This window comes from Cebus imitator, unplaced genomic scaffold, assembly GCF_001604975.1.
Source record: "Cebus imitator isolate Cc_AM_T3 unplaced genomic scaffold, Cebus_imitator-1.0 Scaffold124, whole genome shotgun sequence".
Lineage (NCBI taxonomy): Eukaryota > Metazoa > Chordata > Mammalia > Primates > Cebidae > Cebus > Cebus imitator.
Window position 1 is genome coordinate 1,683,379 of NW_016107439.1, and position 72,089 is coordinate 1,755,467.

Here is a 72,089-nt window from a genome sequence, read left to right on the forward strand (position 1 = left end):
AGAGGAGCTAGGCTGCTATTCAAGGAAAACAGCATACTGGAGTCAGTGTTCTTTCTGCTTCCGTGAGGTGGTGCCCAGTAACCACCCACCACTGCTCCTTTGGGGAGCCTCCTGGGTCTTCAGGTTAAAGTGCAGATTTAGCCACCGCAAGGTTCACAAGCAGATCTAACCAGCACAGGAAGCAAAATCCCAAACAGGGCATTAACCTAAGGCTGAAAATTCACTCCCTCTTGTGTTTTCCATACCAAAATATGTCCTCCAACACAGCTCATCAGAGGTTCTAAAATCAGACTTACTGACAACATAAACATATTCCAATAATAAAAATGATTCTTTATTACAAAATTCTTGGGGAGAAATTTCAGTCCAAAGGAAACAAATTTTTAAAATAAATCATGTTGCCCTTATGAGTCCCAAATCCAAAATTCTTAATTCAAAATTAGGGAGTTCTTGATTCAAAAAACAGAAATGTGGGTGAGGGGCAGGGAGTGGATTCTGGTTCTTTCTGCAGCGATCCCCCTTCCTGTCATTGAGATGGATACAGTTTCTTCAAGCCTCAAAGTCTTTCATGAATGTCATCTTTTTAGAGAATCCAAAGATGTAATATGACATACAGTTATTATAGCACTAGCTTCCTACCCACAAAATTTAGGGAGCAAAAGCACTCTCAGCTATTCCTGGAAAAAATTAGGTTCCTGGAATTAGTGTGTCATGTTGGCAAAGACGATAGCAGAGACTTGCCGGGTATCTGAGGAGGAAAAAACAATGGCAGTTTGTCTTCTCAGGATCTGCACTAAATGCCCAGAGCTGGAATTAAACCTCAGTTGAAATACTCTTCCATGCAGGGCCCAATGTTGACACAGCTTATTTACCATGTCTAGGGAGAAAACGTCTCCACTATGAGCAAGGCCATGTTGGAAATGTGCAGTGGTGGTAGTCTTAGGCACTGGGGCTTATTTGAGAAGTTTTTTTCCTTCCAGCATGTCTTGAATTTTCATGTCCCTTTGAGTGCTGACTTTCTGACATCTCAGACGCGAATGGAGAATAGGCTTTTAGGGACACTGAGCGCCAGATTCTTTCTGAACAGTGAGTAGGGAGTTAGAACTGGGCCCCAGTGGTTCTTCACTTGCCTCTCACTACAGAATTGTTGAGGCCAGAAAACCTGCTTCCCAGGAGATCCCACTTACCTTCATGTTTGCCAGAGTTGGGACTTGGACTAGGGAATTCCTGCCCCTCACAGCTCTGGGATGTGTCACCTCTGTGGGATCTTGGGTTTAACCAGATGACCTCCGAGATAGCCTCAAGAACCAGTGATTCTGTGGCTGCCGAGGTAACAGGCCCCTTCTGTTTTGCTCTCCAGGCCTGAGCTATTTCTGAGTCTCAACTTTTGCCAGGTAATTCCTGAAGCTCCAAAGACCCCCATCCAACCAGCTTCTGTTCAGAAAGCTTCACACCTTCCCCTTCTACCTCCTGTTGCTGGCCATCCCAGCCTAACTCAGCCTCACTCACTTTTCACTGACTCCTGCCTGCCTTTACTTTCTTTCCTCTCCTTTCACAGAAGTCTCTGGCCCCTGGAGCCTGGTCTCCCCCTAAATTGAAATCCTGGCAATGTCAGATCCTACTGCTCCACTCCAGGAGTCCCTAATGCTTCCCCATCCCTTCCTCGGGTCACATAAACATCACAGAGCATCTCCAGGCCTCAAGGCAGAAAAGGGATTAACCGAAATCCACATATTACACATGCCACTCATAGAAAGACATTCCTTTTTAATCCATCAGCCTGCCTAACACTGCTTTGTCCCCTCTCTGATGGCTTGCCCTGGGGATAAAACTGCTAGCTTCTCCAGTGAGGGCAGTTAAACTTTAAAGACCCTCTCATCTGCGGTGACGTTGTGACCTGGGGGAAGCTATTATGATTTAACTCGAATCAGGGGCCTTCAGCTCCCTTATGCTTCCCACTGATCTCACTCTCACTAGTTACAGGCTTTATACATCCCCTGCTGGCATTTCTGTATGGTATCACTGCCATACGGATGCTGATAAATGCTATATAAAAGTCTATTAAATTAATCAAATGGCTGCCACGCTGGTCCCCTAATAACACAGAAGATAGGAGGGTCTTTAAAGTGTAAGTGCTTCTAGGAAGGCTCAAAATGGTTTCCTCCACTGGACTGTGGTTTAAATAAGCAACCTATAGCTATTAAGGGGATTTTCTCAAAACCCCAATTTTTTGTGCCCAAACTAGAGGCTCCATGCAGAGAACTACTTTGCCAGATTCCTGAAGACAAACTTGCAAATATTCAGATCTATTAAATTTTCCCTTCTATGATTTCTCACACTCCTTCCTGTGTCCTTCTCACCTCTGTCATCTTCTCCTTCCATTCTGCCTTTTTATTAATCTACTTTCTGCCTCCGTAGATTTGCCAATTCCGGGTATTTCATATACGTGTAATCATACAGTGTGTGATCTTTTGTGCCTGGCTTCTTCCACTTCATATATTTTCAAAGTCAATCCATGTTGTGGCATGTATCAATACTTTATTCCTTTTTATTGCTATATAATATCACACGGTATAGCTATACCATATTTTATCTATCCATTTTTCAGTTGATAGACATTTAGATTGTTACCATTTTTGGCTATTACGAATAATGTAGCTATGAACATTTGTGTACAACTGCTTGTGTAGACATCTGTTTGTGTACAAATGCTTGTGTAGACATCTGTTTTCATTCTCTTGAGTGTATACCTAGGTGCAGAATTGCTGAGTCATATGGTAACTCAATGTTGAACATTTTGAGGCGCTGGCTTTCCAAAGTGGCTGCATCATTCTACATTCTGAGCAGGGGTGTTGAAGGGTTCCAATTCCTCCACGTCCTCACCAACACTTGTTATAACCTGTCCTTTTGGTTCTACTCGTCCCAGTGGTTAGGAAGTGATGGCTCACTGTGGGTTTGAATTGCATTTCCCTGATGGCTAATGACTTTGAACATCTCTCCTTGTGCTGATTGGACATTTGCATATTTTCTTTGAAGAAATGTCTTCTCAGATCCTTTGACTGTTTTGCAATTGTCCTTTTAGCTCACCTCTTGAGTGTATCCAACTCTTTCCATCTCCCTAGTCTACGATGCCATCATGTTTTAGCTGGACCACTTCATAACCATTCCAATGATCTTCCTGTGCCCACTCCTGCTCCCTCCAACCTACTCTTCATACAGCAGCCAGAATGTTATTTTTAAACTATACATCTGATCTCATCACTTTTTATTTAACACCTTTTGGTCATTTCCCATTGCTCTTGAAATAGAGCACCAAATCCTTCATATGGCTCACAAGGCCCAGGGTAACTTTTCCTTCCTATTTTGAACCTTTCAACCCCCTATTCTGTGCTCATCAACAATGACCTCCTTTTAGACTCTCAAATGCTCCAAATTCCTTCTGAGCTTCCACACATGTACCTTCAGTAGGTTCTAACTGAGACCTCACAAGTGCCGGGCACTAGGATGGACACCAAACATGTTGCAGTAACCACGTCTAATACACTCCCTGACCTCTTGGGGTGATTAGTCTGGATAGGGAGACATAGAGTCAACAAGTAATTTCATAAATGGCTACATAAGGCCATGTGCAAAAGGTAGCAGGAAGGAAGAGTACAGTGCATTGTTTTATCCGCCTAAGATGCTCTTCTTCCCCACCCTGGCATGTATAACTCTCCAGGAATTGTGTTATATCTTCAGAAAATGCCTCCATGATTTCCAAGATAGGTCAGTTTCCCATATAATGCACCTTGTAACTCTTCTTCATAGCTTATATCAGAAACATAAATGAATTTATACATTTTTATAATTATTTAACACCCTTCTGCCCCACTGCATTGTAAGTCTTCTTCCTTCCTGTGTCCACGGTACCTAGGACTGTCTCTAAAATGAATATTAAAGGTCCTGAACAGATATGGGTTGAATGAATAAATGAATGCAGTAATGGAATAAGTGAATGACAGCTAGAACCCTAAGTGCCCAGCAACCCTCCAACAGGACATCTTTCATTCCTACTGCTCAAGTCCTGGAGAGCACCTTCTTTAATTTAGTCACTGGAATTCAGATTGTTCCTTTCAATTCCCTCGTTCCCAATATGTGCCCAAGGCAGTACAGTTCACCTGCCCTCTTTGGAGATGACTCATTAGTAACATCACACTGAGATGTCCATTGGAGTGTAGGATCAAGGACAGCACTACAAGACTGGGACAGACACTATATATAGCACTCATCACAGTTGGAGATCCCAGTGTGTTCCAGAAACAATCATGAACATGACCTGGGCTTTCATCAACCTGGCTGGCCAACATGTCATTAGCCTCTTTATCTCTTATTTCCTCATTATTTTGAGTCCAACCCAGAACCCTCTGTTGGCAACTATGTAAATAAAAAAGCCAGGATCCTTCCTGCCTAGGTTTTCAGGCATAATTCTTAGACCAAGACAAACTAGGACCTAGGTACCCGTGTCCTTCTCTAGGATTCCCCCATCCTCATGCCCTGAAGCCTAGCTCTTCCTTGGCCTTCACCATCCTCACCCATTTAAGGCCACCATGTAATGCCCCTGGCTGGAGCCTCCCCATCCGCTTATCCCCAACCAACCCGCAGTTCCTCTTGTTCCTATTTCTCTGTTTCCTCATGGCTTCTCTCACTCCACATTTTTGGGATCTCAAAGTCATCCATCTTTCATTAAATCATTTTGATAAACCTTTCTGGTCTATTTTTGATGGATATTATGGTGAGTTTTAGCATAAAAGAAAAATAAAATTGGGCAAAAATAGATACCCGTGATATGAATATATTTGTTCATTGGGCACCGACTGAATACCTGTTCTTCCTACAACCTGCCACTGTCATCCCAACTTTGGCTGATTCTGAGAGTTAAGAGGCCATCTTTAGTCTCTGCTTCCCAGTACTAAGCACAGCGCCTGAAGGTGGTAGGTACTTAGTGCAGGTTTAAGGGAAGATAGACAGAGGACGGAAGAGATGAAGGGGAGAGGTGAGAGGGAAGGGACAGTCTTAAGCTTATACGGAATTCTATTTCTTTAGTGCACTGTCTTGAAACAGTGTAGCTAGTATAGCTATCCAATATGGTGGCCACTAGCCATCTGTGGCTATTAATACTAAAATTAACTGAAATTTAAAATTCCATTTATCATCACCAGTCATATTTCAAACGCTCAATAGCCGCAAGAAACGAGGGCTACTGTATCAGACAAAGCAGATGTAGAACATTTCCATCATTGCAGGATGTTCTATTGGACAGACCATAGAAACTTCCTAAATGCTCATAAGTGTTTTGTTTTTGGGAAAGAACGAGGTGCTTGGTGGTGGTTTTGCTAAGGATGTGGTGAGAAAATGAAGACCCCAGATCTTAGACCCTGAAGATAATGTAGGCAATTCTCTTTGTATTTCTTTGAGAAGATAAGATTTTTAAAAAGAAAAACAAACAAAGAAACCATTTCCTTATCTAAATTTAAGTAGGTAAAATAATCTTATGATTTCATGGACCTAAAGCACAAACTTGAAAAAAGGTAAGCAAAAAATCCCCTTATGATTAATTACCCCTGTTACTCTTAATTTTAACCTATGTTTGAAATACCATCACCCTGCCACAGAGACCATATCAGTTAGGCAAATTAGCAAGCCCTGTAATAGCAAGGGAGCATCAGGCATAAAAATCTCAATGATTTTAATCCACTAACAGAGACTTTGTGAAATTGCAATATTTTTAATGTACCAATTTAGTTAATTATACAGAAACTCTAAAGGAAATTCTCTTTTCAGACAATCTTTAAAAAGCACTTAATATGCACACATATATTTTTTACACTTATCAAAGTGTATTCCAGCAGAAATTCTGCTTAAGGAAGTTTTTTTAGCTTAGTTTTTGTTGTATTTACTCAAATGAAATAAAGTAAAAACAAAATTCCTCAGCTCAGAATTTTTACTAATTAAATTAGGGCTTCCCTCTCTACCTCCAGACCCCACTCTCCTATAAGATCCATTCTGAAATAGTGAGATTTTTGGATGGACGTGGTGCTCACGCCTGTAAACACAGCACTTTTGGGAGGCTGAGGCAGGAGAATCACTTGAGTCCAGGAGTTCGAGGCAGCAGTGAGCTGTGATCACACCACTGCACTCCAACCTGGGTGACAGACCCTGTCAAAGAGGGAGAGTGAGAAGAGGTGGGGAGAGAGAAAGAGAGAAGAGGAATAAGAAGAGAATAGATTTTATTGTCTTCCCAGATATTGAAAAATCTGCTCATTCAATTGGAAAGCAGTGCGCCATTTTCTTTTAGTCGGTGTCTTCAACAATAGTGAAGTAAGAAGAGCCTCTGCTGAAAGTTTAGGAAGAGAGGAGCAGCAGAAACCACACGCCAAATAGACAGCAACACATTCCCTGCAGAATAGCAAGAGGATCTGTGACGAGGAAACCAAGAGAGCAGTCTTAACAACATATTCCAAACTTCCTGAGGTTGTTTATATCTTCAGACAGATGAGAAGTTTCTATATATAGCTGTGCTGTAGCAAACTACTTTTCAGTTCAGGCTCTATCCAAAAAATGATAGGTAAAGCATAATGGACTTTTTGCGAATGGAGAAAATGAGTTATTTTCAGTTTGATAAATCAGATATGCAAGTCATTCAAGTGTCAAGTTCTTCTCCAAACTATGCCTTCCTCTTCAGTGGAGTGAAATAAAACATTAAATAATTAAGGTAAATGTGAAATCATAAATAGTTCCATATGGACCCAAGGCTGTGGAGCATCAGAGATGTGGCTCCGGCTCATTGCTTAGATTCTGAAGGTCCAGAGACATCCTGTTGACCTTTCTGATGGGAAGAATCCAAAGTTCGAGGTAACCACTGACCTTCATTGAGATAAGACATGCCTCGCCCTCAGTCTCAGACCTAAGAACACATGACCTCCTAGAATATATCTGTGGCCCCAAGGTCCTCAGAAGTCTTGGCAATGCTTCTTTTCCCTGGAGTCATTAGAATACCATTTATATCTCCATGACCTTAGCCATTAGCTCCTTCCCACCTTTTCTGAAATTGTATAAGTAATGTAATACATATACTTAGTTCGAGTCCAGAGCTGTCATGTGAGCTCCAGGCTTCCCTGGAGTTCCACCAATGGTCTTCACCATCTCAGTCAATGGAAACTCCATCCTTCCCCTCACTCACGCCAAAAACCTTGAAGTCATCCGTGATTCCTCTCTCATTCCTCATGCATAAACTCAACAAATCCTGAATCTGATCACTTCTTACTGCTTCACTGCCATCACCCTAGGCCAATTGTTCTCAATCCCGTTTGGCAGTTTTGCATCTCAGTGGATATTTGGCAATATGTGGAGGCGTTTTGGACTGTCACATGGAGAGGGTGCTACTGGCATCAGGTAGAGGTGCGACTGGCATCTAGTGGGTCGAGGCCAAGGATGCTGCCAAACATTGTGCAATGCACAGGACAGCCCCCCTACAACAAGTATTATCCAACAGAAACTATTATTAATAGCGGTGGAGAACCTGCCCTCGTCCAAGGAACTATCTCTTGCCTGGATTATCTCTGTGGCCTTCAAACAGTTCTCTTTGCCTCCATTCTTGCCTCCTTCTCCATAACTATTCCCTGAATAGCAATCAGAGTTATCCTGTTAAATAAGTCAGGTATAGGGGAGTGGTAGGAATCTGCATAAATGAAACAGTGCTGAGGTACATGGGGGTTCAGTACTTTGCGCTATCAAGTTTCTTAGAATCTCTCTCATCCAATCCCACCCAATCATGTACCTAGAGCTCTAGTCCCCAAACCCAATCCTACACTCGGGTCCCTGGGCTATTGGAGCCAAGCATCATAGCCCTCCCCGCCAATCCCAACCATCTGCTCAGGGGAGAAGAAAGTGTCAGATAGTCAGAGAGAATAAAGGGGTTGAAGAAGTGGCTCTCCTTTAATACTGCTTCATCTTGGATCACTGGGGACCAGGTGAGACTGGAATGTCCTGAGAATGGACCACTAGAAGGGTCAGGGGCACACCATCTTCCCTCTTACCCACTACTCCTGGCACAGGCTTGCTAGAGACCCTCTAAACAATGTGTTTGCTGCCAGCAAGGCTCTTCAGCTGTCTCCGTGAATAATGTAAAATGGAACTTTTCCATTTCCATGATATCTGTCTCTCCACAATTTGCACCCCCTTGTAGGATCATTAAATTTCTTTGAGTTGCTTCAAAATAAAAATGAAAGTTATAGTGTTATTTGAGGAGTCATTGGAAAATTAGGGAAAGCCCCGTAAATGCTGCCACCCTCAGGCAAGTTATAAGAAATGTGACATGGTAAAAGCCCCATAAAACTGCATACCTCAACCATACCTTGGCTTTCTATTGAAACTGCTCTCTGTAACCCAAATGTGACAGGCAAGCAGTCCAAACCCATGCCATCTTGGCCCATGCAACTTGTAATAAGTAACTAAGGACTGTAATTTCCACCCTACCCAGACAATGTGTAAACAAATGCTAATCTTGACTTTTGTGAACCACTTAAGTGACAATCAGAATGTCAAAAGTTCCCTGGGCATGGTGGCACGTGCCTGTAATCCCAGCTACTCAGGAGGCTGAGGGAGGAGAATTGCCTGAACTCAGGAGGCAGAGGTTGCAGTGAGCCGAGATCGCACCATTGCACTCCAGCCTGGGTAACAAGAGCGAAACTCCGTCTCAATTAAAAAAAAAAAAAAAAAAAAATTTCCCTGGCCTTCATCATGTCCAGATCCCCTCACCCTCATCTTCGTCCAGGAATCCACTGGAATTTCCAGAGCCCCTCACCCTCATCTCCGCCCAGGAGGTGATTTACAGAATCCACTAGCTCTCAGAACATCTGAAGACCCTCACCCCCACCCTTGCCCCTCACCCCCACCCCTGCCCCTCACCCTCACTCCCGAGGTGGTTTTATGGGTAAAAAAGGTCTTGACACCCTCCTTTCGGGGCCACGGGTTGGAGAGACATGAGTCCTCCATGGCCCCCAGCAATAAAGACCCTGCAATTTGGCATACTTTTGTCCTGGTGTTGAGTTTCTATGCTTGGGCCAGTAGAACAGAAACACCCAGTAATAACTTATAATAACAAATGCTTGATAAATCTCCCAACTGTTGAGTTTTAAAATAACTTGAGAAAAATGAAAAAGGATCCTTTATAAGCTGCTAATGAGTTACTGGCATCTTTCTTAGAGCTATTTCCTGGGTAAGTTAACACCCAGATTAAAAAGAGTAAGCTGGGGTAGATGCGTACTAGGCACTCCATCAATATTTTAATTGTAAATGATGAGAATAGATGAACCTGCCCATCCACAGGACTTTGAAAGAACAAATGAAGAAATCTGCATTGATGGCCCTCTTCTCGGCCTCAGCAAGCCCTGGACTTAATATGGTTTGGAGGCTCTGGGCTGCTTTCTCCTTTTCTCCACTTTCCCTCTAGGAGCAAGAAACAGGAAAAGAGAACAAGAAACTACCTTCCTCCCCACTCCTGGCCTTTGAGGTGACAACGGGTGTGGTACTCCTGCCACACAATGGCAGAATGATCCTTTTCAGGAATTGCTGCTGGAAGGAGCTGAGGAACTGCCCACAGCAGCCCAGGGCTCCAGCCCGAGGCAAGGTCCTGAGCCTTCCTTCAGGGAGGTGGTCTGTGCTTCTCCTTAGGTCCTGGAGTGACTGATCCCATAGGGCCCACTTTTTTTCTCTCAGTTCTCATTTTGCTGTATGATACTCCATCTACTTCTCCTTCCCTTATTCAAAGCATTATTAGCCAATGCTTGAAGTACATACTTCATATTGTTCATTTTTTTCTCAACATGTAGGTGTAATGAGTTACTGCCATTACTACTAATAACAAAAAAATAGCTAACTCTTTTGAACCTTCACTAAGTACCAAGCCCTGTTCTAAAGACTCATTTCATCCTTATACCGAAGTGAGGAAGGAGACCCTTAATCCTCTTAAGCTTCCAGGAGCCCTTCCCTAGACTCGAACATTGCATTTCAATTGAAGAAGTAAAGGCTGGCACACCTGGGTGCACCCTTAATTGCACTCCTTTGACTGCAGGACCGTATGGAGGAATCTTTCCAGAAGGCATTGTTTTTACTTAAACATGATCAAACCCTGACCCAAGTCACGTACCCCTTCTTCATGGATCAAGACCCTTTCATATGTAATTTCTAGAGTTGTAAGTCCAAGAGCTTTTTACATGTAGTTTCTAGAGTTGTAAGCCTTTAAAGGGGCAAGGATTGTCTTTGTTAGTGGAGCTTGGCTGTTAGCTATCTATGCTGCTGCAGCTCCCAGCCAAATAAATCTCCACTTCCTTCCCAGTTGGTGCTTGAGAGGTTTGTTTTGGGGACCTTCCTGCTTTAACTACTAATAAAAAAAATCACTAACTCTTTTGAGCTTTCACTGAGCACCAAACCCTGTTCTAAAGACTCATTGCATCCTTTTCCCAGTGCTATGAAATTGGAATAATCAACCTCCCTGTTCCCCACTGGAGTTGAGAACTAATGGATAGACAGACATGAACATCTGGAAAATGAGATCAAAATCTCCTTTATGACAATGTAGCCAATAAAGAGAGCATGGCTTAAGGCTTAGGCTTTCTAATGCTGCAGCCCAGTATTGAACTCCCTCCTCAAGCCCAAGCCGCACAGGGTTATCACAGCGTTGCTTCCAGAGGCCTGGCCCCAGAAAACTTAGAGCAGAGCTGACTGTGTCCTTCCTGTGAGCAGCCAGATTAGGAGCAGGCAGGGGAATGAGCGAAGAGCAGGCAGAAAGAGAAGAGAATTACCGGCTTCATGGAAACTCAAAGCCTGAGCGAAAAACATTCCAACACTATTGCTATCCCTAGGGCCATGTAGCTGATACGTTACATGCAAAGCCCTTTTCCTGGCCAAACGCCTTCCTTCCTGAGCCATGAGGGGAATCCGCACTCTTGAGTTTCGTGGGAGATGAATTAGGATGACACCTCCCTACGCTCACTCACCTGGTTGTCAGAAGCCCTGGGGCTTCTTCTGGACCTGTTCCTGTGTCTATGCAAGTCCACAAGCATTAAATAGCTCCTGTCATTCTGGAACTGTGTTGCTCCATATTTCAGTCATACTTTAAAGAATGAATGAATCTCATGGAACTCATCATTTCTATCCCTTTGGTTTTTCTCATTTATTTCAGCACACCCTGTGCTAAATCTTGTTATGACCCAGCCCTTGTCTTGGTCGAAGAGCACACTGGGAATACCAGGACTTGCTTGAAATAAAAATAAGAGAAAAGCAACTGAGGCAGCAGAAGGCAAACCTTTCCAGCAGCCCAGATCCAAGGCCAAGGGGCGTAATGAACCCAATTCTGATGTAGTGCACAACTCAGGTCTGAGCCAAAGGTGTGGGACATGGAGAGGGCTTCTGGCAAAAATGTGGGTGCTTCCTATTTAGCATTGGATGTCAGCGAAGGATCAGAAAGCTGAGTCCAGCCCTAGTAAAAGGAGCTGAAAGATGAGAAGTTCAAGGCACCAGCTGACTAGGGATCTGAGACACCTGGGAGTCCCCGAGGAATTTGGAATGGAACCTGGGAAGCGAGGATGGACTGAAAGCGAAACAGGAGGATGAGCCAAGCACCCTGCTATGATAGGGAGGGAGGCACGCTGCACCAAATTGAATGGGAAGGGAGTGCCCCTCCCTGGCCCTCTGAGTGTCCTGCTCTCCTGCATAAATAGGGATGAAACCAGCTCCCAACTCTGCCTTCTTGGATCTCCTTGGCTTAGAAGATTCTGAGCTAGGGACGTGATCCTAGGAAACAGAAGTAAGTGAGTAGAGGAAGTGATTTGAGAAGAGAAAAGTCCATGAAGGGCACATTAATGAATGAGTTGCTGCTGTGGGCCAGTGGTCTCTGTCTGCCGAAGGTCCCCTGGGGAAGCTTGTGCAGCCTTCGCAGAGTCACCTCTTGGCTCTGAAGTTGCTTTTTCTCTCTTTCTTTCTTTGTTGAGACAGAGTCTCATTCTGTGTCTCCCAGGCTGGAGTGCAGTCGCACAGTCATGGCTCACTGTAACCTCCGCCTCTTGGATTCAAGCGATTCTCCTGCCTCAGCCTCCTGAGTAACTGGGATTACAGGCACTCGCCACCATGTCTGGCTAATTTTTGAATTTTTAGTAGAGCTGGGGTTTCACCATGTTGGCCAGGATGGCCTCAAACTCCTGACCTAAAGTGATCCACCTGCCTTGGCCTCGCAAAGTGCTGGGATTACAGGCATGAGCCACTGTGCCTGGCCCAGCTTCCAAGATTCTTGGCTCAGAACAGAAGTGGACACAGAACACACGTTCAGCAAGCTCTTAGTGATGGGAGCGGGAGTGGGTGGGCGTGGTCACAGTTATTGTCTAATGGTATTGTGAACAGTTTATTGTCCAAAGCAGAACTCTTTGAAGAATGGAGTTGTCATTAATAATAACTAAAACTAATGACTAAAAATACTGACCTTTCTTGTATCTTCCAAAAACAATTATCAAGCCTGCCTCAAAGAAAGAGACTGACCTTAGGAGCAGATGTTTTTCAATGAAAAACAATGGTTTTGTGCTTCCTTCCCCTCCTAATCCAGGAGGGTGGGGTAGCAGAGCCCCTTGCTGCCCACCCCCGCCACATCCCGAGCTGCCTGTGTCCACCTGGGTCTTCCTGCATCCACCTGCGGCAGAGGTGGACAGCCAGCTTCAGCCTGCTGACAGTTTCCCGTGTCTGGCCTGCTGCACTCTCTGCTTCTCTGCCTGAGGGCTTCTCACATTCTGGAGCCTGCTCTGATGTCAGGAACAACCCAGAAGTGTGGCAAATTAACTCCCCAGGGAGGCAACCTTGTTTTTTGTATTTTTATATTTTTGCATCGTTTCACCAATGAGAATGGAGTGGTGAATTTGCCCCTCCTCCCTGTGTTCTGATGAGTGACTCTGTGGAGGCCGCACCACCTTCCCCGAGGACCCCTCAACAGGACTGAGCCCACTGGCCCACAGCAGTAACTCATGCAATAAAGTGTCCTACATGGACTTTTCTCTCTTCCCAATATCACTTCCTCTCCTTCCTCCCTTCTGCTTCCTGGAATCACATCCTGAACCAACAACCTACGCCGAAGTCTTGTCCTAGGTCTGCTTTGAGAAGAATCCAAGCTAAGACACTGGGTAGCAGTGGAAACCCCATTCTAACCTACATTGATTGAGGTCCTGCTTGTGCTGGACTCTGGAGATACAAAATCCCTGCTCTCTAGAGAAAAAGGAGGCAGCCAAAGCAAATATACATGCCGGAACCCGGTCAGCAGAGCTGGGTCTCCCAGATGGCGTGCAGATGGCCCTACTACCATTTCCTTACCAAAGGGTAGTTATGGTTACAGATGACACTCTCATTGCTAAGACCCAGTCACTGCAGGCATCCTTCAGTCCACTTCCTTGGGGAATGCTGGGCAGATCCTCCATCCACTGGATGTTCATCACACTCCCACCATGCACAACACTGCTGACATACAGAGAAAGATAAAACCAGCCCTGCCTGCAGCACTCCAGCAGTTAAACACACCAAACAGGTGGAGCCATTGCGAGCCCAGGCCTGAAGCATGTCTGATGCATCTATGTATATGAGCTGATTTGCATGGCAGAAGGGGTCTGCTTGGAGGAGATTAGGGCTTGGAGAAGACAGCAGGATTCCCATGTCCCAGCCCAGACTCACAAACTATCCAAATCAATGAAAGGTTAGGTCTTTTAACAAAATAGGAGTTGCAATGATATGTACCCTAATCACAGCAGTGACGTCCTATCACCTTTCCCATACTCTACTGGTTAAACCAGGTCCGGTGGCTCATGCCTGTAATCCCAGCACTTTGGGAGTTGAGGCATGTGGATCACTTGATCTCAAGAGTTGGAGACCGGCTTGAACAACGTGGCAAAACCCTATCTCTACAAAAATTACAAAAATTAGCCAGGCGTGGTGGTGTGCATCTCTAGTCCAAGCTACTTGCAGGGCTGAGGTGAGAGGATCTCTTGAACCTGGGAGAGCAAGGCTGCAGATCGTGCCACTGCACATTAGCCTGGATGACAAAGTGAGACCCTGTCTCAAAAAAAAATAAATAAATAAAAGCCAATCCCACATCCTGCCCCACACTCAAGGAGAGGGATTCCACAAGAAGGCAAGCACCAGGAATCACTGGGTTCATTCTACAATCCACCTGCCACAAGGGTTAGGGAGGTAGTGCCTGGGATTTTTACTTTTAAATGGTGCCATTTGTCAAAAAAGTGAATTAGGCTGTGTGCAGTGGCTCACACCTGTAATCCTAGCACTTTGGGAGGCTGAGGCAGGAGGATTGCTTGAGGCCAGAAGGTCAAGATTACAATGAGCTATGATTATGCACCTTCACTCCAGCATGGGCTACAGGGCAAGATCTTGTATCTAAATAAACTAATAAATTAATTCATTATTTTTTTAAAAAAAAGAGGTCCAATTTGAGGGGCAAAGAGTAGGGTGGTGAATCATAGAGTCAATGGAGATCAGAATAGGGTCTGCAGAGAATTTTGGAATTTACTTCAGTTTAGCTGTGGAAAAAGAGACTAGGCTGTGGAAAATGAGACTTGTGTTTCTGGGACAGAGGACAAGAGGAGGCCTCAGGGACTCTGAAGGTAGTTCTGCTGATTCTGTTCATTTGTTAGAAAAACCAAGTGATGAAACAGACCTGTGATCAAATCTCTGTAGCAGGGATAAAGGGGAGGAAAACACAGTTGTATTTTCAAGAGCAGAAACTGTGTGTTTTAATGGATGCATTTCCACATTTATTGAAAGCAAGAAGCAGGCCAATTGTCTCAAGTTCTGAATTTATTCCCTGAAGAAAAGACTTCAGCTTCTTGTGAGAGAAAGTAGATAATCACAGGAGACTTTCGAGGGTGTACAAGTGAGGGCTTTGGGTTCAGAGACAAGGCAGCTGGAGGACCAAGGAGGGTGTGGGGTGAGAGATGCGCTGAGATAGGAGAATGGGATCCACCGTCCTGGCCCAGCCATGCAGCGTCTTAGCTCCGTGACACCAGCCTGTGGCCTCGCCTCCTCGAGCCTCCATCTCTGGGCCCATTCCATGGAAATGTCGTGGAATGCTTATTTTTCTGAGCTGTCCTGAGGACCAAACAAGAGCATTCATCCCATAGAATTTTAGAAGGCACATGCAAAGAGAAATATGACTCAGGCCCATCCTCCTTCACCTCACAGAGCTGCTGATTTGTGTGAACCTGCTTTATCAACTAGAGTGTGGCCCAAACACGTGAGAAGTTCCCAAAAGACTACCTGTTCCATAGCACTGATGTCATTCCCTATCTTGATACCCAAAGCAGGAGTAGGTGGAAAGTTAACTGAGCTGTTCACAAGAGTTCTCTTTACCAGGACAGAGTCTAAAGTTTTCTAACATGACCACATTTTTTTTTTACCAATACTATCCATTCATTTAACAGATATGTCCTGATGTAATTTTTAAAATCCATCTTGCTGGGCACGGTGGCTCACATCTGTAATCCCAGCACTTTGGGAGGCTGAGGTGGGCATATCGCCTGAGGTTGAGAGTTCAAGACCAGCCTGACCAACAGGGAGAAATCCCGTCTCTACTAAAAATATAAAATTAGCCAGTCATGGTGGCACATGCCTGTAATCCCAGCTACTTGGGAGGCTGAGGCAGGAGAATCGCTTGAACCCGGGAGGCAGAGGTTGCAGTGAGCTGAGATCATGCCATTGACAACAAGAACAAAACTCCATCTCAAAAAAAAAAAAAAATCGATCTCAATACCATGGAGTTAGAGGTGGCAGAAAACCACCTACCACGGATGTGTCCTTAAATCATACCCACAATCTCTTTGCATCTCAGTTTTTTTCAGCTGTAAAATGAAAATAATAACAATTATACAATAATAATCCACCTCAAATGAGAGGATCAAAGGAGAGAATGGCTATACGATTGTTCCCTAAACTGAAATGAGAATATAAGCGGGAATGAAGTGTGCTCTCTGCTGTGTCTGTTTCAACTCAGTCTAAGGATCCTGCATATCCTAGCACTATGCAGCTGTAGTTGACATTTGCAGAGAACTTCATGATTGTTGAGAGTTATGCTTTCCCCCAAAATACTGTGGCATCCTGCTTCTGGCCTTAATAATAGAAATGGAAATGGAAGCATGAATGCTGAGATAACTGAGGCTGCAGAGTTTATTGAAGGGAGAGCTGGAATTAGGAAACCTAAGGCCTGGCACCCCGGTCCAGATGCTTTGCCTGTGACTGTACAGCTTTCTGCGCAGCCACAGACGCCATCAAAGGAGCACGTGATCAGCATCAGCTTTCAGTTTCTGCACTGACCCTAAAGGTAGCCAAGGGTCATGGGGGCCTCCTGAGCTGCAACATCTTGGTTCTCAGTTTCAGACAAACTTCAGCTGAGTTCTAAAGTAACCTGGATCCAATTATCCAATTATCAGATGGATCCAAATGTATGAAACAATTAAAAATACAAAACGTGGATGATATTGTTTATCTTTGGTTTTGTTGGATGACGTCCATTTTCTTTTTAATCGTAGGAAAAAAAGCGATGTACTCACTATTTACTTAAAATCCACCACCTGCAGGTTGAAAGGAGGCTCTGAGCATCTGTCAGCAGCTGCTTTTCTCTAGTGGCCATGGGCTTGCCCCAAGCCAGCCAGTCACACTCTCATCTGGGTCCATTCAGACCAGGAGTGTTAAGAAGTCTACTGTCCCCCACCTCATATCCATGGACCTCTTTTTCCTTTTAGTGATAGACCTCCATTTACCAAGTTCTTACAGAGCCTATGGCCACTCAGGTCAAGATAAAATTTTGCAAGTACCCTTGGAGCCAGGCACAGTCACATGACTAACTTTGTGCCAAAAGATTAGGAGTAGAAGCAGTTAATGCAACTTCCCTAAAAGGAAAGGATGAGCTTTGGACTTCCTCTCTCTCCCCTCATACTACAATATGGATAGAGTGGTGTTGCTCTCCTTTTGAGAATGTGGACAAAAGTGTCATCCTAGGGAATAGCAGAGCCACAAGAGAGAAGGAACCTGGGTCTCTGGATAGTCTCCTAGATCAGAGCCACAAATTCAGCCCAGCCACCGATTCCCAGATTATTACGTAAGAAGACATAAGTTTCTATCACTCAGCTACTGTGTTTGGGGGTATTTTTGTTATAGCAGCTGAGCCTAGACTTTGACGAACACACCTGTGCATTGGTGAAGATATGGGTTGAATTACAGTGTGACTCCAACACAAGAAAAATATTAATTGATCAGTTATTACAGATATTAGGTCTGTGACCAGGACATTGAACATCAAAGAACATAATAAGTGAGAATGAACTCAAAGATCATAGGTTTTATTTTCATAGTCCTCACAATTTCCAGGCAAGTATTAGTCTTGTAGACCACTAAGCACATGAAAACTACCTTTTATAATGTGGAGGAGGGCTGAGGAAGAAGAAAAATATTTAACATTCATTGAGCATTTACTATGTACTAAAGACTCTACTCCACATGTTACATCCTGTCAATGGTGGAGGTAGATATTATCCTCCCATTCCCACTACCCCACCCTCATCTTAAATGAGGACATGGGCTCAGCAAGGCTTGATTTGCCCAAAGTCAGCAAGTATGAGAGCCAGAATTTGAACCTGAATCTACTGGTGTCAAAGTTGCTTCTCCAGAATGAAGAATCAATAAGAATAAAAGTGGGTTGCCATCTCATGACAGCTGTGAGACTTCAGATAATAAACACTTTACACTGATTTTAAAGCTCTGATAATACCAAAGAAGTATAATTCTGAGCAGGTGAAAGGACCCTGTATTTTTCCTGCAGAGTGTTCATGAACACTGCCTTTCTTGTCTCTGTCACCTCTGATTCAGGATGGGGATCAGGCATACAAAGCCAGGGCTCTGTGTTCCCAGCGCCTTGTCCACAGGCCATTCTGAGTGGCCACACATCTCACCCTGTCTCCTAGGACTCTCCATTCCCACCACGGTCAGAGTCTGGCACTCCTGTGAGACAGATGACTGACTTGGAGAAACCAAATCTAGAACCAGATGCACTCACTAAGACAAGCACTGCCCGCAGGTGTTGGGATCCTGGATAAAGCCCTCACTCTCCTCAAGCCGGCGTTCAGTGGGGAGAGAGACAATAAACAGAACCATATATGCAGCGAAGAAATTACGCAGGTAAGGGGACAGAGGCTGGGATAGAAGGCGGCTACTTTGCATTGGAAGATCAGGCAGTGCCTCTCTGAGGACACAAGGAATGTTTGACCTGAGTGAAATGAGGAAATAATTTGTGCAAAGTCAACAAGTTCAGAGTTACCTGAGGCAAAGGTGTATGGTTTGGGAGACATCAGGAAGACCGCCTTAGCACCAGGGCTGAAGGAAGAGCTCCTGGATTCCCTGTTCCGTCTCTCCTCTTCAGGGTCCTGTAGTCCCTGGGGGGGTATGAACTGGGAGCAGTCTCCAGCCCAGACCGGGTTCCATGACAAGTCCCCATTCCCAGGTAGCAGCTGGGAGAGACCAGGCTACAGAGCTGGTTACCAAGACAGGGAAAGAGGCCGGGACGCCAACACCAGACCTGATCGCAGGGTGGGGACTGGGGCTCAGGAACCACCAGGTAGACCAATTAGTAGAACTGGGACATCAGTGCAAACAGACAGCAGAGCAAACAAACAGCAGCATCTGGATGTGGAATTTCTAAGGAAACATATGACTATTTCAGCACAGTTCACACCTCCCTCACTCCCACACAGAATGTGCATTCCCTCTGTCTTTGCCTGTTGCTTCTCTCCCTTCTGTTTTCTCTATTCCAGTCACACCTGCCACCTGGCCTGGCTCACATCTGCCTCCAAAGCTTGAGCTTGCTATTCCCTCTTTCTGGAGGTCCCTTCCCTTGGATGCCCTCGGGGCTTATGCTGTCACCTACGTCACTGTCTCAGGCCACCCTGATTGCCCTCTCCCAAACTGCAAACATGAGGTGGAGGAAGAAGCTCCCTGGCCAAAGGAGAGGACCCCTGTGAGGGAACCTGGTTCAGCGAAGGACAGAAAGAATACGCCACTTAGGTGCAAGTCAGGCAGCTGAGGAACCCATCCCGGCACTCAGCATTCCCCTCTAATTGCCCTGGGAGAGTTGAGGAACCAAACTAGAACTCCAGCATTGATATACCACTAACCCTGGGTCTGGGCACATCAGTTTTGGTTTTGTTTGTGTGTGTGTGTTGTTTTTAGGGAAATATAGACAATACATTCCCAAAAAGGTTCAAAATTTAAAACATGCCAGAGAACATTCAACGAAAATCCCTCCTGTTCCTCTTTCCTTTCAACTACCTGCTTCCTCCACTGAAAGCCACAAATGTTATCAGTGTCTGGTGTATCCTTCCAGAAATACTTTATAGATAACCAACCAAAGATGTTTCTATTCCCCCTGCTCTTTATTCAAATGGTGGCACCCTATACATATCCTCTTTGCTTTTTTCACTTAAATGTCTTAAAGATATCTCCCTCTCAGCTTCTCTGCTTCTGTTACAGCAGCTTAGTAATCTCTTTAGGTGTGCTATCATGTTTTATTGAAGCAGTTCCCTTCTGATGAACATGTGGGCTATTTCTAATCCTTTGTTGTCAAAAACAGTACTGCAGAGAATAACCTTGAACACAGGTCATCTTACTGTGGGTAATTCCTGTGGGGATTGCTGTATCCAGGGTGTGAGCATTTTCAGTTTTGATCAGCAACACCAATCTGTCCTTCCTAAGGAAGACCTCCCATATGAGCATGCATGTGGCTTCATTTTAACCTTCCCAGGGAAGAGAAGTTAAGGCAACTAGCATATGACTGTTTCGGCACAGAACCCACACTTCACTGCTCAGGGCTTGGCACAGAGTTGGAGCTTAATAAATGTTTGTTAGGTGAGTATATGAGAGGATGAGAGGATGACTAGATCTGAGGTTGGATAGAGAGATATATAAACCAATGATGAAATTCAAGACAACACAAGTACTGCCTCCTTCTGAAAACCAGCTATACTTACTCCTCACCCTTTTGTGTGCAGGGCCACAGAGTTAAATTTTTCTCTGCTTCCTATGTGTCCCTTTTGTGTCTTTAAATTAAGGGTAAATTCCTGGAGGCTCGGGACTACAAAGACTGGCAGAAAACAGCAGAGCAGATGGCATCCCAGCTCTGCCGTGTGCTAGCTGTAGGACTCCCGGCATGTTGCTAAATCAACTTGGTATCAGCTGCCTTGTATGTCAAATGCAGGGATTACACTTGTACCTACCTACCCCATAGGTGGTGGTGAGAGAATTAAATATGCTAATGCGAGTAATGAGCTTAGAACATGCCAGGCCAACAGCAAGCCCTCGGCAAATGTTCACTGCTGATGGTGCTCTGTTGTACCTCTTCCATTGCTTACAGTAGTGGTGCATATACAAAGAAGTATTGTGCCAGTATTTCACCACCGATTCCATATACTTTCATGAACAATCAATTTTAGTTGAACCATGCCATTCTTCCAGCATGCACATTGCTTTTGAATGCTGTTGAATATCTCAGATCTTATTTTCCTAGCTTGAGTCAACACAAGTATACATTAACTTATTCCATGAATATTTAATTTTATCTACCAGGAGTCAAGATTGGAGCCATGAACAAGACAGCAAAATGTTTACCGTCATGGGGGCTTCATTTCGTGAAGGAGACACAGCCGAGGGAGCTAAGTGAAAGAGGCAGCCACTCTGGGGAATTCGCTGCATGAAATGACTTTGTTTTGAAAGTTTCAGAGGCAAAGTTATCCAGATTGTCTGTCGGCATCTCCCAAATGTACCTGGCTATTTGCTTTGCTCTCGAGTTCATTCATTTTAGCTATGAAGCTTTTACCCAAGTGCTTGGAATTTTCTTCCTTGAACATCTCTTTAATCAGATCCATTCCCCTCCTCACCTCCTTGATCATTCTTCTCCAGCATAGTTGCTAATGATGTGTGCATGTGCCAGACTTGAACAAATGTTGGGCTGCCAACGACTCTGCGCCTGTTAATTTCATCCTCAGCTCAAGCCGGGATCCTTGAGTTACAACAGATGCTGCTTCCCCGGGGCTTCAGTGCCCATCGATCAGCTTTGTTGATGAGGAAAGAAAGTTTCCTCCTTGACTGCCATTTGAATATAATTTATTGTGTTCTGAAAGAAAAGTGGAAAGACGAAAAGGTACAGATGGGCAATAATACAAATGAATTGTGATGGATGACACTCAGCTTTTGGTTTCAAAGAAATATGCTTTTAAGTCAATAAGTGATTGCAATGGTGAGAAGAAGTCTCCACAGCTGTGCTAAACGGGCTCCTTCTAAATGGCCAGCATGCCTGTTGGACTCCACGAGGGAATGAGATGAACAATTGTAATAAAGAAATAATAAAATAAGCACATGGTGTTTAAGAGCAACACCATAAACAGACTGTGGATTTTAATCCAGGCTCCAGTCTTGAGCAAGTTTACTTACTGGCTCTGCGTCCCATTTCCTCAGGTGTAAAATGGGAATTCTACTACCTGCTTCTAGCAGGATTATTGGGAGGATAAGTGAGTTAAAATACGGAAAGTTATTAGAACAGTTTCTGCCATGTGGTAGGCACCAAATTGATGTTTGCTCTGTTTGCTGCGGTTGATGGTGAATCTTGCACTCCACCAGTTCCTGAGCTAAGCCTGTCTGTCCGTGACTTCACGATCACCGCCACTCTCCCTGTGACACCATCACTGTGTTCATCTTTTACAGGGGGAATGGGTGGAGGGCTATGCGCTTGTTCTCCGATATGGTTGAATTTCTGACTTTGCTCTTAACCTCACTTAGTTTTTTGTTTTGTTGTTTTTTAAGGTGGAGTTTTGCCCTTGTCTTCCAGGCTGGAGTGCAATGGTGCAATCTCGGCTCACTGTAACCCCTGCCTCCTGGGTTCAAGCGATTCTTCTGCCTCAGCCTGACAAGTAGCTGGGAGTACAGGCGCGTGCCACTACACCTGGCTAATATTTGGTTTTTTTTAGCATAGACAGCTGGTCTCAAACTCTTGACCTCAGGTGATCTGCCCACCTTCGCCTCCCAAAATTCTGGGATTACAGGCATGAGCCACTGTGCCCAACCTCAGACTTACTTAGGTTTTGTATGAGTGTCTTCTGTTTACATATTTGCAGTTTCAATTAGATATAGCAAAAAATTTTAAACACTGGAAATAAATATTCCAAGCTGTTCATAGTGATTGTTTTCAGGTGATAGGATTATGAGGGACTAGTTTTCTTCCATCTTTCTGTATTTTGAAATTTCTAAAACTAGTTGTGTGTGTATATATGTATTTATTTCCAATAAAATGTGTAAATGAACGTTTAAATATGAAAGATAGGCAGATTTAGTTCATTCTTTCTTTTCCTGAAATAACTCAATCAACTTCATCATCAGACCATGTTAATAAGAAATCAGGAACTCAGTGTCCCGTACAGGACCAAGACTGGCTGATGCTGGGCCTGGTGGTTGTAAAATTGTTTCTCTTTCTGGGGACTTGTTGCTCTGTGAGACATCTAAGCCCCTACAACAACATAATTTTATATGATTAATTAGTTAGTTATATACATGCTGTACTAAGAAATGCTACATCTGAGATAAAGGTGAGTATAATATCATAAATAATTTAAAATTGAAATGACAATAAATAACAACAAAAGCAACAGCTCCTAAGTAAAGAGTTGCTGCTTACATTTCAGGTGGTTTGTGAGTTCCTTTTGAAGTGGGCACTTCTATTATCCGGGTCCTGGCCTGAATCTGAGGTTCATTAGATGTTACTTTACAGCTGTGGAGACCGTTGTTTTTTCAATCATACCACTCAAATTTTCATTACCTTTCCTGGTTTCGTGCTCACTTGAAAATCAGTTGAGAAGACACTATAGGTTTGATAGAGTGGATTAAAAGGGGAAAAAATTAAGTAAAGGTAGTCCTACTTCACACTAACCTTATTTAAGAAAGCAGCATGAAAGCTCTAAGGTAGGTTGTCTGAGCTCAGGGGCAGTTAAAAGTCCTCCTCATTCAATCCACAGCCTCTACAAATATTATGCCCCTCATGGAATACAGGTAGTGGCAATGGGAGGAAGGCATATTTTCCCTCTATAGCCCCCCACCTCAATTTTGCAACTTATGATTACAGTAGGAACCCAAGAGGAAAAAAATAATTGTCCAAAATGTGATAGAACCTTTTATTAATATATATTTCCAAAATAATGCTGTACAATGAATCACCTAACTACTTAGTCACTTAACAAAAACCAACAGCTATTGACAAGGATGCAGAGAAAAGAGAACACTTACACGTGCTAGTGGGAATGTAAATAGTACAAGCTCTATGAAAAACAGTATGGAGGTTTCTCAAAGAATTAAAAATAGAACTGCCATAAAATCCTGCAGTTCCACTACTGGGAACCTATTTAAAGGAAAAGAAATTATTATATTAGAAAAAGACACCTGAACACACATGTTTATAGCAGCAATATCTACAACAGCAAAGTCATGGGATCAACCTAAGTGTCCCTCAATGGATGATTTGATGAAGAAAATATAGTATGTCTACAAAATGGAACACTATTCAGCCATTTAAAAAAATGAGATGATGATGATGATTATTATTATTATTTTGCAGCAACATGGATGAAACTAGAGGCCATGACCTTAGGAGAAACAATTCAGACAGAGAAAGCTAAATACTGTATGTTCTCATTCATAAGTAGGAGCTAAATAATATATACACATGAATTTGGAATGTGGAATGATAGATAATGGAGACTCAGAAGGGTGGGAGGGTAGGAGGGAGATGGATGATGAGAAATTAATGGGTATCATGTAAATTATTTGAGTGATAGATATCCTAAAAACCCTGACTTCACCGCTATGCAATATATCCATGTAACCAAAATTAAGTGTACCTCATAAATTTGTGAAAATAAAATAAATTAAAAAATAAATGCACATACTTATTTAACTACATTAGACTATTTCTTGCATTTTTTTTTTACATAAACAGTACACCAAAGACATTGTACTTTGTCATGTCAGTATACATATTTGTAAATTCTAGATATGGCATTTCTGGGTCAAAGAGCATATACATTGAATGTGTTTCATTAACAAAAAATGGAAAAATAAATAATTTTTTAAAAACAACATAGGCTGGGTGCAGGGACTCACACCTGTAATAGCAGCACTTTGGACCGAGGTAGGTGGATCATTTGAGCTCAGGAGTTCGAGACCAGCCGGGGCAGCATGACAAAACCTTGCCTCTATAAAAAATACAAAAATTAGCTGGGCATGGTGGTGCACACCTGTAGTCCCAGCTATTTGGTAGCTAGGGCAGGAGGATTGTTTGAGCCTGAGAGGCAGAGGTTTCAGTGAGCTGAGACTCTGCTACTGCTCTCCAGCGTGGGTGACAGAGTGAAACTCTGTCTAAAACAAAACAAAACAAAAACCTACTTGCTTAAATACCAATTATGTATGATTTCTCAGCTAGATGGTTCTGCTTACCTGTACTGGGCTTAGCTAAATTTGGCTGGGCTCCTCCATGCATATGTGGTCAGCAGGTCTGGGGTCTGGGCCTCAGTTGGGTTGACTTGTTTCCAACCCACATGATTCTCCAGCAGGCTGACACAGTCTAGTGGACATGGCGGCTAGATCATATTCCACCAGTGAGAAAGGATGTGGGCACACTCTCTTAGATTCTAAACTCAGAACCGACCCTCCATCACTTCTACTGCATTCCACTAGCCAAAGCATAACACAGGCCAGCCCAAATTCCAGATGGGGAATAGTCACAAAGTCATGCTGCAAAGGGTGTGGATACAAGAAAGGGGGGAAAATTGGGGCCATGTTTGCAACCAACCTACCACAAACTGGAAACATAATGGTACAGGAAATAAGCAACAATCACGAAATATGCTTCATTGTTGTAATTATCCTGAGACAATGTAGATCATAGGATTTTCACCAAGATGGAAGCCAAAAAGTACTCAAAATTTTGAGTAGAGAAGACACAAGAGATACCAGCACATCAGATCTTGTCCCTGACCCACCCCCTAAGAGGCATGTCCCGCTCTGGAAGAAGAGTCCTTTGATTCTCGATGATGCTGTGGAATATTATTCCAAGTCTGGGGCCCCTTCAGAATGAAATCATTGCAGCCCTGTGAGGGGCTTGTTAGGTACCCAAGGTGGTCAATTATTTCTGCAGTCCTGAAGGAGCACAGAGCAGTGACATCATTGAAGTTGTTTCAGAGGTCTTAACAAGGTCTCCTGATCTCAGGCTTTGTCTGACATGATCAAGTTTTGACAAAAGGTCGAAACATAAAATTATGCTGTAGCCTAAAAAAATTCTCTTTTAAATGAAACCCTAAATTTATATTCAAAATTGTATGCATACTGTGATCGAAACCATGTAAAGCTATGTACATAAAAAGACAAAGGTAGACCAGAAACACGCAAAAGGGAAAATAGTTATATTCAGATGATGCAGTGGTCGTGTTTCTCTCATTTTTCAAAATGTTCTTTAATGCTGGGGTTATACTATCTTACCATAAAAGAATGGGGGGCTGTAAATAAATGGAAAGCAAAGATTAACAAGCATTTATCTTCAATTGTATACACACTATTGAACAGTGAAAACTCAATATTGTCTTTTTATTTTATAATCTTGAGGCTGAAAATGAAATATTCAAATGCCAAGAAACTCAAAAGCAGTTCAGAATTATACTTGAGGAAGAGTTATGTGACTCCACTATCATTACTTAATTCATACAAAGTGCCTTAAATAAGTGGTTTTATCTTTATCTTGTGATTTTTTTTATTTAGTAGATTTCTATGACTCTGTCTAATGATGACAGGCCAGCAGGGCCCATGTGCTGAAGCACATCTAACAATGCAATCACAGTAATTTGAAAAAATAACAAAAGAATAATCACAGCTACATATTCTCTGGCTGGTTTTGAATGCAAATGCAAAAATGTGGATAAATGTTCAAAATTAATGTATCTAAAGCCAAAAAGAGAAACTTGGCTCAGTAGGAAACATTTTAACTTAGTGTCAAATAACAAAGTTAACTCAACATCAGAGCAAAGGAAACATGTTTTGTGTTTTGTTTTCCAGGGTTGAAAACAGGGTTGAGATTTAATATTAGTCAGAAGTTTGATGAGGGATGCAGCACTATCTCAATCAGAAAAGTAGTTTTTGCTCTTACCACTATTGAGTAGATTGTAAGGAATGAGCTGATGATTCCAACCTATTCTTAGATCCCTCCCCTGCCTCCTACTTCCCTACAGAGACCAGAAATAACCACAATAGAATCATTTTCTATCCATGCCATACTGGTTCCTTTCAAATTATTTTTATATACATTTTCTCATTTAAGATTCTTCCTGACCAGTGGACTAAATAGCACAGACATTGTCATCCTCATTTTACAAATAAGAAACCAAGACCCGCCCCCCCAACAAAATAAATAACTCTGAGATGACAAGTATGTTAAATACCCTGATCTGATCACTATACACTATATGTATTGAAGCATCACTATGTACTCCATGAGTATGTACAATTATTTGCTGATAAAAAAATAAAATTTTTAAATTTTGAGAAGTTAAAAAAGAATAAATGTAAGTAGTTCAAAGACATACAACTGGTAAGTGGCAGGTTAGGTTCACCCTATGAGCAGCAGAAAAGGAGGGCACTTAAAGACGCTGTCTAACATTAAGAAAAGATGTATGATATTAGCTTGAAATGTAAACTATAAAACCAAAAAATCATTCAAAATGCCCATAATACCACTTATCAGAGACAGCCACTTTTAACGCCTTGAAATAGATCCTTCCAGCTATAATGGTCTAGCTTTGTATTTCACTGAGCAAACTGAAACAGCAGGAAGAGAACTTCCACATTCTCCCTCCACCAGTCTACCAACTCCACATCAGTGTCTATATATCCTGCCTTTCCTCCTGGTACAAGAGATGAGCTTACCGTGTTCCTACTGTTTATTCTGCACTTGAACTCATTTTCTTTTACCTACTCAGAGGTTGATTCTGCAATTAGCTCCTAATCAGTGGTTCTCCCATGCCAAATGATTTCCATCAGTAAGCAAAAATACTGTAATCTCTCCCATCCAGAACAAAGAAACAAACAATGAACAAATCTTTGTGGCCCCCACATCCTTCTCTCATGGCAGCCCTATGTCTCTGCTCTCCTTTTTAGCACACAATCTTCGAAGTTGTCTAGACTCCCTGTCTTCTGTTGCACCTTCAACACACTCCACACAGGCTTACATTCCTGCCACTCCACTAAAACTGCCCTTGTCCAGGCCAGTGACTTCCCTAAGTCCAAATCCAATCATCAGTCCTCAGTGCTCTTCTTAATCCCACGGCAGCACCTGACATCTATCCCACTTTCTTGAAAGCACATTTTTCTTTTGGTTCCCACCACACCATCCTCTCTTGGTTTTACACCTATCTCCACGGCCACGTCTCACTTTTGCAAGTTCTTCCTCTCCCCAACCCTAAGATTGGCCCAGTGTTCAACCATCTCACTTGTTTACCTCTATACCCACTTGCTTGGTGATCTCATCAGGCTCGTGCCTTAAATTAACACCTTACGTTGATAATTCCACATTTTCTCTCCAGCCCTGATATAAATTTCTCCACTGAACTCTGGAATTACATGTCTCCACTTGGACATCTAATAGGCAGAACCGATACTCTCTGGTAGGCTCCAATATGGCCTTACTGTTTGTTTATAGGTGGTATCACCTATAAAATGAGAATCCCTCCTGATCAGCCAGTCTGTTGGACACCAGTTGATACATTTTAATATTGTCCTTCTGATGAAGGTATCTCAACTTTAAAACGGCCACACTGAAATCTTGATTCCAGCCCCCCAGTATTCCATCTTCTCACAATCTTTCCCATTTCCATAAACGTCCTTGGACTTAACTGTTCCCTCTGCCTGGAAGTCTCTTCCCCCAGATACCTGCTTAGCTTAATCCTACATTTCGTTCAAGTCTCTGCTCAAACAGCAGCTGGAAAAACCTCCCTTAGCACCTACTTCAAAGAGGGGCTCCCCATTTCCCCATTGTGCTTCATGTTGGCCTTTTCTGTTTTGCTGTGTTGCTCTTTTCATTAAAGCACATATGAGATGATAAAATGTGGAAGGAGGTTATACATGATATGGCAGTCTTTCCTCACTAAAAATTCAGCCTCAAGCAGACAGGGACATATTTTATATTTTGGTTTGGTGTTTGATACTCAGGACTTAGAAATATGTTTTATGCACAACAAACTTTTTGTCTTCTCAGAGGGAGACAGAAATTGAACCAATGATTGGGCAAATGTATCTTATTATATGTTATATAATTGAGTGATTTCAGCTAAGAAGAAAAAAGAAGCAGGGAAGGGACTAGAGAATGGGAGAGAAATTGGGGTATAAATCAACACATAATTTAGAAAAATAGTACCAAAAAGACCATTTGGTAACTTGCTTTTTAAAAAACAGAATACATATATGTGTATATATATACATATATGTACACATATATATATACACACATATATATACACACATATATATATATTCTGTTTATATATATATTCTGTTTATATATATATATATTCTGTATGTGTGTGTGTGTGTATATATATATATATATACACACACACACATTTGGCCAGGTGTGGTGGCTCACACATATAATGCCAGCATTTTGGGAGGCCGAGGCAGGTGGATCACTTGAGGTCAGGAGTTGGAGACCAGCCTAGACAACATGGTAAAACCCCGTCTCTACAAAAAATACAAAAATTAGCTGCGCATGGTGGTACACACCTGTAATCCCAGCTACTCAGGAGGCTGAGCGAGAGAATTGCTTGAACCTGGGAGATGGAGGATGCAGTGAGCTGAGACTGCACCACTGTACTGCAGCCTGGGCAACAGAGTGAGACACAAACAACCAACCAGTATTTTTAATGACAATATAAAGTTCCATTGTGTAGATTATTGTTTATTTAACCAATCTGGCCTTGCCAAATATTTAGATGGCTTCCTTTTTCACCTCTATAAATATTAATTGGTTTATTTATTTATTTTTTGAATTTATGGGTAATTCTATTTTATTAAGTTTTTTATTTTTTCCATAAGTTATTGGGGTATAGGTGGTATTTAGTTACACGAGTAAGTTTTTTAGTGGTGATTTCTGAGATTTTGATGCACCCATCACCCAAGCAGTATACACTGCACCATATTTGTAGTCTTTTATCCGTAGGTCCTCTTCCACTCCTCCCCCAAAGTCCCCAAAGACCATTGTATCATTCTTATGCCTTTGCGTCCTCATAGCTTAGCTCCCACATATCAGTGAGTACATACGATATTTGGTTTTCCATTCCGGAGTTACTTCACTTAGAATAATAGTCTTTAATCTCATCCAGGTCACTGCAAATGCTGTTAATTCATTCCATTTTATGACTGCATAATATTCCATTCTGTATATGTACCACAGTTTATCCACTTGTTGATTGATGGACATTTGGTTTGTTTCCACATTTTTGCAGCTGTGAATTGTGGTACTCTACACATGCGTATGCAAGTATCTTTCTCGTAAAATGAGTTCTTTTCCTCTGGGTAGATACCCAGTAGCGGAATTGCTAGAACAAATGGTAGTTCTACTTTTAGTTCTTTAAGGAATCTTCATACTGTTTTCCATAGCGATTGTAATAGTTTACCTGGCCACCAGCAGTGTAGAAATGGTCCATGATCACTGCATCCATGCCAACATCAACTGTTTTTAAATCTTTTTATTATGGCCATTCTTGCAGGAGTAAGGAGTGAGGTGGTATGGCATTGTGGTTTTGATTTTGCATCTCCCCGATCATTAGTGATGTTGAGCATTTTTTCATATGTTTTTGGCCATTTGTATATTTTGTTTTGAGAACTGTCTATGCCTAAGCCCACTTTTTGATAGGATTGTTTTTATCTTGCTGATTTGTTTGAGTTCATTGTAGATTCTGGATATCAGTCCTTTGCCAGATGTATAAGTTGTGAAGATTTTCTCCCACTCTGTGGGTTGTCTGTTTACTCTGATGACTGTTCGTTTTGCTGTTCAAAAGCTCTTTAGTTTAATTAGGTCCCAGCTACTTATCTTTGTTTTTATTGCATTTGCTTTTGGGTTCTTGGTCATGAAATCCTTGCCTAAGACAACATCTAGAAGGGATTTTCTAATGTTATTTTCCAGAATTTTTGTAGTGTCAGGACTTAGATTTGTCCTTAATCCATCTTGAGCTGATTTTTATGTAAAGTGAGAGATGAGGATCCAGTTTCACTCTCCTACATGTGACTAGCCAATTATCACAGCACCATTTGTTGAAAAGGGTATCCTTTTCCCACTTTACATTTTCGTTTGCTTTGTCAAAGATCAGTTGGCTGTAAGTATTTGGGTCTATTTCTGGGTTCTCTATTCTGTTCCATTGTTCTATGTGCCTATTTTTGTACCAGTACCATGCTGTTTTGGTGACTAAGGCCTTATAGTGAGGGAATGTATTCTCTTCCCAGGTTCACAAGGGGGCATAGTTTCAAAGCCAAGAATTTCCTAGCATCATACCTCCACCCACATCTCCATCGGGGATTGTAGACATCTTTGTTTAACTTTTGAGAGAGAGTGTGGGAATAAATCAAAGATCAATCACTCCAGCAGAAGTTTAAAGGAACTCCTTTCATAGGAGAGAAAAAATTGAATGGGGCAGGAATTCCTCCTATGTTAAAAGTCCCCATCCCCCACATCGGGGCAGACTCCATGTCTGGATCCCCTTCCATGACCTCGTGAAAGCTGGTTTTCTCTCTATCCATTTCTTTCTCCTTTTTTCTCTCTCTCTGCCTAAATAAATCACTTTCTGCAAAACTCTTGGGGTCTGTTATCCACTTATAAGTGCACGGCTTCTGGCAGGGTCCTCTTCCCCATTCTTGGGTGAGTGAGGGACCAAGAACCTGGAAGCACACAGCCCACTAGGAAGCGAGATGAGCCTCCCTTGGTCCTGGAACCTGGTCTCAATAGTATAGTTTGAAATCAGGTAGTGTGATACCCCAGATTTGTTCTTTTTGCTTAGTCTTGCTTTGGCTATGCAGGCTCTTTTTTGGTTTCATATAAGCTTTAGAATTGCTTTTTCTAATTCTGTGATGAATGATGGAGGTATTCTGATGGGGGTTGCATTGAATTTGTAGATTGCTTTTGGCACTATTAATTTTCACAATATTAATTATGCCCATCCATGAGCATGGGATGTGTTCCCATTTGCTTGTGTCATCTATGATTTCTTTCAGCAGTGTTTTGTAGTTTTCCTTATAGACGTCTTTCCCCTCCTTGGTTACGTATATTCTTAAGTGTTTTTTGTTTGCTTGTTTTTTTGCAGCTATTTTAAAATCTCGATTTGATTCTCTGCTTGGTAGCTGTGGGTATATAGAAGAGCTACTGATTTGTGTACATTAATCTTGTATCTGGAAACTTTGCTGAATTTTTTTTATCAGTTCTAAGAGCTTTCTGGTGGAGTCCTTAGGGTTTTAAGCTAGACAATCATATCTTCATCAAACAGTGACAGTTTGACTTCTTCTTTACCAATTTGGATGCCCTTTATTTCTTTCTCTTGTCTGGTTGCTCTGGCTAGGACTTCCTGTACTATGTTGAAGAGGAATGGTGAGAGTGGGCATCCTTGTTTTGTTCCAGTTCTCAGAGGGAATGCTTTCAACTTTTCCCCATTCGGAATTATGTTGGCTGTGGGTTTGTCATAGATGGCTTTTATTACATTAAGATATGTGCCTTTTATGCCAATTTTGCCGAGAGTTTTAACCATAAAGCAATGCTGGATTTTGTCCAATACTTTTTCTGCATCAATTGAGATGATCGTGTGATTTTTGTTTTTAACTCTGCTTATGTGGTGTATCACATTTATTGACTTGCATATGTTAGATCATCCCTGCATCCCTGGTATGAAACCTACTTGATCATAGTGGATTATCTTTTTCATACATTGTTGGATTCAGTTAGCTAGTATTTCGTTAGGGATTTTAGCATCTATGTTCATCAAGGATTTCAGTCTGTAATTTTCTTTCTTGGACACATCCTTTCCTGGTTTTGGTATTACAGTGATGCTGGCTTCATAGAATGAATTAGGGAGGGTTCCTTCTTGCTTTGTCTTGTGGAATAGTGTCAAGAGGATTGACACCAATTTTTCTTTGAATGTCTGGTAGAATTCTGCTGTGAATCCATCTGGTCTTGGACTTTTTTTTGTTGGTAATTTCTTCTTTTTCTTTTCTTTCTTTTTTTTTTGAGACAGAGTTTCACTCTTGTTACNGCTAATGTTTTGTATTTTTAGTAGAGACGGGGTTTCACCATGTTGACCAGGATGGTCTCGATCTCTTGACCTCGTGATCCACCCGCCTCGGCCTCCCAAAGTGCTGAGATTACAGGTTTGAGCCACCGCGCCAGGCCGGTAATTTCTTAATTACCATTCCAATCTCACTGATTATTATTTGTTTGTTCAGGGTATCCAGTGCTTCCTGATTTAAGCTAGGAGGGCTGTATTTTTACAAGAATTTATCTATCTCTTCTAGATTTTCTAGTTTATGTATGTAAAGATGTTCATAGTAGCCTTGAATTATCTTTTGTATTTCAGTGGTGTCAGTTGTAATCTCCTGTTTCATTTCTTAGTGAGGTTATTTGGATTTTCTCTCCTCTTGGTTAATCTTGCTAATGGTCTATTGATTCTATTTATTTTTTCACAGAACCAGCTTTTTGTTTCATTTATCATTTGTATTTTTATTGTTGTTGTTTGTTTCAATTTCACTTAGTTATGCTCTGATCTTGGTTATTTCCTTTCTTGTGCTGGGTTTAGGTTTGGTTTGTTCTTGTTTCTCTAGTTCCTTGAGGTGTGACCTTAGATTGTCTGTTTGGACTCTCAGGTTTTTTGATGTAGGCATTTAGGGGTTTGCCTCTTAGCACTGCCTTTTCCGTATCCCAGAGATTTTGATAGGTTGTGTCATTAATATCATTCAGTTTGAAGAATTTCTTAATTTCCACCTTGATTTTGTTTTTGACCCAATGCTCATTCAGGAGCAGATTATTTAATTTCCATGTATTTGCATGGTTTTGAAGGCTCCTTTTGGAATTGATTTCCAGTTTTATTCCACTGTGGTCTGAGAAAATGCTTGATATATTTTCAATTCTCTTAAATTTACTGAGGCTCATTTTATGGTCTATCATGGAGAAAGTTCCATATGCTGTTAAATAGAATGTGTATTTTGCAGTTGCTAGATGAAACACTCTTTATGTACCTGTTAGGTCCATTTGTTCCAAGGTATCGTTTAAATTCATTGTTTCTTTGTTGAATTTCTGTCTTGATGACCTGCATAGTGGTGTCAGTGGGGTACTGAAGTTCCCCACTATTATTGTGTTGCTGTCTATCTCATTGATTAGGTCCATTAGTAATTGTTTGATAAATTTGGGATCTCTAGTGTTAGGTGCATATATGTTTAGGATTGTGATATTTTCCTGTTGGACAAGGCCTTTTGCCATTATACAATATTCCTCTTTGTCTCTTTTTACCATTGTTGCTTTAAAATTTGTTTCTTCTGATATATGAATAGCTGCCCCACTTGCATTTTGTGTCCATTTGCCTAAAATGCCTTTTGCCACCCCTTTACTTTAAGTTTAAGTGAGTCCCTAAGTGTTAGGTGAGTCTCCTGAAGGCAGCAGATAGTTGGTTGGTGAGTTATAATCTATTCTGTGGTTTTGCATCTTTTAAGTGGAGAATTTAGGCCATTTACATTCAATGTTAGTATTGAAATGTGAGGTACTATTGCATTCATTGTGCTCTTTGTTTCCTGTATACTTTGGGAGTTTTTGGTTTTTGCCTTTGCTTTATAACTTGTATTTTCGTTTTATAGGTCCTGTGTGATTTGTGCTTTAAAGATGCTCAGTTTTGATGTGTTTCCAGGATTTGTTTCAAGATTTAGGGCTCCTTTTAGCAGTTCTTGTAGTGGTGGTTTGGTAAGGGCAAATTCTCTCAGCATTTGTTTGTCTGAAAACAACTATATCTTTCCTTCATATACGATGCTTAGTTTCAATGTATACAAAATTCTTGGCTGAGAATTGTTTTGTTTGAGGAGGCTGAAAATAGGGCCCCAATCCCTTCCAGCTTGTAAGTTTACTGCTGAGAAATCTGCTGTTAATCTGATAGGTTTTCCTTTATAGGTTACCTGTTGCTTCTGTCTCACAGCTCTTAAGATCCTTTCCTTCACTGTAACTTTGGATAACCTTATGACAATGTGCTTAGGTGAAGATCATTTTGCAGTGAATTTCCCAGGTGTTCTTTGTGCTTCTTGTATTTGGCTATCTAGGTCTCTTGCGAGGTCAGGGAAATTTTCCTCCATTATTTCCCCAAATATGTTTTCCAGGCTTTTAGGATTCTCTTCTTTTTCAGGAGCATCAGTTATTCTTAGGTTTGATTGTTTAATATAATCCCAGACTTCTTGGAGGCTTTGTTCATATTTTCTTATTCTTTTTTCTTTGTCTTTGTTGGATTGGGTAAATCTGAAGACCTTGTCTTAGAGCTCTGAATTTCTTTCTTCTACTTGTTCAAGTCTATTGCTGAGACTTTCCAGAGCATTTCACATTTCTAAAACTGTGTCCAAAGATTCCTGAATTTCTGATTGTTTTTTCTTTAAGCTGTCTATTTCCTTGAATATATCTCCCTTCACTTCTTGTATCATTCTCGGAATTCTTTGCATTGTGTTTTGCCCTTCTCTGGCCCCTCTCTAATTAGTTTAATAACTAATGTCCTGAATTATTTTTCAGGTAAATCAGGGATTATTCTTAGTTTGGATCTATTGCTGGTGAACTAGTGTGATTTTTTGGGGGGTGTTGGAGAACTTTGTTTTGTCATATTACCAGGGTTGGTTTTCTGTTTCTTTTCATTTGGGTAGGCTCTGCCAGAAGGAAGGTCTAGGGCTGAAGGCTGTTGTTCAGAGTCTTTTGTCCTACAGTGTGTTTCCCTGATGCAGTACTCTCCCCGTTTTCCTATGAATATGGCTTCCTGTGAGCTGAACCTCAGTGACTATTGTCTCTCTTCTGAGTCTAGCCACCCAGCGAGTCTACCTGGCTCTGGGCTGGCACTCGGGATTGTCTGCACAGAGTCCAGTGATGTGAACCATTTATGGGTCTCTCAGCTGTGGATACCAGCACCTGTTCTGGTGGAGGTGGTGGAGGGTGCAGTGGACTCCATGAGGGTCCTTAGCTTTGATAGTTTAACACTCTATTTTTGGGCTGGTTAGCCTCCTTCCAGGAGATGGGACTTTCCAGATAGCATCAGCTATAGTAGTGTGTAGAGGGACCAGCGATGAGCTGGGCCTTAGATTCCCAAGATTACATGCTCTGCGTCTTATACTACCAGGGTGGATAGGGAAGAGCCAGCAGGTTGGGGTGGGGCTAAGTGTGTCTGAGCTCAGGCTCTCCTTGGGTGGGTCTTGCTGTGTCTGCTGTCAGAAATGGAGGTGAGATTCCCAGGTCACTGGAGTTGTGTACCTAGGAGAATTGTGGCTGCCTCTGCTGAGTCATGCGGGTTGTCAGGGAAGTGGGGGAAAGCCAGCAGTCACAGGTCTCATCCAGCTCCCAGGCAAACCAAAGGGACCGTCTCACTTCCACCATGTCCCTGCACCAGCATCCTTGAGTCTGTTTCCAAGTGGAGGGTGAGTCGGGCTTGAAAACTTGCCTGAGGCCATCCTCCTCCCAGCTGTGGAAAAATAGGGAAGTGGGGGGTTAATTCTTCCCCTGCCTGTTAAGTCTGCACTTCAGATTTGCACCCTCCCCCGAGTTCTGACCAGGAAGCTTCCCCGCCCAATCCAATTGTTACAAAGTTCAGCTAGAGAATTCCTTCCCCTGTAGAGTTTTACCTCCTGCTCCTCTGGCCACCCTCCCGATGGACCCCTGTGGTGCCAGGCAGGAATGGGTTGCTTGGGGATCCAGTGAGCTCCCAGGACCTTTCTGCTGCTTTCTCTATCCCTGTATTTTGCTCAACTCTCTAACTTGACTCAGCTCCAGGTAAAGCTGGGAACTTCTCTCACAAACAGAACTTCAGCTTCTCCAGTTGGGGGGCGTGTGTTCAAGAGAGGAGGGTCTACCTTTCCCCCTTCCACAACTGGGGCACTCACAGTATTTGAGGTGTCTTCCCTGTCCTGCAGGAGCAGTCCGCTTCCTTCAGATCGTCTGTGGGTCCTCTCAGGATTGCTGGTTTGTTCTTGCAGTCGATCTGGAGCTAAAATTTTCAATGCAAGCCTCCACATGCTGCTCTCTCTGGATACGGTCTAGCCCTGCCTCCCATCCACCATGATCCTCTAGTTCCAATTTCTATTTAGGTTTATTTTAGAGTCCAGACCTCCTGCTATTCAATATGTATCCACAGCCCCATAAGGTTACTGAGCACTTGAAATGTGGCCAGTCCAAATTAAGATATGTTATAAATGTAAGATGCACACCAGATTTTCAAAACTTGATGCCAAAAAAGGAATATAAACTATCTCATTAATAATTTATTATGTCTATTATATGATAAAGTGATACGTTAACATCTTGGGTTAAATAACATATTATTAATTACATATAATACAAAATTAGTTTCACCTGTTTCTTTTTACTTTTTAATTATGCCTACTAAAACAATTTAAATTGTATATGTGCTTTTATTATATTTCTATTGGACTAATGCTAGTCTAGACTCTTAAGCGAGGACACAGAATTTCCATTAACTATTTGCTACTTTGAGCTAACAAGCCCTTCTTTTATAAATCAACACAATTCATAGCTCTAGCCTTTCAGATTATAGTCTTAATTTGTTTGATTTGATGCTTCCTTTCAGTTACCTGGGGGAAATAAGATTTTTATATTGGTGGGTATTAAAAGTGGTTTTCATATTTCATGTGCCCATTTTGATGCTATTTGATCTCTTGGCATCTCCAATCTATAGTCCTGTGGTCCTTTCCAGACAAGCTGGGTGTTCCCTTTATTGATCATTCAGGAAGTGGTAGATAGATGGACAGGAGGATGAAACCTGGAAAGTGGGCCTTGTGGGCAGATGGGAGACTTGGCTATTTCTCACTCCCAAAGATACCCTCCTGTCAGAGGCTTAACCATGCCCTCTGCCCCTGACCAAGGTCAGAGAAAGAGGCATCTTTTTATGGAGTCACAGCTGAATATGAATAACCTGTAGTTCACAGGCCAGTCTGTCTAGTTCTTATTATTCTCTGTGTTTGTCTTTTTCCTTTTCCCTAAACCTATAATATGATCCAGTCAAATGCTAGAGCTGTATCTTAGCTCTACTGTGGGGTAGCAAGGGAAAGATAAAGTAACTAAACCTGAGTAAGAGTAGATACTGGTTCTTTGTGCTTTAAAAATACATCTTCTGCATTTCCCTGTTATTATATATTTTTTCCAAAGAGTGAGTTGTAATGACTGCATAATATTCCATTGTATAAAAATACTAGTTTTTTAAATCCCCTACTGGGTTTCTTGCCTTCCTTTTTTCTTTTTTCTTTTCTTTTTTTAAATCTGTAGATATAACTACAACAGCCATCCTTATCTGGAGTTCAACAACCTTGAACTGGGCTCAAACAATACATTCACTTCACCCTCCCGAGTAGCTGGGACTATAGACACAGGCCACTGCACCTGGCTCATTCTTATTTTTTATTTAATTAATTCATTTATTTTTTTGAGACAGAGTCCCACTCTGTCGCCAAGTGCCAAGCTGGAGTGCAGTGGCACAATCTCGGCTCACTGCAACCTCTGTCTCCTGGGTTCAAGCAAGTCTCCTGCCTCCGCCTCCCAAGTAGCTGTGACTACAGGCACACACCACCACGCCCCGCTAATTTTTGTATTTTTAGCAGAGACGGGGTTTTGCCATATTGGCCAGGATGGTCCCTATCTCTTGACCTCGTGATCTGCCTGCCTCGGCCTCCCAAAGTGCTGGGATTACAGGCATGAGCCACTGTACCTGGCTTCATGCATGATCTTGATTATCTATTTTCCTTAAAAATTGTAGAGTTCTAGGATAAAAAGATGTCTGAGTCTCTTATTACATTCTGGAAAATTGACATTCTGAAATATACCAATTTATTCTGCCTAGTTTCTTATAATTTTAGGATTTGGAAGAAGTGGGCCCATAGCAAACCCATATCAGCAAATGGAGGAAGTACATGGGGTCCCTACTGGGCCACTGTTTGCTCAGTGCTTAGTGTACCCAAGAGCCCCCAGTAATAGCTTATTGACATCTCTTGCCTTGACCCTGCATTTTTGCTGCAGTAGGAATTACGTGGGCTTGGAAGTCACTGAGAATTGAAGAAGGAATCCTAACACATCCATGTGTGAACTGTGTCACCGTGGGCACAGTAGTGAACGACTTGCGCCCTTGATCTCATCTTTTGCATGAGGATGGCCTTACCTACCTCACAGGACTATGGTAAGGCCGAGATGAAATCACACATGTAAAGCATCTGGGAAGAAGCTTGTCCTTAACCAGTATTAATATTCCACCCAGCATAAATTACTAATATTTTTATTTGACTTGATGTTCAAAGTCGTTGACCGAAAGTGAACAATTTAATTATTTTATTTTATTTTACTTGAGGCAATGTCTCCCTCTGTTGCCCAAGCTGAGCACAGTGGCTCACTGTGAGCACAATTATGGCTCACTGCAGCCTCGACTTCCCAGGCTCAAGCAATCCTCCCACCTCAATCTCCCAATTAGCGGGACTACAAGCACCACCGTGCTTGGCTAATTTTTTAAAAAATTATTTAGAAATAGGGTCTCACTATTTTGCACTATGTTGTCTCACTAAGCTGGTCTTGAACTCCTAGACTCTAATGATCCTCCCACCTCAGCCTTCCAAAGTGCAGGGATTATAGACATGAGCCACCACCCTCAGCCTGAAGGTGAACAGTTCACAAATCAAGGAGAGAAACTGTCCTTTCTGTGATATTGCCAGACTGCCCCTGGCTGGAGTTTACTACATCAGCCCTGAGTGATAACCAGATTGTTTGGACCAACAGCCTCTCAAATGAAACTTCTCTCTGGTTTGGAAAGAGCCTTTTTGGGAGAAATGCCCACATGAATATGTGGTTTTCTGTACTGAACATCTATCAACAGCAGCGAAATTAAATCAAGAAATTTTTAGCAATTTATAAAGTCATAACTGAAATTTGCATTACCATGCATTTCTATCTGCAGTCATTTAATGCGTGAGTTCGTGATGAAGTTATGACCAAATACTACTTGAATTCATGATTTGTTTGGACTGGAGAGGGCAGATTTTGCTCAACATTTATTACATTTTTCATTCAGGGAGATTTTATTTAGCACTTGCTACATGCCAAGTACTGCAGATTAGGGCTGAATGAGGAAGACATGGTTTTAGATTCAGAAGCTTCCAGTCTACAGTAAAAACAGACAAGAAAACAAGAGATGGTAAATAAAAATGCTACATCAATTACTGTATAGTATGAAATTATGATAAGAACCACAAACGAAGAGAGGAATGCCTTAACTGTATTTGTGTCTGGGGTGCCTAACCTAGGGAAATGGGTGAAATTTAAGCCAGGCACTCAGAAATGACTAGTTAAAAAATGAGTGGCAGATTGTATTTTCTAAAAATAGTCACAACCATATGTCTGCCCCACATGCCCTTCTGGAACCTGCCCCTCCTCCATCAGGTGCCAGAGTCCATGTCCTCTCCTTCTGTCCGTGGACAGGTCTTTGTGACTGCTCTAACCAAGAAAGTATATTTGAAATGATGTCATATAGCTTTGGAGGTAGATCATAAAAGGTGATGCTGCTTCTGATCAATCTTCTCTTTTAGAAGCTCACCCTTCGAACCCAGCCACATGGAGAGGCCCCTGTGGAGATGAACTGAGACCCCAGTCCTCAGCCGTGGCTGAGTTGACAGCGGGCAGATTTTCAGGCACATAAAGGAACTGCCTTGAGGGGATGCTGTGATCCTTAGTCAATCCACCCCAGGTGATGCCGCATGGAGCAGACTAGCCTGTCCTCCAATCCCTGCAAATTGCAGCTGCGTGAACAAAATAAATGATTACAGTTGTTTTCCAACACTAAATTTGGGGAGGTCATTTAGATAACCAGCAGTAGATAACCAGAAGACAGAGTATACAATGAGAGTGACAGACTGGAGGCAGGAAGAGCTTCGCCTGTCCAAGGACATGAAAAGAAGCCAGTGTGACTGGAGCACAGTGAGGAAGGAAGCGTGTGGGGTAAAAGGAGATAGAAGGGGCTGGAGGAGGCAGGCCAAGACATCCTTGGAGGCAGGGCTACAGTCAGCTGACATACACTGGGCTGGATGTACACCGTGCAAAAATACCAGTTCCTGTCACTCCCACAGCACAGGGCAGCCCCTCCAGCCTTGGGCTGCTTTTGTTACATCCATCACCAGCCCCACTATGTCCCACCCGAGGTGCCAGCACAAGCAGGCAGGAGTCCCTCCTCTGAGCTGCTACTTTCTGGCCCCACCTCTTCCCTTTTAATTGCTTCAGTCCTAGGAATGGTAGCTGCTTCCTGGAGTTATTCATATCCAGGCATCTGTGTAATCAATTTCCTGATTAAATCCCCTGTGTTTGAAATACCTAGGGTGATTTTTGTTTTCTAAACTGAACGCTGACAATGAATAGGATGACTCTTCCCCACGCCCTGCTGCTGAGGCCCTTCTCAGAAGCTCCCTGGACTCGCTGGGATTAAAGAGGTGACGTCGCACCATGGGCACCCCCTCCAAATCTTGCTCAGCACCGAAACTAACCTCAGTTCTAATTGGTTGGTGCTTTTGCTGTATAGGTGAGTAAATATTTTGAATAGCATTCCTCTGTAAAATATGGAAATAATTTTAGACTTGATTCTAAATTCAATGAGAGGCCACTAGAAGATTGTAGACAGGGGCCTGACACAATCAAATGTATATTTTAAAGCATACTACTGTATGCTGGAAATATTGGAAAGAGGGAAAAAATGAATGCTAAGAGGCCAGTGAGGAGGTTGTTTTACTTGAGAGAAACTAACTGTGGCCTAGACTAGGCTGACGATGTGGGCATAAGAATAGAGGTTCTGGCCAGGCGTGGTGGCTCAAGCCTGTAATCCCAGCACTTTGGGAGGCCGAGGCAGGTGGATCACGAGGTCAACAGATCGAGACCATCCTGGTCAACATGGTGAAACCCCATCTCTACTAAAAATATAAAACATTAGCTGGGCATGGTGGCGCGTGCCTGTAATCCCAGCTACTCAGGAGGCTGAGGCAGGAGAATTGCCTGAACCCAGGAGGCAGAGGTTGCGGTGAGCTGAGATCACGCCATTGCACTCCAGCCTGGGTAACAAGAGTGAAACTCCGTCTCAAAAAAAAAAAAAAAAAAAGAATACAGGTTCTGGGCAAGGCATGGTGGCTCACATCTGGCTGAGGTGGGTAGATCACAAGGTCAAGAGATCGAGACTATCTTGGTCAACATAGCGAAACTCCGTCTCTACTAAAAATACAAAAATTAGCTAGGCGTGGTGGCACACATCTGTAATCCCAGCTACTCAGGAGGCTGAGGAAGGAAAATCGCATGAACCTGGAAGGCAGAGGTTGCAGTGAGTCGAGATTGTGCCACTGCTGCACTCCAACCTGGGCAACAGAGCAAGACTCTCTCAAAAACAAAAAAAGAATCCAGGTTCTGCTAATCTCATTTAGGTCATCAATAACCTTGCTTTTTCTTTCTGTCTCTCTCCCCTACATGAAACATAGGGATTGATCTACAAAGGCTATAAACTGGTAAAGCATAAGAAGAAAATATTTAAAGAGAGAGATTGGGTGACTGTCACCTCAAAGGGCCAAAGCCAATTAAAATGGAAACAGGTCTCACAGGTTCCCTAATTTTTATCAACTGTTAGCTGGCTTCGCACACCAGAAGGTATTCCAAGGAAGAAGGAGGCACTTCCTTCCCCACTCTTCCCCCTGGGAAACTTGCCCAGCATATCAGTCACCAGGTCTTGCTCTGCAAAGTGACAGCCATCGCTGCCTGAGCCAATGTTAGTAATTCTCCATATTCGCAGTATCTTCGGAGCTCAATTCTCTCCTTCCTCCATGGAATAACTGTTGTCAGAGTTGCCTAGACGATTCTGTGAGCTCAGTGTTCACCCCACTCCTGTCCCATCCTTTTAGGGTTCTTGCACAGCTCTGGCATTTACTTCTGATCCAGAAGTTTCCAGGAACTTACATGTGAACTACTAGGACCTTCCTGAGAACTTGGGACCCTGAGTTCTTTATGGAGGACCTTCAAGGGTAGATATCAACATGTGTTGAAAAGCACAAGAGGCTTGAATGAATAGCTGTGTGACGCTGGGAGACTAACAGACCTCTCTGAGCCTCTGTTTTCTCACCTGAAAATAGAGAAAACCATGCCTACCTGCCTGGGCTTTTAGGCAGTTCAGATGCCATTAGCAAAGCTGTACCTAGCTCACATGAATTGCCAAACAAATAAGTCATCTCATTAAAAAAAAAAAAAGAATACAGGTTCTGGACAGATTTCTGAGGTAAAGCAGGCAGTATCTGGGGACTCATTGATTGCAGAGATGAGAAGGAGGCCGCCATCAAGAAGAACCCTAAGGTTTCCAGTGTGAGAAACTTGGGGAATGGAGTTCATTTGCTGAGAGGAAACTCAAAGAAGCAGGCGGAGGAAAGGGTCATAAATTTCATGTGGGCCATATTTGGGTAAATGATTATGAGTCATCCAAGGGTAAACGCTGAGTAGATGCTTTGATATATAGATTAGAAGTCTGGAAGACAGAGATCTTTGCAAGAAATAAAAATGTCTGAGTTACCAGACTGTAGAGATGGTGTGTAGAGCCTTGGAAATGGGTGAAATAATCTAGGAAGAGATTGTGGAGGAGAGGAGAGTCCAGGATTATGCCATGAGGAAGACCCAGAAGGGAGGGAGGGAGGGAGGAAGGAAGGAAGGACAGGAAGTGTGGTGTGGAGGAAAGATATAATTTTTTTTCCTTTTTTCTTTTTTGTACAGACAGAGTCTCGCTATGCTGCCCAGGCTGGTATTGAACTCCTGGGCTGAACTGAACCTCCTGCCTCTGTCTTTCAAACTATTGAGACAGGCATGGGCCACAGTGCCTGGAGAGTAGGATTTTCATTGGAAATTTCAGGCAGACATTGGGATTGCTGCACTATCCTAGGCCCACATTTTCAGACTCACTCCTGCCTTAGTCTATAATATTCTAAAGGTTGAAATGGAAGAGAAGATGGTGACGTAGAGAGAACGCTTTGGTTCAGACAGCCCTGACCTGGGAACAAGGCTCAGCTGCTCTCCCCCCATGTGACCAAGGAAAGTCTTCTGTTTTCCCACTTTCCACCTCTGTTTCCTTTTTTCTCTCTCTTCTTTAAAAAAATAAAAAATTGTTTTAGAGATGGGGGTCTCACCATTTTGCCCAGGTTGGTCTCAAACTCCTGGCTTTAGGTAATCCTCCTGCCTGCGCCTCCCAAAGTGCTGGGATTACAGACATGAGCCACTGTGCCCAACCCATTTTCTTTTCTCTTTATCAACATTAAAAGAGTGTTGTAAAAATATAATAACTTGATGTGTATAGATATATTGATATACATTCAGATATATATCTGAAATAAATATAGCTATGTATCTGATATATATAAAACATATATATATTGCTATGTGTGTATATATATCTATACATATTTATAGACAGGTGACAATTATATACAAGATATACATAAAGTTCTCAGCACATGGCAGATACACTACAAATGTTGGCCCATCACACACACACATGCACACACACTCCTGACCACCCTCCTTCTTTCACACTTAAGAAAATAAGAACCAGCTGATTTAAAAGATAATTCTCCACCAGCGCTCATGCCTGAAGAATTGGTACTTTCAGAGCCTGGGAAACCTTCTCGGCCGGCCAGAAGACAGAACCCGCAGTGTGCGGCTCCCCAGCGCATGGCTTGCATCATGCAGATGCCCACAAACCCTTCACTCAGAGAGAGCTGGGGCCGGGGCTGGGCAGCCACGCAGGCGGGAAAAAGCCGGGTCTTGCATGCACTGAGACACTACAGAGAATTTCTGTAGGTGGTGGTGGTGTTTTGTCTCTGGAAAAGCTGCTCTTGACTTTCTGGCAATAAATAGAGAAATAAAGATAGATTATTGATAGATGACAGATAGATAGATAAATAGATAGATAGATAGATAGATAGATAGATAGATAGATAGATAGATTTAGAACATATATGGTCCCCAGGTTTCCCAGTGGATATCCTAATTGGCCTCATTGCATCTGTAAATTAGAAATGCTGTTACTCGTGAGGCACTGGGCACCGCAGCTAGGAGGCCACGTATCTCCACTCCAAATACTCTGCCCTGGCAGCCCAGCTATTTCAAACATCCTGTAAGGCTGTGTATCAGGCTCTGTGTCCTGGTTTGGTGCTTTGAAAATATGGTCACCATTTAGAGACACAGGCAAAAGTAAGACATTCTTTTTTTCCCTCCAACTTAAAAGAAAAATAATTTATTACAAAAACACATCATAACAAGCAACATGACCATGACATTTTATGGAAAGAAAAATTTACCCTTGAACCCTGATATACCAAGAATTTGAAATGCTTTCTTTTTTGGTCACACCCTTCACCATTCCTAATTCGTGAAATATTTATGATTGAAACATTAAATAAAAACAAAAAAAACCAGGCGGTGCCAAAGCTGTGTGAGCTCCCAGGCCTGCACTCTCCCACCGTCTTTTCCGACTCCTCTACACAGATACATAGAAGCAAACCGTGGGAGTCCTTCTCCTGCTACCCAGCCCACCTGCAGATGGCCCAAATGAAACCCCCCAAACCCTCAATCAATCACATTTTCCAAACATTACCTACTGTGTGTTCAGCTCTCTTCCAGACACAGGCAGGGTAGGGAGGAGGGATGCAGGAAAGAAATTGAAGACCTGGTCCTTACTCTCCGGGGCGTTGCTATGGCAACAGGAAGGGGGGCACAGAAGGGGTGGAAAAAGGGCACAATTACCAAGAGAGGCCAGGGCCTAACTGGGGTTCTTGCCCCATTTCATGTGTGCAGGATGCAGCTGCCTTCTTTGTTCTTTGTGAATGAAGCCACTGATTGTAGTTTCTGGGGCAGTTTCCCAAAAGTATGTCATGAGAAAGAGGCAAGACGTTAATGTGCTAAGCAGGAAAGAACAATTCTACTGCCACATGAGCTGGGGACGTGAGGGTTAAAGAAAAACAAATAGGTTTCTTTCTCCAGATATCAAAGCATTTACTCTACTCACAGGCAGTGTGAATCTCAACGGGGACGCGGAAGCCTGCTGCATTTCCCAAGCTTGCGTGGACAGAGGGAGGAACACCTTGAGGATCCAGCATCTAAGAAACACACTTTAGAAAATGCGTCTCCAGAATATTCTCTTTAGTGTCTGCTCAAGGACCATATAGCAGATTCTCCCTGATATTTCTAGGCCAAAGGAAGCCATTCCCTCCTCTTCCTCTCATGCCCGGAAAATGGTAGAATTGAAGGGAAACCCATGGTTGGGCTGGAGGGCCCCCTGTACAGAGAGGCTGGGGTGGGGGTGGGGCTCGGTGCAGGGAAGGGAGAGAAGGCAAAGGATCCAGAGAGAGACACCAGTTATGGAGTGCTTTTGCTGCTTCCAGCACTGGGCTCAAGAGGGAGTTTTGAGTAACAGCTGCTGTTGGAACCAAGACGGAGATCAGCTCCTAAACAGTAGGCTCCATGACTCAGTTTCATGGTCGCCTTCCTGACATGCAATAGAAATCCCAGGCTTTTCCTGTTTCCTTTTCCTTGTGAATCCCTTCTCCACAGCATCTGTGGGAGTTGGGCAGATGAAGTCACGAGGGCTCTGTGGTTCAGCTGTCTAGGATTACTTAGGCTCTTCCAGGTCCCTCCACTTCCTCCCCAAGCTTCCTCCTCTAATTTCCTTCAGCCACTCCATTTTTCCACCCTCTAGTGCAATGGCTCCCCACCTTGGCTGCACATTAGAATCATCCGGAGGTTTTCTGTGTATGGTTGTTTTAATCCCAGTGGCCAAACCTGATCTCAAATGAATGAAATCAGAAGTGAGTGAGGAGTGAGACTCAGGCATCAGCATTTTTATGGCTTCCCAGGTGATTCCAACTTGTGGCATTAAAATCCACTGACAGTCCAAGGGTACAATTCTCTCACTTAGCAACATTGCTCTCCCAGGAAGCGGGTTCATTTTCATCCGAAATGCAACTCTTCCTTTATTTAAGCCAAAACTCTTCCCTCTAAAGTACCCAAAATCTAATTTACTAGTGTCTCTCAATTATGGTGTCTCTTATTTATGACCAGATAATTTTCTGGAATCATCATGTTCTGTGCTCTAGGGGATCTAGCTTCACTTCAATTTCCCTGAGCATCTCCACAGTCCAATGGATACATTACTGTGTGTAGTTTAAAGGCAGAACATAGTGCCTACTTCCAATCCAACAGGCTAACTGCTAATGAGCATTGGCTCTCAATCATTCTTACCAATCCCGGGTTCTTTTACTACCCCCAACTTCACCATCTTTGTGCCATTAACCCACATTTCTGCTAGGAGTCACTCTCCCTGCCCACTCCAGAACTCATCGCCTCCCATTTCTCTTCTCAGAGAAACCTGAGTCTGAAACATAACTCTCCTGCAAGGCTTCAGTCAGTGCTTAGAAGGCTGCAGTGGGCTTCTCTCTGGAATCCTGGGAGATAAACAAGAAATGTCACCTCAGCTAAAATTGAAACTAATGGAATCAATATAAAACAGATGAGGTAGCCCTTCTGTTCTCTTCTAAATAGCCTACCTTAGAAGATGGGCTTCTAAGGCTGGTACAAATGAAAGTAAATCCAACCAAAAGAGCATATGGTTAAAATATAACTGTAAACCGGAGATGGGCTTAATGCAAGAACAACAACAAAATCCAAAAGAGGGATCCTTAAATGGGGAGGACAAGACAATTCATTTATTTATTTACTTATTTATTTATATAACTCATCTTGAGTTGACTTTTGAAAAAAATATTTATAGAAATAAACTTTCATCTAATATATAAATTCATATACAAATTAATTTTAGTCCATATATATAATTTATAAATAAATATATATGGGATTAACATTCCCTGAAATGTTTTTGGATATTACTGTTCTAAATAATTGTGTCATAAATTTTCAGCATATATAAAAGGCTAGTGCTCAAGTTGTGATGAGAAGGAGATGGTGAAAATGGCAAGAGCTGCTTAGTGTTTACCCAGTACTATTGAGAAGCAGTGTCATGACCAGATGAAAGCTTATCAGGCACATATGGAAGCATGTCCAACTGTTATGGCTTAAATGTCAATTCTTTAAAGTTATCCAGTCCTCTATGCCTTACTGCAAGGCAATCATCAGATGGTAACTGACTTCTCCTATACTCTTTCCTCCAGGAAGGTCATATGTAAATCAGCCAACTCTGGCCTCCAGGTCTATTTGGAAACATTGTAAAATCGTAAATTAGCTTCCTGGTTTACAAGGTGGTTTGGCTTTAGGTTGGGATTTCAGGTGAGTTTGATATGAGTCAGACCTCCTGAGCCTGATCACCTCTGAGGGAATGTTAGACTCTGAACCTCTCAGGTTCTGCCTGGATCACCATTGTTACAAACCACTAAAAGGCACTCCCCAAGCTTCTCTCTTTGGCATCATCTCAGATATCACGCAACACATATATAATTTGATCTGTCTGAATTCTAAAGGGAACAGGGTTTCTTAGTCCACCTATGTTTTCAGAAAGGGGAAGTAGGTCTTATTGTTAGGCACTTAGTAGTAAAATCCTTGACACTAGGGAACACACAAAATGTAGTACAGGAGGAAACAATCCAAATGTTTATATTTGATAAATGGATGAACAAAATGTGGCATATTTATACAACGGAATATATTTGTTCATAAAAAGAAATAAAGTTCTGATGGATGCTACAACATGGATGGATATTGAAATATTATGCTAAGTGAAAGAGGCCAATCACAAAAGGCCACATATTGTAGGATTCCTAAATATAAAATGTCTATAGAGACAGAAAGTAGGCCAGGCACAATGGCTCATGCCTATAATCCCAGTGCTTTGGGATGCCAAGGTGAAAGGATTACTTGAGCCAAGAAGCCTGAGGCTAACCTGGGCAATATAGGAAGACCCCATCTCTACAATATTTTTTAAAATAAGCTGGGCATGGTGGCATGGGCTGCAGTTCTAGCTGCTCAGGAGGCTGAGGCAGGAGGATCACTTGAGTCCAGGAATTTGAAGCTACAGTGAGCTATGATTGCACCACTGCACTACAGCCTGGGCAATAGAGCAAGACTCTGTTTCTAAATTTAAAAAGTTAATTAAATAAATTTAATTTAATTTAAGTAAATAAAGTAGATTAGTAGTGGCCTAGGGTTGGGGGAGGTGGGACAGGGAGAAGGGAAAAATTATAGCTACAGAATCATGGGGCTCCCTCTGGGTGTTGTGAAAATGTTCTGAAGTTGACTATTGTGATGGCTGCACATCTATGAATATACTAAAAACCATTGAATTGTACCCTTTGAGTGAATTGAATAGCATGTGAATTGTACTGCAATAAAACCCTTTTAAAAAATGAAATGTAAGATGAGGCGATAATCAGCAGTTCATATAGGTCTCCCCTTTGGGATTGTCTTTCTTTTCACAAAGAAGGAAACCCAAAGGCACTCATGCTGTCAGAGTTCTCACAGTAGTTCACAGAGGTTATCTGCAGAAGCTGACGACCCACCCTCACCCCACAATAGAAAAAGGGGTTGTGAGCAGAGGAATGCTGATCCCTACCTCACACCTCTCTGCAGTGCTTATAACTCCAATGTGGCAAACACTTCACAATCAGAAGAAACTAAAAAAATTTTCAGTAAAACCAGTAATCCAGATTTCCAAAATATGCATCCAATCTGCATAAGAAGATTTATCATCATAGAATTTCAGGGCTGAAAGATTACACAAAATTTTAAATGTTAATTTAATTCTCTTACTGCATAGGCACAGGGTGTTTGATGAGCTCCGTCCCCACTGAGTTTCAATCAGGATATGGTGCAGAAATTTCCTCTGTCTTCTCACCCCCAAACCTGCCTAGGGAGTGTCTACTGCCCAGGGTCATTTGCCTTTTCTTTCTCTCTCCTCTCCTTTCCCCACAAACTCCTCTTCTCACTTCAGAAAGTTTAAAATTGCCTTCCTGTGTGGCAGGAAATTGAATTTATCATATCCTACATTCTTTTAGCTTTTTGGTTTATAGTAGAAAATTTATGCTTGGTCCTCTAAGCTCTGTTACTAAATATTTAAAGAAAAGCTTTGGGAATTTGGAAAATATGTTATTTTTCTCTCAAGTGTCTGGCTCTTGCAATTCAATGTGTGGCTTTCCCAATTACTATTCCTGAAATGGGCATTGAGAATGAATTCTGGTTGTCAAAATCTTAACATTGACTCCTTAATTCTCATTGTATCTCAACTATAAAAATACCAATCCTCCTTGAGGTACTACACCTCTGGTTGAATATCTGGAAATAATGTACAAATAAAAACATAGTACCATTTACACATCTAAAAATTGACCAACTAAAACTTTCTACTTCAAATGTGCTATGATTCTATTACTTTAATCCAACTAGCCTTAGGTCTTCAGTGTGCCTACCAAGGGAGTAGGCCCCTACCACCACCAATATTTTCCATTCTTCTCAGAAACCATGATACCTCTTCCTCCTTTCTCTCTTCACTATCCATTTCCTCCAAGTGGTTGAGTACTGGTCTTCTACTCTCCCAGTGGATTGCCAATGATAGAAGAGAATGGTCACATGGCCCCTGAGTCCTGTGGCACAGGCTAAATCAGGCCTATAAATTCTCTGAAAACACTTGCTTTTGTCTCAAAAATTCATGTGTGGTGCCATTCACCTCCACAGCTGATCACTGTTCCTTTTAAATATTACAATTAAGTTTTAAATTACAAATCAGTCCAGGAGTGGTGGCTGACACCTGTAATCCCAGCACTTTGGGGGGCAAAAGCGGAGAATCGCTTGAGCCCAGGAATGCAAGACCAGCCTAAGCAACATGGGAGACCCTGTTTCTACAAAAAATTCTAAAAAAATTAGCCGGGTGTGGTGGTACACCTGTGATCCCAGCTATTCAAGAGGCTGATGTGAGATGATTGCTTGAGCCTGGGAGGTCAAGGCTGCAGTGAGCTGTGATTATGCCACTGTACTGTAGCCTGGGGAACAGAGAGAGATCCCATCTCAAAAAATAAAAATAAAATAAATTACAAATCAAAAGTACTTAACTTTTTCTTTCTTTCTTTTTTTTTTTTTTTTTTTGAGGCGGAGTTTCGCTCTTGTTGCCCAGGCTGGAGTGCAATGGCACGATCTCGGCTCACCGCAACCTCCGCCTCCTGGGTTCAGGCAATTCTCCTGCCTCAGCCTCCTGAGTAGCTGGGATTACAGGCAAGCGCCACCATGCCCAGCTAATTTTTTTGTAGTTTTAGTAGAGACGGGGTTTCACCATGTTGACCAGGATGGTCTCGATCTCTTGACCTTGTGATCCACCCGCCTCGGCCTCCCAAAGTGCTGGGATTACAGGCTTGAGCCACCGCGCCCGGCAGTACTTAACTTTTTCTAGCAATCTTCAAATAAAACTGACCCTCCAGTATAAAGTGTTACTTTGATTCTGTGACTTCTAACTGGCCCTAACACATAGCCTAGTAGCCCCTAGTAATGGACACACATTTCACAAATATGAGTAGATGATTTGCCAATACTAAGTCTATGTTGACAACAAGTAACAGAAAGTTGAGACAATATTTGTGAAATAAATTGATTTGGAATAGTAGGTTTGAACACCTACTCAGAAAATGTCAAGGAGTAAAATTTTTTTTCTCCTTGTTCAGATCACCGGCTTTGCAGCATTTGCTGTAATCATATATAACATTTGCATCTTCATAATGTGTAAGGGGGATAGTATTTGGGGTATGGGAAAACATCATATTAATTTTCAGTTGTCTTCAATTCCAAATCACGTTAAGGTATTCAGTGCACAGTCATTTCATGCCTGGAGGTCTCAAATCATGTATGGACATCCTTGGAATTGTTGAGAAACGACTCTTTCCCACATGGCAGTAAGGCCACAGGTTTGGCTGTACTAGGCAAGGAAAAGTCTGCCTGTCCAATTGGAACCAGGATTGCAGGGAAGAGAAGGGAGAAAGGAGTTGGGGAGAAACTTGTAAAGATGTAAAGGTGCTTCCCCTTCCCATCTACCTGAAGGAGGGGCAATATATTTGTTTTCTTTATCATGTAACAAATTATCATAAACTTAGTGGCGTAACACAACACATGTTTATCTCTCACAGTTTCCATGGGTCAGGAGACTGCATATTTTAGTTGAGTCCTCAGCTGTGGGAAGAGAATAGAAGAAGGTGTCAACTGGCTATATTTCTATCTGGTAGACCAATTAGGGAAAGGTTCATTTGCAAGTACATTCCAACTGTGAGCAGAATTCCAAAAGTCCTTTCCTGGCAGTCCTGGGACCGACGTCTTGCTAGCTTTTGCACACAGATGGTTCTCGACTGCTAGAGGCTGCCCTCAGCTCCTTGCCATGTGGCTTCTTCCTCTGGCTGTTTCACACTTCCAATTTCTCTGACTTATCTATTCCTGACCTCTAAACATGTATTTAAAGGGCGCATGTGACTGGGTCTGTGGTACCTGGGTAATCTCCCTCCCTCTTTTAGGATCAACTGAGTTGGGATTTTAATCACATTTGCAAAAGCCCTTCACTACACACAGCACCTAGCTGAGCATTTGAATACTGGGAGAAGTTGTGCGCACCAAGGGCCTGGAATCCTGGGGGTCATGTTTAAGTTCTGCCCAGCACAAGCCGTCACTGGTACCCAGGGATGTGTGAGGAAGGCTGGAGACTTCTTGATAGTGCTCGTGACCCAGGGCATTCTGGGAGGTCGCAAGCCTGCGGGAAAAGCCTTGTCTGTTGCAGCAGCCTGTAACAGGACAAGAGCAGTGATGGGTGTTGCTGTGGAGGTGGATAATCCGATGAGCCAAAGGCAGCACTTCCAGCTGACCAAGCCCTTCCCATGGTGAGCAGATGACTCAGAAGTGCACAGGCAGAGGCAGTGGCCCTGGTGGGCATCAGGGCTGCTGGCCTGGTCGGAGGGCAGAGTTAAGGGGATGCAGTCGGTAGAGACTCTGAGATCAAAGGCCCTAAGCAAAAGCCACAGACTCCCCAGTGTGGAAGCCCATGAAGTCTGCAGAGCTGACCAGTCCTGCCACCCTCAAGAGAGGCAGGAAGGGTTCAGAGCATTGCACAGGGACCCAAAGGTCTGGGATCTTCTTTCCTGCTGAGAATTCAGGGAGCCACGCACTTCCACCATTACACCCATACCTTTTTGGAGAAGAAATGAAGATGGGGAGGGGAGCAGAGAGGCTGAGGAGACTTGAGTTGAGTCTTGCTTTTCCTGGGACTGAGGGAGATTCCAGGGCCCAGGACTTTGGGTTTGAAAACTAGAAAAGTCCTAGCAAACAGGAAGGTTGGCACCCTAGCCTGAAAAGGCTGTTTCAATGATTTAGTTGAGCTAAGATTTAAACTAAGTTATGCCAGGCTGAATCAAACACACACACACAAACACACACACACACACAGGCACGCACGCACGCACGCACGCACGCACCCGACTTCAGGAAGGCCATGATCACCTGCAGGAATGATCAGCTGCATTTTCTTTGCTCACCTGAGTTGTAGTGCTTGTACATTTGCAATCCCACCTCACCAGTTTCACATTCTCTTGCTTCATCCTCACAGCAGCGCTGTGATAAAGACAGAAAGGGGAGCACTACTATGTGCCGGATAAGGTCAAAGATGGCCTGAAAATCCCACCAGTGACTGCATCGCAGGGCCCATGTTGGAACCAGGTTGTCCGATTCCCAGTTTTCAGCATATGATGAATCTTCAGATCTAAGAATTTTGCCACCTGCACTTATCTTTTCCAGTGCACTGCTTAATTTCATTAATACATCCTAAATATTCATAACATGTCGATTACTATTCATCAAGTGTTCATTGGCTGCATGGCCACCTTCAAGACCCCAGGTGGGCATGGTCTCAGCTGAACCACAGCCCTCTGCAGTGGGTCCTCCTCACCTGTCTTCCCTGCCCAGATAACAACAGGAAAGCCAGAGCAAAGACCAGGTCGGCCGGAGCGTTATCTCTGTGTGATGCTTCCCCCTTGTGGCCAACTTGTCGCTTTGGACAGGAAGTGAATTCTCCAAAAGTCTTCCCTGTTCAGGGATTACCACCTAGGCAGGTAAGATGCCTGGGCCCGCGGTCTGGGCCTGGGTGGGTTCTCCCATGCTCCAGCCTCAGAGGTTTCACGTGAAGAAATGGCTTCTTCATCCACTCTCCACTCCTTTGTGGGCAAGGCAGGTGGAGGACAGATTGGCCCACAAGAAATCAGGGTATTCAAAGATTAGGGCCCCCAAAATAGTCTCTAACATCCAAATTCCAGTGAAGAAATTTATCATTGTTCACAGGCTGATGCTTTAAGAAACATCAGTGCTTGACTGTCAAGGACGTTCAGCTCGTCTTGAGGGGTGTTAATAGACTGAAAACAATGGCCAATTGTTCAGGATGACTGGGAAGAGAGGGGTGGTGGTTATCCATCCCATAATCTTCACCAAAGCTGCCCTCAAGCCTTCTTTGGTGTTTCTATTCTTTCCTTATGTATGTATAAATACAATTTATAAATTTTATATATGTATTTCAGCATATATATATATATATATATACTGGAATATATAAATGAGTATTTCAGTATATACACACTGGAGTATGAAGATATATATACATATATATGTAGATATACTGAATAGAAATATATTTTTACATTCTAAAACTACATTGACCCAATTTGGGAGCCTAAGCGATGATGAAGCGGGGCAGATTTAGCTTGGCACATGGACTCCTGCTCTACGCTGGCTCCAAGACAAGCAGAGCCAGCCTGCAATGGCAGAGGGTGCCTGAGAGTAGAAAAATCATCAGAAAAATGGTGGTGGGCAGAGTAGAGGAATTAGTGGCAGAAAGTTCCTGGATTATTTTTCTGAAGTCAGAATCTCCAAGGAGGTAGCACTAATGGCAATTAATTGGTTAAAAAATATATTTCAAAGGAACTTGTCTCACACTGAGTTTATGTGACTTGGTCTAGTGTAAGGTTCAGGTGAGACTGGAGATGAGGATTAGAGCTGAGATGGCAAAAGATCTTCCTATTCATGTTCTTGATAGAAAAGCCACCTTCCGTTCTCGTGCCTCCTAGGTCCTGTTTACACTGTTCATAACGCCTTCTCTTTCTACTTACAGCCTTGATTTTAACTCTAACAAAGAAGCTATTTGGGAAATTATTTTATTAAGTCTTTCTTCACTACTGAATCAGAAATGGGGACAGAGATGACAACAAATGTCTTTGAGTGAATGAGTGAATGAATGAAGGGCTGTGTCACTGAATGAATCGGTGTTCAGTGCTCTGTCAGGCACAGGGGATCCAGAGAAAAATAGAGGAGGCCTGGCCTCAAGGATCTTACAGTGGAGCAAGAAATCAGAAGGCTGAGGAATGCTTCAAAGCACAGGACAGTGAGCTGTGAGAGTCTGCAGCAACCTGGCGTGGTTTGGGAATACATGGATTTAATGCCTCAAAAAATGCTTTGTTTAATGCATGAAACAAAGAGGCGGGGATCTGAGAAAAATGCGTGCCAGGCAGACAGAGCTGTGCATGCTAGGACCCGAGGCAGGGGAGAGCTTAGCTCATTAGCAAGAGGGAAAGAAAATCACTGTGGCTGGGCCAGAGTGACAGGGAGAAGGGCACAAAGTGAGGGGCAGGGGCCAGGTCGCACAGGGGCTTTAGTCCTTACTGAGCTGCGCTTTTCACTAAGGGTAGTAAGAAGCCATCGATGCGTAGTAAGCCGTGCAGTGACATAATTAGGTCTGCTCTTTTTAAAAATATATATATATTAATTTTTCTGGCTGCTGTGTGGAGAATGGATTGGCAAGAGGGAAGAGTAAAGAAGGCAAGGCCCATCGAGAGGCTGCGGCGGCAGTCCAGGTGAGAGGTTATACGGGCTTGATCCTGGTGGCAGTCCTGGAAATGAGGAGGACGGGCAGGATCTGGGAGTAATTTAGGAAGAACTTACAGAGTGGACTTGGAGTCAGAAGGAGTCAGGGTAACACCAGGTTTGCATTTTGGGCAGCTGATACGCGGACACTCAGAAAAGGGGCCAGTCCCTGGGCTCATTTGGGAGCATCTTGGATTTGAGGGTCCTGTGAAGAGCCACATGGCCAGTAACTGCGAGTCTGGAGCCTGAGAGACGGCAGTGCTGGAAATAGAGCGCTCGTGAATGGTAAATGAACGGGGCAGGTGCAGGTGGGAGGAACCTGAGGGAGTCCACCGACCAGCCCCTGGCTAGGCCGCCATCATTATCCAGGGCAACCCGGCAACTGTGTGGTAACTCCTCCTGTGGTGTTTTTTTTCTAGTCTGCATCTTCATGGGCATCAGATAATTCAATTCTCATATGCGGTAGAGGCTATGGTTGTTTACCCCACACCTATTCTCTCCACTCCACCTTAACAGACCCCACTATTGTCAAAGGCCTGTGTGCCCAGCTAGAAAACTATGCCTCCCAGCATCCTTTGCAGATAGGAATGGCTAATGGGATACAATTGTTGAACAAGACTTTTAAAAACGTCCGAAGGGGGCTGATTCAGCAAGGAGGCATATAACCTTTTCGTCTTCTATTTTTCTTTATTTCCTCCCTGGAACTTGGGGCTCCTGATCGCTGGGGCTCCAGTGGCCCTCTTGGGATCAGGAGGTAAACTTGAAGATAGAAGCTACATACTAAGGGTGGGGGAATGGGCAGAAAGATAGTTTCTGGGTCTCTGATGACTGGGAAGGTACCCTACTAGTCTGGATGTCTTCCAGGTTTCTTTGATATGAAATTAAAAATAAGCTTCTGCATTGTATAAGCCACTGATATTTGGATTTTGTGATTTATGCAGTCACACTTAATCTAACTGATAGAACATTCTTACGATAGTCAAACATGACAGTTAATTCAAGAGACTATATAGGAATGCACAAGAAGGGATAAAGCAGGTTAGGTCAGTGCAAGAAGAAAGAAAATGTTCTGTCTTATATCATCAGGGAAATTTTCCACATTTCTTTCAATGTCTTGAACTGGGAAGGCAACAAGCAAAGCAGAACATCCTAAGTACCTCCCTTGGGAGTCTCTTAGCAACTGAGCATCTTTGAAATCACAAGCATGTCAATTCCATATACTGAAAGCAAATACGAAAATTGTGCTCAATGTGATTAAGACCTAACAACTATAATTGAATTATTGCAAAGTTTATTTCAGACAATTTAGAAAGTGTGGGTATCTTGGCCAGGCACAGTGGCTCACGCCTGTAATCCCAGCACTTTGGGAGGCCAAGGTGGGCAGATCACCCGAGATCGGGACTTCGAGACCAGCCTGACCAACATGGAGAAACCCCATCTCTACTAAAAATACAAAATTAGCCGGGCATGGTGGCACATGTCTGCAATCCCAGCTACTTGGGAGGCTGAGGCAGGAGAATCACTTGAACCCGGGAGGCGGAGGTTGCGGTGAGCCAAGATCACGCCATTGCACTCCAGCCTGGGCAACAAGAGTGAAACTCTATCTCAAAAAAAAGAAAGAAAGAAAAGAAAATGTGTCGTATCTCAGCTGCTTGGGATGCATACTCATTCTGTACAAAGTTTGCTTGCAAAATTTCCGGAAAATAATTTATATATATATATAATGTTATTCTCAGTTCCTGTTAGTCCACTGATTCTTCTAGAAGTTGGTCTCCAGGTTGCCTCATGAAGAAAGTTTGTGAAGATCAAAATCCATCCTGGTCATTCTGCCCAAAGACTACTCAGAGTTCTGGCCAGTTTGGCCTGGCAGCAGCAGCACTTTTTACAACTTGTCCCAGGAGGCATCCTTCAGCAGTTGACACTGAGATGCTAGTGCGCTAGCCAGTCCCCTGGTAAATTCAGGGACTCATGATGCTCCTTTAAATGGCATTCAAGAAGCTGAGGAATGGGAAGGCACATCAGGAGTCCCTCCAAATAGCAGAGAAGGCAAGTGAACACTTTGAGGGATTGGTATACAGAAATTTATTACAGGCAGACAAGTATGGGTAACCTGTGACAGAGCTGCAGCCACTAATGTAACTCCAAAAGGAGGAAAGTATTTTGCTTCCTACCAAGACTAAAGAAATGAGGATGTGGTCAAAAGGGGAAATTTTAAAGAAATTTCTTTGAAGCTTCTCTTGCTCTCTAGCAGCCCCTTGTGGTACTTGAAACAATCTGCAGCCCAGTGCCTCTTCCAGAGCCCGCTCTTAGCTGCAAGAGGTTTGAACCCTAAGAAACTGATACCTCAAATGCATTACAATCCCTCTTGTAGGAACAAGAATATAGATCTTTCAAGAAAAAGTTCACAGTAGCCAAAAGGAAACCATCATTGCATCCATTTTCTGCACAACCAGTGATGCTCATTCTTTAGGAGAACCCATTAGGTTAAGAATCTCTCTCTCTCTCTCTGTCTTCCCCATTCTCCAAACATTTAATAAAATTCATGCTCAGGTAAATCAATGGACACAATATCACAGTTTTGTAGGATAGACAGCCAGGAGGTAGGCAAGGGTTGACTCATGAATGATGCTTTGTGTTCTGCTGAGAAATTTTAAGGCAATAGGAAGGCATTTTGATGTAAATAAGGAGGTGACACGATCAAACCTATCATTTACAAAAGATCATCCTGGAAACAGGGTGCAGCTTGGTTGGGCTGGGGAAGAATGGTGGATTAGGACACTGTGACATCAGGAGAGTCTGACCCAAGGTAAAGGTGGAGGCATAAAGAAAGAAAAGAAGAGCTTGAAGAGACATGTGTGGGTGGAACTGAAGGGCTTAGCAAATGGTCAGATTTCCAGATAAAGCAAGTCAGTGTCTGGGAGTGTCAAGAACTGATACTGAAAACAGGAGGTGTGGAGTAAGGAAGGTGTAGGGAGATGGGAAGAGGAGAACTGGAGGAGTTTAGATGGTTTCATGGAAAGAGCTTGGCCTCTGGAATCAGGCTCCTGCCCTGATGCTACCTTGTTCTGCTTTCTATTTGGATCCATTAATCAGAAGGCCAAACTATTGGCCAAAGTTGCTAACATCTCCCCAGAAGTCTGGCTTTCACAGGTGCATGAAAATCATATACAAACCTTCCACCCAGTCCTCAGTCCATACCCCCAATCACCTTCCCTATCAAACTCACACACCAAGGGCCAGGCACCAGCTGACTAGGGATGGTCCCAATGACCTAGAAGGACTCAGACTAGCCAGTCCTATGCCATTTACCCTGCCCTGACTTGCCTGTCCTGCAGAAATCCTGGTCCAGGCTGTGGCCTATGCTCTCCCCTTCTGCCTCTTGACCTCTAATGCTTCCCCATGTGACCCTGTATGACATGACATGCCTTCTCCTCTTGGGAAATGTAATAAAAATCTTTCAGTGGCATTAACTTCTGTGTGACGTCACTCAATTTTAAAAATTTATCTTGTTTTTGTAGGCAAGGTCTCACCAATTGGGTTAAGTCTGTCACTGAAATGCAGTGATGCTATCACAGTTCACTTCAGCCTCAACCTCCTGGGCTCAAGTCCTCCTCTTGCCTCAACCTCCTAAGCTACAGGCATGTACCACCACCACCAGCCCAGCGAATTTTTTGGGTTTTTTTTTTTGAGTCGGTGGTCTTACCAGCTCAGGCTGGTCTGGAACTCCTGACCTCAAGTGATCCTCCTACCTTAGCCTCTCAAAGCATTAGGATTACAGGCTTGAGCAATCATGCCTGGCCTCAATTCACTTTAAAAGGTGTGAGCACAAATCACACCTTTTCCTTTGTAATTCTAATTTTCTTTTGTTCACCTAAAATATAGGAGTAATAAAAAGAATTACTTTATGTGATTGTCATGAGGCTTATTTAAAATATATGATAACAGGATGCATGTGGTGGCTCATGCCTGTCATCTCAGCACTTTGGGAGGCTGAAATGAAAGGATCACTTAAGATCAGGAGTTTGAGACCAGTCTGGTCAACATAGAGAGAACCCCATCGGCCGGGCGCAGTGGCTCACACCTGTAATCCTAGCACTTTGGAAGGCCGAGGTGGGTGGATCACCTGAGATCAGGAGTTCAAGACCAGCCTGGCCATCATGGTAAAACCTCATCTTTTAAAAAAAAAAAAAAAAAAAAAAGAGAGAGAGTGAACCCCACCTTTTGAAAAAAAGTAATAACAGCCTTTGCACATTATAAGCATGTTCATTATTATCACTAGCTCTCAAGGATGTGACCTGCAAGTGCCTTTTTCCCAGCAAACTCAACGTCTTACAGGCACAATATAGTCAATGAATCCATGTCCATGAAGCACCAACCCTGTCCAGGTGCAGGGTCTCCTATAAGCCTGGTAAATTCACTATGATCTGACCAAAGCAACAGATATAGACGTATGAGCAACTGGATTGATTGGTTTTACCTGATGCATACAAAACTCTGCATTTAAAGAAGAAAAATTAGTCAAAAGGACTCCCCTAGTGTATTTTTTAAAAGGTTATATTTATGATCATTCTAGTTAGAATTTTTCAGGAGTCTAACTATTCAGAACTTGACTATTGAGCTTTTGTTTAAAACCAAGTGTTAGTTTACCAAAACATCCCACTAGACTCTCAATTATTGTTGTTCTAAACACAATGATTTGAAAACAAAAAATGAAACAAAACATGGTTCTAGAAAGAAAAACAAGGCCATACATGGGGAAAAAAAGCAAGCAGGAGGAAAATGGCCTTTTCTAGCAGCAAAATGCTGTTATTATCATTCCAAAACATAACAGTAATTCCACAGAGAGCCTCCCACAGTTTCAAGATACCTAACAAAGAAAGGCTTGTCCAAGACCATTCAGAGAATATCAGAACCAAGATGGTGACTCTCGTTAAAGGAGCTCAGCATGAGCAAATTTCTAGATTTCCCGTAGCATTTAATGCTAACTCCATGTGGTTCTGAGTGAGAACAGATTACAGCAGGATCACAACCAGGGTGAGGCATATGAGACGCCCGGGGTGCAAAATTTAAGAAGGCAGACAGACTCCCAACTCTGTTGAGTGTCCCTGGTCCCCACCCTATGGTACAGCTACAAGGATAAAGAATTTCCATTCTAATGCCGTTAACATAGAGGAGCTCTTATCAAGTGGCTAGGCCTCAGCTGTAGCATAATCTAAATGCAGACTATTGTGCACGGTACTCCACGCTGAAGCAGGCCTCTGTGGATGGACTGGGTCCTTTGCCAAGTAGCTTTCATAGAAACCTAACAAGAGTCCTGAATTTGAAGAGGATCTGAAACTAAACAACGTTTGCTTATTCAGACCAAAAGTGGAACAAATTCTCAATCTCAGGAAGGTACAAGTCAGTTTTCTGAGAAATTCACAAGTTCTACAAATACTCATGTTACGAAAGTAGCCACCACCCAGGTACTTAATTCCTGTAGTGCTTGGGATCAAAAACTCCCCTAAACTTAGTTCTTCCTTTAGCCTCACTCACTCCAGGCTTGGACAGATTGCCAGTAAAACTCTAGGTTCTGTTTAAAATCTGGAATATAATTATTTGTCTAATGACAAATGAGTGCATTCTATGGAGCGTTTGATTTTTCTAGATTCAAGAGAAGCTCTATTTAACTGCAAGGGGTGCTTTTCAGCTGTGTCCCTACTATAAGCTTCCCATACAGTCACTCTCACGACTGTTGTTCTTTCTTCACTAGAGGTGACCACAATCATCATGTCGCCAGCATTTTGAGCTGATGCGCATGGGAAGGAACTTAGAGGTCAGTGTTCCATTTGGCTTCAGGAGTTGACGGATTTGAGTATTGGTTTCTCAGTTCATCTGCTGCCCTGCCATAAATTATTCTGTGAATGGGTAATCTACTCAATCCTACAACAAATATTTACTGAGCACTTACTCTGAACCAGCACTGTTCCAGGCACCAGGGACCTACCAGTGAACAAAACATGCACACTGTGTCATCACATAGCTTACATTCTAGCAGAGGAGACAGAAAATAGCCAACAGCATGTCAATAAACTATGCAGTAAGTTAGAAGATTCTAAATTGTGGAGGAAGAAAGAAAGTTGATCAGGGTTGGGGGATGGGATAAGCTGGGGACGGGGCAGCACAGAGGTGGACGTGGTGAGATGGTGCCAATGGCAAGGTTAAATAGGGCAGTCAAAGTCGGCCTCTTGGAAAAGATTAAATTAAGGAGACATTTTAAGGAAGTGAGAGAATTATCCAAAGACAGCTAGGGAGAGGGCATTCCATACAAAGGGAGCAGCTAGTTCAAAGGCTGTAACAGGGGCATTTTCTTGTGCTCTAGAAACTGCAATGAGGCCAGTGAGGTTGGAAGAAGTGAACAAAGAGAACTGAATAGAACTGAAGAGTTGACAAAGGCCAGATTGTGACAGGCCTTAACAACTAATTTAAAGACTTTAATCTTGCACTGGGTAAAATGGAAAGGCTTTGCAGGGTTTTGAGCAGAAGAGTGACCAGGACTTCATTTTAAAAGGATTCCTCTAGCTGCTGCTTTGAAAATAGTCCATTGTGGGAGGAAAAAGAGCAAAGTGAGGATACTTTCGAGGAGGCTGCAGTCACGCAGGTGCAAGGTGATGGTGGCATGGCCCAGGGTGGCAGCAATAGAGTGAGAAGCAGTCAGATTCTGAGTACATTTCAGGTATGCTTTTAAGGTAGAACCAGAATCTTGACAGATTAGATACAGAATGTGAGAAAGAGAATTGCCAAGGATGACTCCAAGATTTGGGGCATGAGCAATTGGAAAATTAGAGTTGCCATCAACTGAGGTGACGGACACTGACTGCGGATCCAGCTTGAGGGAAGGAGGAAGTTAATTTTGTTGTTGTTGTTTTTGAGATGGCTGTCACCCAGGCTGGACAGGCTGGAGTGAAATGGCCCGATCTCAGCTCACTGCAACCTCTGCCTCCCAGGTTCAAGTGATTCTCCTGCTTCAGCCTCCTGAGTAGCTGGGATTACAGGTGCGTGCCACCACACCAGGCTAATTTCCGTATTTTTAGTAGAGACAGGGTTTCACCATGTTGGTCAGGCTGGTCTCAAACTCCTGACCTCGTGATCAGCCCACCTCAGTCTTCCAAAGTGCTGGGATTACAGGCGTGAGCCACCATGCCCAGCCTGGAAGTTAAATTTTTTGTCTGTTTTGATTTCTCTTGAGACAGAATCTGATGCTAGTTTTCCCAGGCTGGGGTGCAGTGATGCAATCACAGCTCACTGCAGCCTCCACTTCCTGGCCTCAGGTGATTCTCCCACCTCAGCCCCCCGAGTAGCTGGGACTACAGGCATGGGCTACTATGCCTGGCTAATTTTTGCATTTTTAGTAGAGACAGAGTTCTGCCACGTTGACTAGGCTGGTCTCAAACTCCTGGGTTCAAGTGATGGAAATTGTTTTGAAGAGGTCAACTATTTTATATCCCGGCATGCCTGCAGTCCCAGCTACTGGGAAAGCTGAGGTAGGACAGTCTCTTGAGCACAGGATCTCTTTGAGTCCAGCCTGAGCAATGTAGTGAGAGCCCATCTCTAAGATAGATATATAGACAGATAGATAGATCAACTATTTGACATCCAAATGAAGATGTGGAGGAGGCAGTTGAACACCCAACTCTCTCTCTCTTTCTCTCTCTCTCTCTCTCTCTCTCTCTGTTACTCTGAACCAGCACTGTTACAGGCACCAGGGACATATTAATCATCATATAGCTTATGTTCTAACAGAGGAGACAGAAAATAACCAAAAGCACATCAATAAACTATACAGTAAGTTAGAAGATTATAAGTTGTAGGGGAAGAAAGAGAAAGTTATCAGGGTAGTGGGGATGGGATGTGCTGGGGACAGGGGCAGCATAGAGGTAGACGTGGTATGATGATGCCAATGGCAAAGTTAAATAGGGCCTCTTGGAAAGAGAGAGAGAGAGAGAGAGAGAGAGAGGAGTCTGGGTTACAAATACACATTTAGGATCTGCCAGCATATAGATAGTCTTTGAAGCCCTGAAGTTAGATGGGACCAAACAAACAAAGAGTCTCAAAGACTGTCAGAGAGTCTGAGACACCTAACCTAGAGACCTGGGCACTCTAACCTGAATAGAGGCCAGGAGAAAAAGGATCAGCAAAGCAACGAGAAAAAAAACAACCCATAATACCCAGAGACTTTGATGTCTTGGAAGCCCAGTGAAGAAAGCATACATTAAAGATTAAAATGGCAGACATCCCCAAACAACTTTTTAGTTTGTTGCAAAAAGGTTGTATTGCTTACACTTATGAATGTATTTGTTACAAAGAATGAAAAACTGAAAATAGTCACCTAAAGATGTACTTTTCTTATGCAGAAAATAATCTGGAGGTAGATAGGTCAGAGCTAATGCACCTATGCAAGAATGTCATTAAAAAGCCAGTCTTCTGTCTCCTGGGCTTCACTTTTAGAGGGTAATTTTTAACTTCATGGTCAAAAGATGATTGCTGCAACTCCAGGCGGTGATTCTATGTTCCAGGCAGAAAGAAATGGGAAGAGCAAAAGGAGGAAGACAGAAACTTTTCCTCAGGCCTTTACTTCTTCAATGCATTAAGGAAGTCCTCCCAAGAAATGGCACCTACATCTTACTGGCCAGAATAAAACTCCATCTGCAAGGGAATTTGAGTAGGTTGCTTTCCAACACTTGCATTAGAGAAAAGTAATAAAAACAATACTTAGAAAAGATGTTCAGTGAGCCAACCTACTCAATCACATATGCAGTATCCGCAGCAGAGGGTAAGAAATGATACAATAAGGATCTTATGGCTGTAGAAATAAATAGAAAGCTGGAATGTCCAAGGTAATATCTCTCTGATAAAAAAAAATGTATCTAAATGGCATTGTACCTGTACCTGAGGGTTATAACTAGACACTACCCTGCTTCCATTTGAACCTCAGTTTGTTTTTATTCTGATCAATACCCAAGAATTTCAGATGTGACAATTTTTGTTTTAACTCTACATTGGACCAGGACAATTCTCATTTAAAATGAGATCGGCTCAAGAGGACGACTTCAAGGGCCAAATAACCTTTCAGCTCCATTCGCTTTTGCTTTATGGGAATGATGGCCTCTATGCCTGCCTTTCGAAGAGATGTTCTATCTGCAGATTATAGTTATTAAGTATTCATGAGCCCACTTTATAAGAGAAATATCAATTAATGAATTTCGGCTTATTGTTTTTTGGCTTAAAATACTCTTACCTTCTTCTCTGACTGGAAAAAAAAATGCTTCAAAATTCAACTCAAATGCTTCTCTTCAACTTCTGCTAACCTGACTAAAAGCTCTTTTCTTGGTACTCTGACAATGCTTTGAATTATCTATCATACTGCATTTAATCAAAATGCGTAGGAGGCAACTAAAATAATTCTTAGAGGGAAACATAGCATTAAATCCTTATATTAGAAAGAATTGGCCCGGGCGTGGTGCCTCCCTCTTGTAACCCCAGCACTTTGAGAGGCTGAGGTGGGCAGAGGTCAAGAGTTTGAGACCAACTTGGCTAACATGGTGAAACCGGGTCTCTACTAGAAATACAAAATTTAGCCAGGTATGGTAGCACACATCTGTAATCCCAGCTACTCAAGAGACTGAGCCAGGAGAATCACTTGAACTTGGCTGGAGGTTGCAGTGAGCCAAGATAGCCCACTGCACTCCAACCTGGGTAACAGTGTGAAACTCTGTCTCAAAAAAAAAAAAAAGGAAAAATTATGGTTTCAAATAAAGTACATAAGCTTCTACCATAGGAAAGTAAGGGAAAAAATAACAAACCTAAGAAGGCAGAAGGAAAGAAGTAATAACTAGTAGAGATCAATGAAATAAAATGGGACAAATAATAGGGAATAGACAAACAATGAAACCAAAAGCTGATTAAAATTATTGCTAAAATTAATAAACCTCTAGGCAAAATCATCAAAAGAAAAAGAGAGACCACAGAAATTATCAGTATCATGAATGCATGAAGGGACACTGCAGACCCCACAGTATTAAAGGGTAATAAAATAATGTTATCAGCAACTTCATGCTAACAAATTCAATAACATGAAATTGACAAATTCCTTGAAAATCACAAACTATCCAATCCTTACTCATGAATAAGTAAATATCCTGGCCGGGTATGATGACTCATGCCTGTAATCTCAGCACTTTGGGAGGCCAAGGTGGGAGGATTGCTTGAGGCCAGGAGGTTGAGACCAGCCCTGGCAACATAGCGAGACCCTATCTCTCCAAAAAATTAAAAACTAGCTGACCACGGTGACACATGCCTGTAGTCCCAGCTACTGAGGAAAGGCTAAGGCAGGAGGATCGCTTGAACCCAGGAGTGGAGGCAGCAGGGAGCTATGAGCATGCCACTGCACTCCAGCCTGGATGAGAGAGGGAGATCCCATCTCTAAAAATGAATTAATCAATTATCCTGAATAGCCTAACGTCTACTAAGGAAATTGAATTAGTAACTTATGAACTTTCAGCAGAAAAAATTACCAGGTCCAGGTGGATCCAATGGTAAATTATATCAAACATTTAAGGAAGAAATACCAATTCTACAATAACTGTTCCAGAAAATAGAAGAGGAGGAAATGTCCCAACTCATTCTACGGTGGTATTATTACTCAGATACAAATGAAGGCAGAAACGTGACAAGAATAAAAACTACAGGTCAACATCAACGGTGAACATAGAGTTAAAACGCTTTAACAAAACTTTAGCAGGTTGAATCTAGCAATATGTAAACATAATTTATCATAACTAAGAGGGTGTAAACTGGAGAATGTAAAATTGCTTTAGCGTTTGCAAACCAGTCAGTACAATTTGCCACACGGTCATCCTTCAGTATCCGTGAAGGATTGGCTCTAGGACCTCTCTGCAGATAGCAAAATCTGAGGCTGTTCAAGTTCCTTATATAAAATGGTGTGGTGTTGCATAAAACCTATGTACATCCTCCTGTATACCTTAAAAATCTCTACATTATTTATACTACCTAATGCAATGTAAATGCCATGCAAATAGTTGTTATACTAGTTGTTTTTTATTTACATTATTTGTCTTGCTGTATTATTATTTTTATTGGTTTCTTAAAAATGTTTTTCATACACAGTTTGTTGAATCCAGAGATGTGAAACCTGCAGATTTAAAGGCTGACTGTATTAACAAATGAAAAAAAGAAAACTATGTGATAATCTTAATAGATGCAGAAAACACTTCCCACTGATCCCAACATCCGTTCCAGATAAAAAGCTCTCACCAAACTAGGAAGAGAAAGAAACGTCTTTAGACTGATGAACAACATCCATAAAAAGCCAATAGCTAACCTCATATTTAATGGTGAAAGACTGAATACTTTTTCCCTAATATCAGGAATCAAGCAAGGATGTGGCTTTTGCCATTTCCATTCCCCTTTGTACTGGAGTTCCTAGCCTCCATGAAATATGGTAAGCAGAAGAAATAAAAGACATCCATGTTGGGAAGGAAGAAGCAAAATTGTCTTTACTTGCAGGTAGCATCATTGTCTACATCTAGAATTCTAAGGAATATACAAGGTTGCAGAAGATAAGGTAAATTGCCTTTCTATAAGCTAGCAAGAAATAGAAATTTAAAAAATACCATTTACAATAGCATCAGCTAAAAACTTACTGATAAATAAGTTAATTATATATATATAAGTGCACTAAAAACTACAAAATTCAGGAAACCCCAATCTTTTATAATAAGCTACAAGCAAACCTGACAAACCTTTGTCCTAGAGGGAAACATTGCCTTTATCATATGGCACACCAAGCAAATCTGCCCTCTGCTCCAGAGAGGGGCTCTCCCTTTCTTCCATGATAGAGAAATCTTGTCTGTTGGATTAATTACCAAACCTCAGGACTTACATCAAGCAAATCTGCCGTCTGCTCCACAGAGGGACTCTCTCTTTCTTCCATGATAGAGATGAATCTTGTCTGTTGTATTAATTACCAAACCTCAGGACCTAAAACAGTGCCAAGCTCAATAACACTGAAGAATAGTTGGGGAGGAAGGATGTAAAGGTGGCCATGAAAATGCCTGGACTTAAAGCAAAGACAGGGACTGTGGAAGTAAGGCTACCAGGTCTGGTTACCCCAGCCTTACTTCGTTCCCTGTTCTCAAATGCTACAACCACACTTTGTGTTCTCTGGTTGCAGGAAAGCTTCAGTTTTATCAGAAGGCTCCAGTAAGCTTTATTCTTTATCCTACTCCATCGGCTTTCTTGTTTTCACTCCAAGGAAGGACTGTGGCCTCCACCTACCACAATTTTCTTCTCTATGATGTAATGTTTCCGTGAGGTAATTAGCGGGTTGAAATCAGCTGTGCCAGCTGCCTCTTTAGATATTTCAGAGATCAAGTAAACAAAGAAGAGGCTGTTCTCTAATAAATATTTGTTGAAGGAATTAATAAAAAGTACTTTCTGTGACTGGATTATTACAGCATATTCTCATGTATTTTCTCCTTTTAAGAAACCAAACTCTAGTCTTTCTAGGAAGAAAGAAAGGATGACTAATAATCTCAGGCTAATGAAAGATGCATCTACTCTGGAATTGCCTTCACATATACCTGATATTACATGCTACCGTGTGGGATAGCAAGCTGAACAAAATGAGAAGTCTGATGGAAGACTCAGAGCAGAGACAAAAAAAGGTTTTCTCTATTTCAAAGAGTTACTTAATACTTAATCAAGTCTAAAACTTTGACCAACCACACAGTCTGCAGCTCAAACACCACACAGAAAATACTGGATCCGATTCTGTTCGGAGCAGTCAGCATGAAATGTAATGAAATTCAAAATAGACAGGATACACATGCTCCAGAGGGAAGTCATTAATACCCATGAATAATGATAAAGCAAAATACCATCTGCCAGCATAATGTGGCAAATCTTTTTAAAATTCCAATTAGCCTATAAACCAGAAACAGGGAGCAAATATGCTCCCTCTGCCATGTGAGACCATGTGTCCTTGATGTCTCCATCACTTTATATGTAAACGAAAGTGTGGGTGATGGAAACATTACCCACAGATGAATATATTGTGGAGAATACATTCATTATTCTTTAGGACACAGGTGCTATGTATCTAACTGCGAGGAACCAAATGTTATAATCTGCTAATTAAGGCCACATATGTATTTTCACATACATCTTAATGGGAGGGGGTGAAAAATTGTGCCTGTTATAAACACAGTATATTAATTTTGCTATAACAATGTAGTTGGATTTAATCCTTACATGTATTTAGAATGAGAGATAGTGAAGCATTTCTATCAATGTTATCCTAGGGAAAATTACCTAGTTTATGATGGATTCAGATAGCCTCAGCCATTTTCCTGAACTGCATTTTACGAAGCACATAGCTGTTAAAATCATAATACCCATTATTAGAACTGGTATATTATACCCTGAAAAGAAATTGTTCTGATTATAAACATGTGGAATAGTTCCACAGGCTGACTAGCTCATCACCTGTCTTTTGCAATATCTCAAGAAGCAAGCAACCTACTTCTGAGCACAGAGATTTTTCAGTTCCTCTTACTTTTCCCACAGTTTGTTGTGGTGTGAACGACACTGCCATCGGCATATTTGCAGTTTCTAATCCTAGTGCTGTCATTATTCAGTTACACGATTTTTAAAAAGTCATTTGTCTCGTGCTGTCCTGGTTTCTTCATCTATAAAATGTCTTCCCTTCATTTGTGAAAATCAAAAAAAGGCCGTTGTAAAAATCAGAGAAGTAAATGTGAAAGAACCTTTGAACAAGTTTTAAAATATTCTAAGAGTAGAAGTCATTTTTATTTTATCATGACTAGAGAAAGTATAAGGTAAGGGAGTTGTCTGCATTGTCTTAAGAGCTAGAATTGTACATTTTAAAAGGACAAAATGATCCACGCAGGCTTGGAGTACCCTTTGTTTCTGCTGTGTTAGACAGCTATTGTTTAATCAGCAGGGTTCTTCTTCCCACTGATCTGTGTCCTTCCTGGGGCTGGAACTGAGGAATAGCCGGTATCCCACCTATAGCCAGCTCTTTGGAGGCTTTTATTTTACTTTATTTTAATTTTTAATTTAATTTTTATTTTATTTTTCCATAAGTTATTGGGATAAGGTGGTATTTAGTTACCTCAGTAAATTCTTTAGTAGTGATTTGTTAGATTTGGGTGAACCCATCACCCCACCAGTATACACTGGACCATATTTGTAGTCTTTTATCCCTCACCCTACTTCCACGCTTCCCCTCAAGTCCCCAAAGTCCATGGTGTCATTCTTATGTCTTGGGGTCCTTATAGCTTAGCTCCCACATTTCAGTGAGAACATACAACGTTTGGTTTTCCATTCTTTAGTTACATCACTTAGAATAATAGTCTCCAATCTCATCCAAGTCACTGCAAATGCTGTTAATTCATTGCTGTTTATGGCTGTGTAGTATTCCATCGTGTGTGTGTGTGTGTGTGTGTGTGTGTGTATGAGATATAGATAGATATAGATATAGATTCAGAGAGAGAGAGAGAGAGAGAGAGAGAGAGAGAGAGAGAGATCCCAGTTTCTTTATCCACTCATTGATTGATGGGCATTTGGGTTGCTTCTATGATTTTGCAATTGCGAATTGTACTTGTAAGCAAGTATCTTTTTCAAACAATGACTTCTTTTCCCCTGGGTAGACATCCAGCAGTGGGATTGCAGGATCAAATGGTAGTTCTACTTTTAGTTTTTTAAAGAATCTTAGCTGAGCACAATAGCTCATGCCTGTAATCCCAGCACTTTGGGAGGCTGAGGCAGGTGGATCACCTGAGGTCAAGAGTTTGAGACCAGCCTGGTCAACATGGTGAAAACCATCTCAACTAAAAATGAAAAAAACTAGCCAAGCATGGTGGCAAAAATTAGCTGTGATCCCAGCCACTTGGGAGGCTGAGTCAGGAGAATCGCTTGAACCCAGGAGACAGAGGTTGCAGAAAGCCGTGATCACACCACTGCACTCCAGCCTGGATGACAGAGCAAGACTCCATTTCAAAAAGACAAAAAAAAAATAAAAATAAAAACTATCTCCACACTGTTTTCCATGGTGGCTATACTAGTTTGCATTCCCGCCAGCAGTGCTGAAGTGTTCCCTGTTCACTGCATTCATGCCAACGTCTACTATTTTTCGATTTTTTTATTATGGCCGTTCTTGCAGGAGTAAGGTGGTATCACATTGTTGTTTCAGTTTGCGTTTCCCTGACTATTAGTGATGTTGAGCTTTTTTTCATGTTTGTTGGCCATTTGCATATCTTCTTTTGAGAATTGTCTATTCATGTCCTTAGCCCACTTCTTGATGGGGTTTTTTGTTTTTTCTTACTGATTTGTTTGAGTTCGTTGTAGATTCTGGATATTAGTCCTTTGTCAGATGAATAGATTGTGAAGGTTTTCTCCCAGCCTGTGAGTTGTCTGTTTACTCTGTTGACTGTTCCTTTTGCTGTGCAAAAGCTCTTTAGTTTAATTAAGTCCCAGCTATTTAACTTTGTTTTCATTGCATTTGCTCTTGGGTTCTTGGTCATGAAATCCTTGCCTAAGCCAATGTCTAGAAGGGATTTTCCGATGTTATCTTCCAGAATTGTTACAGTTTCAGGTCTTAGGCTTAAGTCCTTAGACCATGTTGAGTTGATTTTTGTATAAGGTGAGAGATGAGGATCCAGTTTCATTCTCCTATATGTGGCTATCCAATTATCCCAACACCATTTGTTGAAAAGGGTGTCCTTTCCCCACTTTATATTTTTGCTTGCTTTGTCAAAGATCAGTTAACTGTAAGTATTTGGGTTTATCTCTGGGTTCTCTATTCTCTTCCATTGGTCTATGTGCCTATTTTTATACCAGTACCACACTGTTTTGGTGACTATGAACTTATAGTATAGTTTGAAATCAGGTAGTGTGATGCCTCCAGATTTGTTCTTTTTGCTTAGTCTTGCTTTGGCTATGTGGGCTCTTTTTTGGTTCCATATGAATTTTAGAATTGTTTTTTTCTAATTCTGTCAAGAATGATGGTGGTATTCTGATGGGGATTGTGTTGAATTTGTAGATTAGTTTTGGTGATATGGTCATTTCAAAATATTGATTCTGCCCATCCATTAGCATGGGATGTGTTTCCATTTGTTTGTGTTATCTATGATTTCTTTCAGTTGTGTTTTGTAGTTTTCCTTGTAGAGGCCTTTCAACTCCTTTGTTAGGTATATTCCTAAGTTTTGTTTTGTTTTGTTTTGTTTGCAGCTATGGTAAAAGGGCTTGAGTTCTTGATGTGATTCTCCACTTGGTAGCTGTTTGTGTATAGAAGGGCTACTGATGGCGGGGCAAAGGAGAAAAAAAATTAAATAAATAAAATAAAATAAAAAAGAGAGAAAAAAAGCTACTGATTTGCTTACATTAATCTTGCATCTGGAAACTCTGCTGCATTCTGTTATCAGTTTTAGGAGTTTTTTGAAGGAGTCCTTAGGGTTTTCAAGGTAAATGATCATATCATCAGCAAAGCGACTGTCTGACTTCCTCCTTACTGATTTGGATGCCCTTTTTTTTTTTCTCTCTTGTCTGATTGCTCTGGCTAACACTCCCAGTACTGTGTTGAAGAGGAGTGGTGAGAGTGAGCATCCTTCTTTTTCCAGTCCTCAGCGGGAGTCCTTTCAGCTTTTCCCCATTCAGTATTATG

The 72,089-nt window shown here is 42.3% G+C and overlaps 1 long non-coding RNA gene across 1 annotated transcript; it reads right to left on the bottom strand.

The window, feature by feature from the left end:
- Nucleotides 1-20,658: 20,658 nt before the first annotated feature.
- Nucleotides 20,659-45,107, bottom strand: LOC119472927. Its single transcript, XR_005202099.1, has 2 exons — nt 45,069-45,107; nt 20,659-21,238 (listed from the first exon to the last, which is right to left on the bottom strand). It is a non-coding gene; the product is annotated as an uncharacterized LOC119472927 (long non-coding RNA).
- Nucleotides 45,108-72,089: the final 26,982 nt, after the last annotated feature.